Raw genomic sequence first — 67,795 nt, 5'->3', positions numbered from 1 at the left:
AGTTCCAAAAGCATCCGTTTATTGGGTCCCTCCTCGTTTTTCTTTTGTCTTCCAAGGCTGGACTCTAGAGTGATGGATTCAGGATTTGCTTACAGGTATTTTAATAGCTGTTGGAGTAGTTAGAATCAGTGTTAGTTCCCTCTCAAAGGCTTCTAGATAGAAGAAGACAAATTTAGCCATCATTTATTTGGGCTCTTTCTAATTTTTTTTTGTCTTTTTTTTTTTGAGACAGGGTCCCCTTGTAGCCCCAGCTGTCCTGGAACTCACTATGTAGACCAGGCTGGCCTTGAACTCACAGAGATCCACCTGCCTCTGCCTCCCAAGTGCTGGGATTAAAGGCGTGCACCACCACACCCAGCCGTAATTTTTTAATGCAGGCACTTAGAGCTATAAACTTCCCTCTTAGGACTACTTTTAAAGTGTTCCAGACGTTGTGTTGCATTGTATTGTGCTTTTTGTTGAATTCCAGGAATTCTTTTATTTCTTTCTTAATTTCTCCTTTGACCCACTCATTGTTTAGGAGTGTGTTTTTCAATCACCACAAGTTCATATAGTGACTAGGGCTTTGTCCAGTGTTGATTTTGAGCTTTATTGCATTGTAGTCCAATAGACTGTATGGAATTATTTCAATGTTTTTGTGTTTGTTGAGGTTTCTTTTGTGGCCCAGTATGTGGTCAATTTTTGAAAAAGTTCCATGAAGTGCTGCGTAGAAAGTGTACTGCCTCACTCAGCTAGTTAGAGCCCATCCACTTGGCCCCTAGTCCTGCTTTGGGACTAGGCCCCTTCTTGCTGCTGGAGAGCTCTCAACTAGCCTGCTAGGAAATGGAAACAAGCTAAATTTCCCTCAACTGATAAATGAACAATGAAAACATAGTACATCTACACAATGGATTTCTACTCAGCAGTAAAGAAAAACAAAATCATGAAATTTGCAGGTAAATGGATGGAGCTAGAGACTGTTATACTAAGTGAAGTAACAGCAGACTCAGAAAAACAAGAAACATATCAGAAGATACTCTGCAAACTGCCAAGGGAGAAAACTAATCAATGATCCCATCCAGCTGTAAAGTCTATGAACCACAACAATGACCAGCCCAGCAAATAATCTCTATTGGTGCAATAGTGGCACTTTTATCTTGGGGTTAACCAACAGTGGTCTAATTGGATTTAAGGCCTGTTCAGTTGGAGGGAACTCATGTGTGGTACTGTAACATAACCAAATACATTGTCTGGAGTGGTCATCGATCTTAGAGAAAAACTTACTTTTGTCATACTCATAGACCAATGTAATTTCTTACTGTGTTCTGAATACATAGCCTTATGTTTACACACAAGTGTATCTCTCACCACTCATCAAAGAAGCTTCTTTTTGCAACAGATAAGAGACTATTACAAAGTTCCACAATTGTTCAAACACAGGGGAGTGTCTGTGAGGTACTAGCCCTAAGTGACACATTTACAATGTAACCTCTACATCTAAGGCTAACAACTGTCCATATGTAACTCCAGTTCCAGGGAATCCAACAGCCTCTTCTGTCCTCTGTGGGCATTGCATGACACAGGTGCACTTACTTACATGTAGGCAATACACACATACACATATAATAAAAACAATAATTTTTTTTAAAGTTAAATTGGAAAGGCAGGGCAGGCAGAGTAAGTAACTTTGGATTGGCCAGATTGAATAATTTCAGTGGGCTGTTCCTAGTTGTCTGGATTGATATAGGATACAGTATAGTGAGCTATATAAAGAGATCAGGGGGAAATCCAGGTATGGTGTTGTAGGCCTGTAATCCCAATGTTCAGGAGGCAGAAAAAGAGACAGAGAATATGGATTTAAGATTGGTGGCTCAGGCCTACAGTCCCAACACTCAGGAGACAGAGGCAGGAGGATTACCATGAATTCAAAGACTGAGCTACAGATTGAGACCTTGTATCAAGAAGGAAGAGGAGGAAGAGGATGGGGGGGAGGGGAGGAGGAAGAGGAGGAGAATGGGTCAGCAGTTAAGAGCACTGGTTGTTCTTGCAGAGGACCCAAATTGGGTTCCTAACACCCACATGGCGGCTAACAACTAGTTCCAGGGGACCTGATACCCTCTTCTGGTCTCCACAGGCATTGCACAATAGGGGTGCACTTACATACATACAGGCAAAATACTCAAAATTTTTTAAAAAATCTCAAACTAAGAGGTTAATTATAGGAAAAAAGAAAACAACAAAACACAATAAAATTGTCAATAAGTGAAACAGCTATGTAGACACTCTTTCAAAGTAATTTGCTGAAGTAGACAATTATTGATTGAATTCTTGGTTAAAATTGTATTTAGAAATAATGTCTTCAAATGACCAGCCAGTGCATGTTGAAATTTGTTTCCCATTTTGTCCCCTGTAAAGTGGAGGTAATAACCAAGCCTCCCTCCGCACTGTGTGACCAAACTAGGCACAAAGTACTTATTGCCTGCCAGACAAAATCAGTGCTAGTTGGGACTTGACACCCCCGCCCCAGCTAAGGTCATTGGCCTCTTTCATGAGTAACATTCTACACTTTTTTGTAACTAAGTCTAACTGCTACCCACTAAAGCACTCTGAACTACTTCTAATGATACTAACTTGCAAACTAGATAAATCCTACCCTACTTACATCATTATCACCTAACATTAAAAATGCAACATGAAGGGGCTGGGGAGATGGTTCAGCAGTTAAGAACATTGGTTGTTCTTGAAGAAGACTCAGGTTCAAATCCCAGCACCCACATGGCAGCTAACAACTACCCATAACTCCACTTCCAAGGGATCCGACCACCTCTTCTGTTCTCCATGGGCATTGCATGACATGGGTGCACTCATATGCATGCAGGCAATGCACTCATACACATAAAATTAAAATAATAAATAAAATACTTTAAAAAATACAACATGGAAACACTTAAATATACTTTTATTCTCTTTCGGTTAATCACTTACCAACTGAAGAACACATCAGCCGTTTATGTCTACTTAAAATTTGAGATTACACTGCACTTGAAGTGAACACCTCATTAAAGTAGGCCATTCTTTTATCCTTCCTTCCCCCAAATAAATTTGTATATAATAAAATGCACATTTAAGCATGGAAAAAAAATTTTAACAAAAAAAATTTTTAATAAAAAAAGAAGAAGGAAGGAAGGAAGGAAGGAAGGAAGGAAGGAAGGAAGGAAGGAAGGAAGGAAGGAAGGACTCACTGACAAGTTGTTTACTATCTCCAGGAATTAGCTAGTTCTAAAGAGGCAATGTCAAATGTCTGAAAAATCTCACAAAATATAGAAAATTTAGAAAAGTGAGAACTGGGGATGTGGCTCAGTGCTAGAGGATTACCTATCATTCATGTTTCCATTCCCACCACTAGAGAGAGAGAGAGAGAGAGAGAGAGAGATGTTTATACCATCGGTACAGTGATATACAGGTACACATCTGAAGCCCCAGCTATTCAGAAGGCTGAGTCAGTATCATTTGAGCACACAAGTTGAAGACCAGCCTGGGCAACACAACACAACAACACTTTGTGTAAAAAAAAAAAAGTGCTGGGCGTGGTGGCGCATGCCTTTAAACCCAGCACTCAGAGGCAGAGGCAGGCGGATCTCTGTGAGTTCAAGGCCAGCCTGGTCTACATAGTGAGTTCCAGGACAGCTGGGGCTACAGGGAGGCCCTGTCTCAAAAAGACCAAAAAAATAAAAATAAATTATATATACATATGAATATACCCAAGTCCACATGGCTATGGCCATGATCCCAGTATTTAGGAAACAGAAGTGGACAATCATAAATTCAAAATTAGTCTGAGCAATACAGCAAGCTTGGGTTATAAAGAAAAAGGAAGAGGAAGAAGAGGAGGAGAAACATGAAGAGGAGGAGGGAAGGAAGGAAGAGGAGGAGGAGAGGCTGAAGAAGCATACAGCATATCTGCAGCTCATGACAAGCCACAATATTGGCCCATGGTGCCATCCAAAAGCCACTTCTACAGTGGTTCATTCATATGCCTGGCAAGTCAGGACTCGTTGTTGCTAGGCAGACTTGGTTCCTCCCCATGTGGGCCTCTCCACAGGGCTGCTACGTGTCCTTACAACATGGCAGCTGGCAACTGGCCTCCATGCTTCCCATAGAGTGAGCAAGAGAGCAAGGCAGAAGCAACAACATTGTTTATGAACTATACTCAGACATCCCTCTGAAATGACTTACTGAGTCTAGCCTATATCCAAGGGGAAAGGATGAGTTTCCACCTTCTGAAAGGAGGGATGTCAAAGAACTTGCAGGGACGTATCTTAAAACCACTAGATCCTCCCTGATGACAGGGAGTCTGGGAAGGCCAAGGAGACAGGATTAGCATGGGTAGCTTAAACCTATCATGATTTACCACCTGGAACACAAACAGTAAGCCAGAGAGGAGAGAGAAGACTGACAGGGAGGTGGGTGGGAATGTTCCACACTGAGGATGATAAACAGGAAAGAGGGTAGGGTTGCCAGATAAAAATGCACCCCAATGTTCCATGGGACATACATGATTACTTGAGCATCTGAAGTCACAATTCAATTAAAAAAAAATTTAATGTTTTATGTATGTGTATGTGCTTGTGTTTATGTGTGCTACATGTGTGCAGTGCCTGCAGAGGCCAGAAGAGGACCTCTGGAACTGGAGTTACAAGCAGTTGTTACCCCTATTTGGATCCTGGGACCCAAACCTGGGCCTTCTGCAAGAGTAGCAAGTGCTATTACTCACTGAGCCATCTCTCCAGCCCCTAATTCAGTATTTTAAAAACAGATTTATGGGCCGGATAGATGGCTTAGTGGTTAAGAGCACTGACTGCTCTTGCAGAGGACCCAGGTTCAATTCCCAGCACCCACATGGTGGCTAACAACCATCTGTAACTCTAGTTCCAGGAAATTTCTTCTGACCTCTGTGGGCATTGCAGGACACTGGTGCGCTTACATGCAGACAATACACTCATACACATAAAATAAAAATAAATAAATAAATAAAAATAAAAAGATTTATTCTTTTTACATTATGTGTATTTGTGTGTGTGTGTGTGTGTGTGTCTGTGTGTGTGTATGATTTGCATATGTATTCAGGTGCTCATGGTGTAATTCCCCTGGAGCTGGAATTACATGTGGATTCTGGGAACCTAACTCGGGTCCTTTGTAAAAACAGTATGTGCTCTTAACCACCGAACCTTCTCTCCAGCCCCTTAATTCTGTGTTTTGTTTTTTTTAAGACTTTTAAAAATATTTTATTTATATATTTTTTTATTTTATGTGTGTTGCCCGCATGTATGTGAGTGCACCCATATCGTGCAATGCTGTGGAGATGAGAAGAAGGCTTCGGAGACCCCTGGAACTGGAGTTAAGGACAGTTTGGAGCCGCCATGTGGGTGCTGGGAATCGAACCCAGGTCCTCTGCAAGAGCAGTCAGTGCTCTTAACCGCTGAGCTATCTCTCCAGCCCCAACTCTGTGTTTATAGTCACTAAATCCAGCACCTGAATTCCTCTTAGGTGGTCATTGTAAGAAACCATAAGGGGATGTGACTTCTTGGTCCCATTCACTCTGCTTTGCTGCCACCCTCAACTTGATACCTACTACCACCAGCATTGCTTCCACCACCATCTGGTCTACCTCATTGTAGTTCAGTGGTAGCATGCCTTGTATGCACTAGGTCCCGGGTTCCATTCCCAGCACTGCAGAAAATATAAAATTAAAAATAAATGTTTGCTCTGCTTAAAAAAAAAAATTAACTGCACAGTCAAGAAGCTGTAACCAGAAGCAACTCTCTTTGCAATACCTTGAAAAATAACTCCCAAAGCTGAAGTGGGGTCCATGCCTTCGAGGGCTGTGAGAACATGAGTCTTGCTGTGTGACCTCAGTCAGGGCCCTCCCCTCTCTGGGCCTTACTGCCTAAGCAAGGGTTAGTTTAAGTTGTCTCCAAGGGTCCTTTTACTTGAACTGTGTGGTTTCTTCCCCAAAGGGAAAACCAGAGGGAACACACACGGGTGATTTCTCTTGTCCAGTCTCCATGCCAAATTCAGACGAAATGTCCATAGTGTGACATAGATGTAATATAAACAGTGGTGCATTAATACTTACAAATACCCCAAAAGGAGTCCCAGATGGGCTATTTTTAGCCCTTAAAACACACACGCACGCTCACAGACTCCAATCCCCATCACCCCCACCGGCTAGGTTTCTCCAGTTGGTTTTTATAAGAAGACAGAGTTCCAGTTACAGGCGCTAATTAAACAACTTCGACCTGAGGCAGGAGAGAAGCTGGTGAGAGTCTCCTGGCTGGGCATGATGTCACCACAATTGTGCGTTTCTCATGACCCAAGAATGTGAGTGTTTGCATTGCACGCTGGAGCTGGTGATGCAAGAACAGCTGGTAAACAGGCCCCAGACAGGCAGGCCCTGTGTGAGCTGCGGTGCAGAGGCCTGGCCAGGGCCCAGCTCCGGCTTAACTCCTTCCCGGCAGTACTGGCTGGTGAGCCACTGAGGTCTGGCAAGGAATCTCCTCTCCCCAGTCGCTGCCTCTCTCCCAGGCCCAGGCCATTCTGATGACAAGCCCTAAGGACTCACCCAGCCCTGCTTTCCCACCCACCCATACCTTCCACTTACTCTGAAGGCTTTAAGTATGTGACTCCCCAGCACTGAGCCTCAGCTTCCCATGCACCAAGGAGAAAGGAACCAAGTCTTTAGACTTTCATCTACAGTGCTGAAAACCCAGGTTTTCTTACACATTCAAAGAACACTCGTCTGAAGCAAAGCCTGTCCTGAATAAGCTGAGGTGAGGCTGGGAATCTTGAAGTGTCTCAGAGTCAACACTCTCACTAAGCAAGGCATGGTGGTGCACAGGTGTAGCCCCAGCCACTCAGGAGGCTGAGGCAGGAGGAACCCAGGAGTTTAAAATTAGCATGGGCAACACAGGGAGATCCAGTTTCACAAATGAACCTAAAAACTTACTTCCAGGTACAGAACTATTCTTAGACTGGGGATGGGTAGGCTCAGACTGCACCAGACCACTTTTTAAAATTACACACATACATTTATTTATTTAGTGAGTGTGTATATGTGGGGTGGGGGGGGGAAGCATGCATTTGCCAGACAACTGTGGGGAATCAGTTCTCCCTTTCCAAGATGTGGGTCCTAGGAATTGGAACTCAGATCATCCTGCTTGGTGACAATCACCTTTATCCACTGAACCATCTCATCAGCCCCATTTTGTTTTGTGAGACAGGGTCTTGCTATGTATTCCAGGCTGGCTGGGATTACAGGCCTGGCCCCACCAGATCCCTTTTTAAAATTCAAAAGAATTTTCTGAATTTTGAAATCCTTCCATCCTTAAGAATGTTGATCAGGGCTGGTGAGCCTCAGGCTCCTGAGTTAGGAATACGATGAGGCTTTACAAGCCACTGCCTCTCACCAGTGCGTCAGCCCCCAAGGATGGAGGGCTCTCTTCCTCTGTCTCCACTAGTCAACTCAATGCCAGTCACACTGCAGATACACAACCAATAGTAATCAATGCCCCACTGAAGATCTTCATACCCCATAGAGGCTGTGGTGGTAGAGATGGTGAGAAACTGAGGCCTGAGCCTCTAGACTAGCCTGCCCTGGATCTTTTCCCACACATGGAGCTCTGACTTCCCCAAAAAAGGTAGCTGTTCACATTTCTCTGTACAATTCTCTGCTGGCCACTCACGAACAGCTTCATGACCCACCCCCCTCCAACATTCCAGGGCAGCCTCCTCCCTGGCTGGCTGGTCTGCGGGCACTGATGAGTTTTCTTTGGCAGAGAAGACTCAGCTGATATGAAAAAGGGGGCCCTGTGTATCAAAGCTGGGGGTAGGGAAGGGATGGACCCAGGGAAGAATGGGAATGGAGGGTTTCAGATGAATCTGATGACCTGCCTGGGACATCCAGACCCATTTTATCTGTCTGTTTATCTGTCTATCTGTTTGTTGGAGGGTTATTGTTTGGGTTTAGAGGATTATGTTTTGTTTTGGGGTTCTTGAGGCAGTGTCTCATATACTTCAGGCTGGCCTCCAACTTGTAGATAGCTGAGGATGACCTTGAACTCCTGTTCCTCTGTCTCTCTATCTTCCAAGTACTGGGATGACCAACATGTGCCACTATACCCAACACGTTTTGATTTCAGTGCTAGAGATCAAACCCAGGATCTTGCTTGCAGTAGATAAGCTCTCTACCACTAACTTATATCTCCAGCACTTTCTAGACCATTCTAAAGACTGTAAATATAGCCATCAGGCCCTGTCTTAATCTTAACACTAGAGAATTAACAACTCCATGTGGAGTTGTCAGGAGGGAGAAGGCCTCTCCGGTGTGTCTTATCTACCCCCAGAGGTTGTGGAACACCAAGTGACTATTTTACCCTCTCTGAGCCATAGGATGATGGAGTTAAAATACCAACAAGCTCACCAAAGCTGAGATCATGGACACAGACTGAGGTACAATCCCTGACTCTTCTCTTGATGAACTAGAACTGGCCAACTTCCCTTTTGGGATAGTAACTGTTCAGTGGCACCAAGCTACGGAACATTGTCCAGATGAATGTGCCTGGTACATAGGAATGATAAAGAAATGTTGCAAAACATTATGCTTGGCATGGGACAACCCCCAGCTCTGGTGTTCGAATTTAGGCTCTTGGCATAATAGTTACCTCACTGTCGGGCCACCCACTGTGTTTTGGGCAGGGTGCAAACCATTTCACAAGCACACTGCTTCATGGCATCCTCCTGTTACTTCTCAAAGAGGTACTAACGTTATCCCCATTTTTCACAGGAGACTAAGTCCAGCAGGTGAAGAAACTCCCACAAGGTTGAGCATCCAGTTAGTGGAACCAGTTTGTGTCAGAATTTAGGCACTTCTTACCACACCTTCAGGAAAGATCTAGCATCCAGTCCATGCTTAGTTCCTTGAAGCAAGAGATGCCATGCCCAGGTGGGCTGCCCCCCGCTATGGCATATGACTTTAGGCAGTATTGAGGCCTAGACTCACCCATATGAACCACAGGGAGGCTTCTCCACCCCGACAAGGACACTGGGAACCTTAAAAAGGACTTTCTGGGCTCTGAGTTAGGACATGCATCCTCAAAGGCTGGGTCTGGGGCAGGCAGGGAAAGGATATGACCAGATCCCAGAGTGGCTAAAGAAGGGAAGGTGAGTGAAGGGCTGGAAAGACTCTTCATTAAGAAGCATGGGTCCCCGCTACCACCTGGGGCCTGACCCTCAGTATGGTGCCTGCCTCCACCAGGCCCTAGGAAGCTCTGCCTAAGGATTATGATCTTGACTTAAGGACTCCGCTCTACTCTCTGCTGTATGTTCTTTTGACTTTGCCTCCCTGAAAGAGACACTTCATAGCTGTGAAATGGGGCAATAATGACACCAGCCCCTTTAGTACTATAGTAAGGACAAGCTTTGACCCACTGACTTAGTCTGTTCTTGCTACTATAACAGAATGCCTTATACAAGGCAAATTATAACGAACTAAAAACTGTATTGCTCACAGTTGTGGAGGGTGAGAAGTTCAAGGTCAAGGTGTTGGCAGATTTGGTATGTAGTATAGGCCCAGTCCTTATAGACAGTGATTTCTATGTGTCCTCACATGGTAGAAAGGGCAAGAAAACTTCCTTGGGTCTCTTTCTAAAAAAAATGTTTTTTTTTTAATTTCAGGGAATGAAGGGTTTGACGGGGTCTTGCTTGAACTCCCCATCCTCCTAGCTCAGAGTGCTGGAATTACAGCCATGTGTCACACACACCGCATCTTTTATAAGAGCTCTAATCCCATTCAAGAAGGTAGACCCTCATGATCCTGTCATCTCCCCAAAGCCCAACCTCCTACTATCACCACACTATAGATTTTATTTCAACATATAAATTTGTGAGTATGGAGGGTCATGCCTATATTCCCAGCACTCAGGAAATGAAGGAAGAAGGATCAGGAGTTCCAAAGTCTTTTCAGCTACATAGCAAGTCCAAGACCAGCCTGTGAGCTACATGAAACTCTGCCTTAAAAACTAAAGACAGATGGGGTCTGGAGAGATGGCTCAGCAGTTAAGAGCATTGGCTTTCTCTTCCAGAGGATCTGGGTTCCATCCCCAGCACCCATGTCAGGCAGCTCACAACCACCTATAACTCCAGCTTGTGGCTGGGGGTTGGTATCTGACAACTCTGACCTCCACAAGCAACTGCACTCATGTGCACAGATACACACACACATATACATTATTAAAAATTAAAACTATCAGGGCTGGAGAGATGGCTCAGTGGTTAAGAACACTGGGTGTTCTTGCAGAAGAACCGGGTTTGAATACCAGCACCCACATGGCAGCTAACAACTGTCTGCGGCATTGCATGACAGGGGTGCACTCACATACACAATACACACATACACATAAAATAAAAATAATAAAATATTTTTAAAAAAATTAAAACTAAAACGGGGTGACAAGATAGTTCATCAGGTAAAGGTGCTTGCTACCAAACTTGGCAACTTGAATTCAGTCCTCAAGACCCACATAATAGAAATGATTCCCAAAATTTGTCCTCTGACCTCTACATGCATGTCATAGTACATGTGCGCACACACACACACACACACACACGCACACGTAATAAATATAATATATAGCCAGATGTGGGGTGCACACCTTTAATGCCAGCACCTGGGAGGCAGAGGCAGGTAGATCTCTGTGAGACTGAGGCCAGCCTGGTCTACACAGTGAGTTTGGCCACCTGGGGCTACAGGGAGACCCTGTCTCAAAAAAAAAAAAAAAACTGTTGCTGAATGAATATTGGTTGAAAAAATTTCCTTTGGCATCTGGTCTTCAATCCTCAGGAATTTCTAGTCTATAAGAAGAGTACAGAAAGCACACCTGGCATACATTAGTGTTCACTGGATGGATAGAGGGATGGATGGATGGATGGATGGATGGATGGATGGATGGATGGATGGATGGCAAATGAGTGATGGATGGATGAATGGGTATACATATGGGTGGGTGGGTAAATAGATGGATGTAAGGAAAGTGGGATGGAAGGAAAAAAGGAAGAGAGAGCGGGAATGACTTATTCCTGTCACATGGCCATGAAGTAACCCCACCTGCTGCCTCAAGCAGGACACTGGCGGATGCATAGGGAGTGATTAGAAAGAGGCTGTCCAGGCAAATGGTACACATAAGAAAGTTGAGAGTTGAGAATTATCTCAGCATGAATAAGAGACCCTGGTCTTGTGTTCATTTTCAGCAACTTGTCCAACAAGATCCTGAGGAGGGGCGATCTAAATGGAGCCTCTCCAGGAGTCTCCTGGAACCCAGCCAAGAGACTTAGAAGAGATTAGGGCCCCATGGCCCAGTGAGCAGGCAGGAGCAGGCCCAGCCTGGGGGTCTGGCCTTGAAGAGCCAGGTCTGGCCATATTTGGTTTCCAAGGAACTGGGAGACTTTTCACATGCTCTGCTACCCACACACAGGAACAAGGCCACCCACAGTCGCTGAGTCAGGGAGGCAGCAAGGGTCAGAAAGAGAGGCCCACAATGTGGTGACTACAGCACAGTGCCTCAGAGCCTGGCCAGTAGTGCCGAGATGAGGGTTTAGGGCCAGGGGTGTAGCTCAGTGGTAGTCTACCTGTCCAGCATTGCAGGCCCTGAGTTCAGTAACCACACTGTCAAAAGATGATGTTGGTCAAATCCTAACCAACTGCTGATAACTATGTGACTCTAGACTGGAGCATCACTTCTTAGATGCTCCACTTTCTCTACAAAATAAGATGACATAGAAAGAACTTCTAGTAGCTTTATTGTGGACCAGTCTATGTTAAATCACCCTACCTGCATGGTCTTGGGTAATTCTCCCTACAATAAGAACATGTTACTGTTTATTTATCCACTTCTTTTTGTTGTTGTTTTTTTTTTTTTTTTTTTTGGTTTTTGTTTTTTGAGACAGGGTCTTACTATGTAGACCTGGCTATCCTAGAACTTTCAAGGGTCAATTAGCCCAGGCTGGCCTCTATCTCACAGAGATCTGTCTGCCTTTGCCTCTTGAATGCTGGGATCAAAGGCATGTGCCACCATGACTGACCTATTTATTCATTTTTCTTTATCCTTCCTTCCTTTCTTCTTTCCTTCCTCCTTCCCTCCCTCCTTTCCTTTCTTCCTTTCTTCCTTCCTTCCTTTCTTTTTAAACTAAGACAGGGTCTCAGCTGTGCATGGTGGTGCATGCCTCACCAAGCAGAGGCAAACAGATCTCTGAGAGTTTAAAGCCAACCTGGTCTACATAGCAAGTTCTAGGACATCCAGGGCTACATAGTAAGAACCTATCTCAAAAAAACAAACAACAACAACAAAAAAACAAAACAGGGCTGGAGAGATGGCTCAGTGGTTGGGAGTACTGATTGCTCTTTCAGAGGACCCAGGCTCAATTCCCAGCACCCACTTGGATGCTAACAACTATCCATAACTCTAGTTCCAGGGGAGCCGACGCCATCTTCTGACCTCCAAGGGCATTACATGACATGGGTGCATTTACACACATGCAGGCAATACACTTATATACATAAAATAAAAATAATAAAAATATTTTTAAAAAAAACAGGGTCTTATATATTACAGATGGGGTCTCAAACTCCTTTTGTAGGTAAGGAAGACCTTGAACTTCTGTTCCTCCTGCTTCCGCCTCCCAAGTGCTAGGATTACAGTCCTGGGCCATTATGCCTGGAGTTGTGGTGCTAGAGATCAAAACCAGGGCCTTAGGCATGCTAGGCAAACACTCTATGAGTACTGAGCCACATCCCCAGAACCCTCCCTTTTTTGCTGTTAGTTTGTTTGTAGCTTAGGCTAGCCTTGCACTCACTATGTAGCCAGAGACAACCTTAAACTTAAGATCCTCCTGCCTCTACCACCCAAATGCTGGGGTTACAGGTATGTATCACAATACCCAGCAAGAAATATCAGTATTGTTTCCATGAAACAAAACACAAGACCCATGCCTCTCACCTATGTCACAGTCAATTGAACTCCAAGCCCTTGTTCATGGAGTGCTTCTATCTGTAGGGCCTCTCTTGATAAACAACTTCTATGCATCCTTCAATGACCAGTGTGAGATGACCACAGAGATATTTCCTGGATTTCCAAATGAGGAAATTAAGAAACAGAAAGGTGAGCTCACAGGTGAGTCAAAGAAAAAACTAGGAAAAGCCCAGAAGTGCTCACAGCTCCCACATCCCCCCATTCTCATTCCTGATGCTCCCTTACTTCCCTTCAAACATCCCTAACAGTTTCTGTGAGTAATACCTGGCACCTGTTCTCCCTACTTCCGGTTTCCTTTTTCAGCCTTTGGAACAACCTTGAGCCAAATTTAGGGAAGTAGGATGTGCCCTCTGGAGACTGAGGCAGGAGGATGGGGGTTCCATGTCAGCTTCGGCTATATATTGACAGCCCACCTTAAAAGCACATAGCAGTGTGGCATGGTGGAAAGTGCTTTAATCCCAGCACTTGGAAGATGGAGGCAGGAGGATCAAGTGGTCAAGACCAGTCTTAGCTTCATGAAACCTTGTCTCTCTCTCTCTTTTTTTTTTTTTGGTCTTTTTGAGACAGGAATTCCTTATAGCCCCAGCTGGCCTGGAACTGGAACTTACTACGTAGACCAGGCTGGCCTCAAACTCACAGAGATCTGCCTGCCTCTGCCTCCCAATGCTGGGATTAAAGATATGTGCCATGATGCCTGGCTGAAACCTTGTCTTAAAAAACAAAAGGAGGGGCTGGAGAGATGGTTCAAGGGTTAAGAGCACTAACTGCTCTTGCAGAGGACCTGGGTTCGATTCCCAGCACCCACATGGCAGCTACGAACTGTCCTTAACTCCAGTTCCAAGGGAATCCGAAGCTCTCTTCTGACCTCTGAGGCATTGTACGACACAGGTGCACTCACATACATGCAGGGAATACACTCATACACAAAAAATAAAAATAACTAAAATATTAAAAACAAACAAACAAACAAAAGGATCAGGGAAAGTGGCTCAATGTGTAAAGTGCTTGGTGTGCAAGCAATGAGGAGCTGAATTCAAATCCCCAGGATCCATGTTAAAGCTCAGCGCAACAGCACATGTCTGTAAACTCGGGGGGGGGGGGGGTGGCGGTAATTGTTGGCCAGCAGTCTAGCCCAAAGGGTAAACTCTAGGTTCAGTAAGAGACCCTGTCTCAAAAAAAATAAGATAGAGAACAGGGTGTGTGGGGCACACCATTAATCCCAGCACTTGGGAGGCAGAAGCAGGCAGATCTCTGTGAGTTCAAGGCCATTGAGGCCTACAGGCCAAATTAGGGTTACAAGGAAAAAAAGGTGGAGAACGATTGAAGAAGACATCTGACCTCTGGCTTACATCCACATAGAAACACAAAGTAGGCGGGATAATCACCTTCATTTCACAGCTAGATAAATTGAGGCTCAGAGAAATCAATCAAGTTGCTTGAGACCTTAGCCAGAGGAGAAACCAGAGGTGAACCACATCACTGTCTGACTCATATCCCATTGCTCTTTCCCCTCTGCAGGAACTGATCTCTGACACTCCTGAGAGGAGGCTTCACCTCTCCTCTTACCCCTACACAGATAACAAAGATAAAAGTGAAATCCACTTGAAAGGCCAGACAGAGCTCTGGAGTGTGTAGCTCAGCGGTAGAACATTTGCCTAGCCTGCATAAGCTCCAAGCTTCTATCTCCAAGAATGAAAAAAAAAAAAAAAAAAGGAAGTGGAAGCCAGACAGGACTAGTAGTAAGTAGGGCACTTTTCTTTTGGACATGTATCAAGTAAGTAAATTAGGCCTGCTTTGAAAAATCATAAGAGAATCAGGTGAACGAACAAGCTACAGCTCTAAATCAGATCATCTCTGCATGACAGTCAGGAGACCAGAACTACCCTAAACCCATTAGCTCATGTCCTGGCCACACATGCCCTACCAGGCACTATGCCCTAAAGAGCCTTTACCTGGCAGTGCCTCCCAACTCTGGGATGTCACATCCCTAGAAAGCTTCCTTCTCAAATGGGACAGACTGTTAGCATTTTGTTATGTGTCTAAGAACACTAAAGAAAAGGAAATCCAAAATCACTACTTTTTACTGTTATTGCTATCTCATAAAATTTAATAAGAAACTAACTTCAGATTTTAACTAGAAAAACTGCCTGCCGCCTGGAGAAATGACTCAGCAGTTAAGAGCACTGACTGCTCTTACAGAAGACCCGGGTTCAAATCCCAGCACCCATGTGGCAGCTAACAACCATCTGTAACTGCAGTTCCAGGTGATCTGATGCCCTCTTCTGGTCCCTGTGAACACTGTACAATACAGGTGTACTTACATACATGCAGGCAATATACTCGTACACATAAAAATAAATAAATAAAAATTAAAAATAAAGAAAAACTACCTGTGTAAGTAGCTCACCACATTGTCTTAGCTTTCCCAGTAGCTACAGCCAGGGAGAACGACACCCAAGATGGACATTTGGCAGTCCTCAAATGAAGGAGAGGAACAAAACTTAAAGAAGAAAATTTAACTCAAAGTAGCTATATTTGTTGAGTGAGTTAAGAGCCACAGAAAACTCTTCTGACTCCCTTAACTTTAAACGAGAAAGATTTATTTCGAGGAAGTTTTATTGAAATATTTTTTGACTCCAGTGGCTATGCAGAGGACATAGGGATCACTCACCTACTTCTGACAAGAACAGAAACCTTCAAGAATAAATGGAAAGAGCTGGTCATGGTAGACCACACCTGTAATCCCAGTACTTGGGAAGTCTCTTCAAGAGACCCTGTTTCAAAAATAATAATAACTAGGGGCTGGAAAGATGGCTCAGCAGTTACTAGCACTGGCTGCTCTTGCAAAGGACCCAGGTTGAGTTCCCAGCACCCACATGGTGGTTAGTTAACAACTGTCCATAACTCCAGTTCTAGGGCATCTGACACCCTCTTCTATCCTCTGTGGGCATCACATACATGCAGTACACTTCTATACATGCAGGCAAAACACATCACATAAAATAAAATTTAATTAATAGAAAATAGTTAATAAATCAGGATATTTGGCTTTTAAAAATGAATAAATAGAAGATGTAGCTCAATGTGCAGTTTGTCTCACCATGAGTGAGATCCTGAGTTCAATCCTTAGCACCAAGAGAAAAATAGAATCAAGTCTCTCTCTCTCTCTCTCTCTCTCTCTCTCTCTCTCTCTCTCTCCACAATTCTCTGTTTCTCTTGTGTTAGCTGTCTATCACTCTACCTACAGTTTCTTTCTCCTTTGGCAGGGAATATGGTGGCCAACATCTTCTATATTTCATGTCTCATGGCTTCAGCAACTAGAGACCCACCAACCAAGATTTTCAGTTCCTGTTTGAAAGCAAACATGGAAGGTGTCTGATAGGTCCAACTGAGTCATATGTTGACCTTTGAACTAATCAACTCTGGGGCCTATAACAACATGGCAGTTGGGCCTGTGAGATGGCTCATCAAATATAGGCACCTGCTGCGAAGCCTGACCACCTACCTGAGTTCAGTTCTCCAGACTCACATGGTAGAGAGAGAAAACCAACGCCTTCAAGTAGTCCTCTGACCTCCACACACACACACTGTGGTATGTGTGCACCCACCTCCCCTAACCCATGTAAAGAAAGAAATATAATCTTAAAATTTTCTTTGACAAAAGAACCTTGTGGTTAGGGTCAGGAAGGTAAGAGGCAGAGCTAAGTAAGAAAGCCAAGTAGACATTACTGCAGATGACCACTATGAGAATAATAAATGCTCTAATAGGCATGCAGAAAAAGAGTCATGGACATTTATCAGGGAGGACATCAAGTGTGTTGAAATCAAGGACAGCTTTTGGAAGCTATGGCATTTGAACTGGGTCTTGAAGCTGAGACTAACTTGGAATATCCAGAGGTTCTAAATGTCGTCTTACAGACAAGCACTGGTAAGGGAGAATATAGTGTCCAAGGGATCTATATATTAATGCCTTACTTTGTCAAGATCTTTAGTATTTTTGTTTTTCTTTACCAAGATAGATTCATTTATAAAAAAGCTGGGCATAGCCGGGTGTGGTGGTGCACGCCTTTAATCCCAGCACTCAGGAGGCAGAGGCAGGCAGATCTTTGTGGGTTCAAGGCCAGCCTGGTCTACGTAGGGAGTTCCAGGTCAGCTGGGGCTACAAGGAGACCCTGTCTCAAAAAAGACCAAAAAAAAAAAAAAAACCTGGGCACACCGTCTCACATCTGTAATTGCAGAACTTGGGAGGCTGAGGCAAGAGGATTGCTATGAGTTTGAGTCAGCCAGGACTAAAGAATCAGCCCCAGGCCAGCCTGAGTTACACAGTAAGACTCTCTCTCAACAGCAGCAACAACAACAATAATAAAAACCCACAACAGGGACTGGAGAGACAGCTCAGCTGTTAAAGGCACTGGCTGCTCTTGCAGAGGACTGGGTTTGATTCCCAGCACTCACACGGCAGCTAACAACCTCTGTAACTCCAGTTCCAGGGGATCCAACCCCCTCTTCTGGCTTTCATGAGCATTGTGTGACACAGGTGCACTAACATACACTCAGGCATAACACTCATACACATAAAATAAAAATAAATATTGTTAAACCTACCACAACAACCAAAAACTTATTTTAGTTGGGCATTGTGGGGCACACCTGAAATTGCCATCTCAGGAGGAGAAAGAGATAAGAAGACTCTGAGTTCCATGCCAACTTAAGGTACATAAAAACCTGGTCCATCGGGCTGGAGAGATGGCTCAGCAGCTAAGAGTATTTGATGCTCTTTCAGAGGACCAGAGTTCAGTTCCCAGTACCCATGTTAGGCAGCTGGCAACCACCTACAGGTCCAGCACCAGGGGATCTGACACTTTCTTCTGGCCTCTGTAGCCACCCCGGTACATGTGTACTTATACACATGGAGACAAATAAATAAAATAAATCTTTTTCTAAAAGCCTATGAAAATATCAAAAGTTAGGGATGTAACTCAGAGGTATAGAGTACTTGCCTAGCATGTTTAAGAACCTGGGTTTCAGCCTACCTTCCTTTTTATCACATTTTTATTAATTTATTTTGTGTGCGAGTGCATGTGTGTGTGCACCCCACAGTACATTTGTGAGATCAGAGGACAACTTTCAAGAGTTGATTCTCTCCTACTTTGTGGTTCCAGGATTCAAACTCGGTTCATCAGGTTTGGCAAGACTTTTACCTCCTAAGCCACCTCTTCTCCGCCCTTTGCTTATTTTTGAGACAAGGTCTCATGCTATAACCCAGACTGGCCTCAAACTCAAGGTGATCCTCCTGCCTCCACCTCCCAACATCATAGGCATGAACCACTATGCTGGGCCACAACCTAATTTTTGAGTTCTGTCAGTTTTCTTTCGATTTCATCCAGAACCCCACATTGCATTTATTTACGTCTTCTTAGTCTCCTCCAATATGTGGTGGCTCTTCAGTCTTTTTTCTCTAATGACCTTGCCTCTGAAGAGTACAGGTCAGTCATTTTTCTCTCCATTCCTGACTGATGCTTTTCTTGTGATTAGACTGAGGTGATCCATTTCTGGGAAGACAGTCACAGAAACGATATGTGCCCTTCTTAGTATATCAGATCAAAGCTACGGTCTGTCCACAAGATTTAATACTATTCATGTTAACACTGATCACATGACTTAAAGACGCGTCAGCTGGGTATCTCTTTTGTAATGTACCTCTTTATAAAAGTATCTCCTAGGGAGATACTGAAGACCAATACACGAATGTAAATCTCTCATCCTTCACAGTTTTAAAAATGTGCTACCACCGGGAGTGGTGGTGCACACCTTTAATCCCAGCACTCGGGAGGCAGAGGCAGGAGGATCTCTGTGAGTTCAAGGCCGGCCTGGTCTACATAATGAGTTCCAGGACAGCTGGGTCTACAGGGAGACCCTGTCTCAAAAAAGACAAAAAAAAAAGTGCTACCAAGGGGCTAGAAAGATGGCTCAAGAACTGACTGTTCTTGCAGAAGACCCAGGTTCGAATCCCAGCACCCACATGGCAGCTAACTGTAACTCCAGTTCCAGGGGATCTGACAGTCTCTTCTGTCCTCCGAGGGCATTGCACAACATGGGTGCACTTACCTACATGTAGGCAATACACACATAAACATAAAATAAAAATAATAAAAATTTTTTTAAACGTGCTTCCAAACAGCATACCTTCCACTTTTATTCTACAAATGTCACCTGCTCAGACACCAAAGGGCAGGCCCTGTGGAATGAGCACTGACCTAAGATGCAAGGCTCCATGGCCTTGGTGGGCCTTAGACTCCTAATCTATGTGATGGGTATGATTATTTATACCCTACTACACAGAGCTGCTCAGGCTGAAGGGGAACTGTGCTCACAAAACTGACCAGAGTTGCTATGAATAGTTCTGTGGCCCCAGCCCCTGCCCTGCCCAGCTCTGGCCTGCACCTATCTGTGGTCTGTTTGCATCCTGTTTCTGCTCATGTCCTCAAGCTTCTATCTATCCTCTCACTGCATGATCCCCTCCTCCTACTGGCCAAGCCTTACTTATGAAGTCATTTCATAAGTTTGGGAAGACACAAGGAGAGCCCTGTAGAGATTAATTCCTTCTTGGAGCCTCCGTCTGCAATTACTCAGGCTGCCTTGAGGTGCTAAGTGACACCTGGAACCTGTGGGTGGTGGACAAGAGATCTTTCCTCCTCTGGAGGCAATAAGAGAGAAGTAGGAATTGCCTTTCTCCAAGGACGTTTTGGCCCTTAAAAAGGAAACCGTTAAACCCAGTCATGTATTCAAGAACCTTGAATAGGTATTTGTTTTTTACTGAGAAAGCTGACTTGGCAGTCACTGAGGGTGGTACAGGTTTATAATCCCAGCACTCAGGATTCTGAGGGCAGGAAGACCAAGAGTTCCAGGTCAACCTTGGCAATATGGAGACCCTATCTCAGAAACTAAGAGAGAAACAGAGGACAGAGACATCTGATATGAATGCATATGAAATTAACTTTGAGCACAAAAGGCTGAACTCCCCCTGACCTCCTAAACTGACTTCACTTTTAATTTTTCAAATTTGATTTGTTTTGGTTTGCTTATTTGTTTGTTTGTTTGTTTTGAGTCAGGGTCTCACTGTGCAGTCCTGGCTGATCTGGAACACAATATGTGAACCCCAAGCTGGCCTCAAACAGAAGTCTGTCTGCCTCTGCCTCCTGAATGCTGGGATTAAAGGCATGTACTACTATACTGCTAATTTTTTAAAATTTGAAACATGTCTTTTATTTTTTTGAAACAGGGTCTCAAGTAATCCAAGCAGCTGAGGATGACCTTGAACTCCTCATCCTCCTTCCTCTACCTCCTAAGTGCTGGGATCATAGGTGTGTGCCACCATACTCAGAAGATTTTTAAAAGCCAGGAGAGGGCCAATAAGATGGCTCAAGAGGTAAAAGCACTTGCCAAACAAGCCTGATGACTTGGGTTTGATCCCTGGAACTCCTGTGTGCAAGGAGAGAACTGACTCCTGAAAAGTATGTAAGTATATCCGTGTTGTCTTTTTGACCCGAGGAGGTCAGAAGAGGGTTTTGGATACCCTAGAACTGGAGTTACAGATGGTTGTCAGACACCATGTGGGTGCTGGAAATCGAACCCAGGTCCTCTGCAAGAGCAGCCAGTGCTCTTAAACACTAACCCAACTCTCCAGCCCCAATATTTAAAACAATAAAAAAAAATTTTTTTAAAGCTGAGAGATGTACGCATTAAGGAGTGACTCACTATACTCAGCTGTTAAAGTCACTCTGGGTTGAGAATTCAGCCCTTTTTAGAGTCCGTGCTTTCTATATTTGCTGCTGCTTTTTGGTTCTTTATCCAAGATGATCAAATATGATAAAGGTTGAAGGTACTTTGGAATTCCTACCAGGCCAAGAAATGTCAACTATTCCCACCCCTTGGCCAAAGAGCAGTATTTTAGAACCTGTTTACTTACAGAGCAGGAGGCTTATTGTATGGTCTAGTCTCTGACATAAACCCATCTAGGCCACTCTGTCTTCCTTCAGCTAATCCCCTTAAAGCAGTCCCCCAAGTAGACACCCAGCAACACACAGGAAGTTCTCCCTCAGGACCCTGTTCAGTTTTGATCTTGGTCACCCAGAGGACTGGGTTTCTCAGGCCCATCTAGGGAAGGAGCAGACAGCCTTGGGCTGGGCTCCTACTTGGCTAGCACCTGAGCAATAATTGGTAACAATGTAGCCCAAAGCTATTTGCTGATTTTATTGCCTTTCCCAGGTGGGCCCTAAAGAACATGCAACCGCTGGAATCCAAAAGAACTTTGGCCTCAAAATCCCTAGGTTCCCAAGACTGGCCTTGAACTCATAAGCCCAGCTCTGGGGAGGTAGAAACAGGGGGATCTCTGACTTAAGGCCAGCCTGGGCTACATAGGAAACAGGAAAACTTGGGCTACGTAGAAAGGAGAGAGACAGAGACAGAGACAAAGAGACAGAGAGAAAACAGAGCATACTATCACCCACTGTTTCTTTTAAAAACATTTTTATTTTATTTATTATTTATTTGTGTAGAGTGTACATATGGAGGTCAGAGGACAACTTGTAGAGGTCAGCTCTCTCCCTCTACCCTGCAGGTCTTGCAGCTCAAATTCAGGTGGTATGCCTTGGCATCAGGTATCCTTACATGCTGAACAGTCTTACAGGCACGTCTCCACTGTTTCTCCCCCACTCCAAACCAGGGTCTTACTATATAGTCCTAGCTGGCCTGGAACTCACTATGTAAACCAGGCTGGCCTCGATTTCACATAGATCCACCTGCTTCTGCCTCCTGAGTGCTGGGATTAAAGGAGTGTGCCACCACACCAGGCCCCACTATTTCTTAAACGCAAACTAAGTCCCCTAAGAATCTTGTTAATATACAGGTATCCCTCCTTATCTGTGGTGAATACTTTGCACAATCACCATAAACACACATCTAACTGCATTTTCTATGATTTTTTTTCTGGTACATTACAGTATGTAATACGCAATAAAAGAGTAATAACAATAAAATATGGTCATTATGGCAATAGACTGCAATAAAATTGCCAGCCCCACTATTCTTGCATTTGGGGGCCATTATCAAGAAAAATAAGAGTTACTTGAACAGAAGAACTGAGACAGGACTAGGGAGATGACTCAGTCGGTAAAGTGACTGCCACAGAAGCATGAGGACCTGATTTGATTCCCAGCACCCCCACAAAAAGCTGGGTTTGATGGCTTGAGTTTGTAATCTCAGCACTGGGGAAGAAGAGACAGGAGGATCCCTGGGGCTCACTAGCCAGCCTAGCCTAAGAGGCAAAGCCCAGATTCCAGTGAGAGACCATGTGTCAGAAAATAAGGTGAATGGCTCCTGAGGAACTACACCTGAGATTGACCCTGGCCTCCACACATGTGTACCTGCATACACATGTATGTGCAATCTCATACGCACACATATACAATTTTTAAAAATTATTTTAAAACTGTGAGAGTATGACAGGTGATCTGATAACCAAGGCTACTGGTGACTAACAGAAAAGTATTCCATACAGCATGAACATGCTGAGCAAAGAGATAACTTACACTCAGGGCAGGATGGCCAGAGAACCCATGGACTGCTGAGAATGATGCACAAACACTTATGAAGTGTTTATTCCTGGTAATTTCCATTTAATATTGTTGTATAGTTGCTAATCAATGTTAACAAACCACAAAGAAAGGTGACCTACTATATGGATCCTGACTCAGTAGGTCTAGGGATGGAGAGGTTTGCAATGCTGGGAATTAAAACCCAGGGTTTCAAGAAAACTCCATAGCACTGTACCACTGAGCTATACCCCGGCTCTAAATTTTTCCTTTTTCTTGGTCACAGGTGTGTGTGTGTGTGTGTGTGTGTGTGAGAGAGAGAGAGAGAGAGAGAGAGAGAGAGAGAGAGAGTGCATGTGTGCTGAGGATCAAACCCAGAACTTCACACATCTGTTCCACTGAGTTCCACACCCACCTCGGTCCCCAGAAAACAATTTTGGGGAAATGCAACAATGAGCTTAAGAGACTTTTTTCTTTTTTTAATCTTGAAATTACTACCTTTTTTGTTTGTTTGTTTATCTGGTTGGTTTTGGTTTTTTTGAGACAGAGTCTCCTGTAGTGCAGGAACTCTCAAACTCCCTGTGTAGCCAGGGCTGGCTTTGAACTCATGATCTTATTTCACCTCCCAAGTGCTGGGATTACAGGCATGTGCCAACATGTTTAGTTTGTACAACTTTGATAACACTTCTGATGTTGGCCTTCTATGAAAGACCCCTCCCCCCTTTGCACAGGGTAATACAGGGAAGTTTCTAGTATTTATAAACCCTAATCTTGTGGGGGGGGTTGGGGGGGTGGCACTGGAATAGAACCTAGGGCATAGCACATGTTAGGCACACACTCTGCCCCAGAGCTATATCTCCAGCCCAAAACTTTCCTAAATACCAAAAAGTGCCCTCCAGAGTAGGACAGAATGACCCTATCACTTCAGCCCAGTTCCTTCCATCCCACCTTCCACAGCCTGATTAGATCCATTTCTTCTTAAATAAACCAAGTCCCTTTTAGGGGACTACTGGTCATTTAAAAAATGTTCTTTCAGAAGATCCGGGTTCGAATCCCAGCACCCATATGGCAGCTAACAACTGTCCGTAACTCCAGTCCCAGGGCATCCAACAGCCTCTTCTGACCTCCACGGGCATTGCACAACATGAGTGTACTTACCTACATGCAGGCAATACATGCATACACATAAAAATAATTTTTTAAAAATTCATTAACACATTAAGAGATTTTCAAAAGTTATCCTGCAGATTCCTCAAGGCCCTCTCAATATTTACCCAGAAAGAGACCCAAGGGCCCCTTCTGAGGCTCCCTGGTCCTTTGCCAACCCTTTTTATCAATCAACTAGTGACTAATTGCTATCTAATTGCAAATGAGTTGACCCATTAGCAGCTCCCACCCATCCTCCAGGGAAAGGACTTTGGGGATCCAAGTGGTTCAATGTTCCACAAATAGGTGCTGATTCCTTTCTGGATGCCAAATTCTGTTCTAGGCCCCAGGGGCTGTCTTGAGCAAGACCATTCCACCGCTGGTTTCAGGGAGCCCACAGCCTAGCAGGAAACAAAGGGCAACAATTAAGATGGTTCTGATAATAGCTGCTATTAATGGGCTCAGGCTCAGGAGGCATATAGTACAGCACAGAGTTAATGGTCAGGAGCTTCAAACAGATGCTCTTGAAAGGCTTTTCTAAGGTGACATCGAAGTTGAGACTGCAGTGGTATATCATGGGCCAAATAGCGAGACTGAGGAGTGGTCAGGTAAAGAAACCCGCAAAGGCCAGGGGAGATAAAGCATCATGGCCATTACATCTGTGATGCCCTAGGGATGCACAGGTACACAAACTGCCCGCAAGGGCTAGGGGCGGGGCTTGCTCCACCTGGTCACGCCCCTACGAGGAGGCGTGGCTTGTCAGCTTCCGGAATCCTGATTGGTCTTTGGCAGTGACTAGAGCTCTTTGAGGGTTCCAAATTCAAGTGCTCTATGGGATTAGAGCAGAAAGCTCTGGGGAGCAGATGTTGGAGGGAACATCCAACATCAACTCGGGTTGTCATTGCTCCCTGTGGCAATCTACACTCAGGCTCCAGACTACAGAGTTACAAAATGAGGATTGTTACATGAAATATCCTGATTTGATTTGATTTTTTAAAAATTTATTGGGGATGGAGAGATGGCTCAACAGTTAAGAGCACTAGCTGCTCTTGCAGAGAACCCAGGTTCGATTCCCAGTACCCACATGGCGGCTAACCACCGTCTATAACTCCAGTTCCAGAGGAATCTGAAGCCCTCACGACATTGCACGACACAGGTACACTAGTATGCACGTAAAATAATTTTTTTTTTTAATTATCAAACTGGGCTTGGTGGCGTACATTTTAATCCCAGCACTTGGGAGGCAGAGGAAGACTGATCTCTGTAAGATCAAGGCCAGCCTGGTCTACATAGTGAGTCTACAGCCTGGTCTACATAGCCTGATTGGGGGACTACAGAGAGACCCTGTCTCAAAAATACAAAAGAAAAAAATGATCATTGGTGAGGGGAATAAGATGTGGGGGCAGGTGTGCTCATGTAAAGGTCAGAGGACAATTTGCAGGAGTCAGTTCTCTCCTTTCACTGCCACGTGGGTCTTGAAGTTCCATGGAACTCAGGATTGGTGGCAAGCGCCTTTACCTGCTGAGCCATCTCGCTGGCCTGTATCCTGATTTTTAAATGCTAACAACAGATTTAAAAAGCTTTAACAACAGCACAGGCCAAACCCAATAGATTTATGGACCTGGCCAGCAGCTCACGATGCATGTATTGAGCACCTACTGTGTGTATGGCTCAATGCTAGGTTGGGAGACATCCAGTGCACTGTAAACACACACCCTCCTCCAGGGCTGGGTGGGCCAACCTGAGGAGACACGGATTCCAGTGCCAACTTGCCTTTCTGTAATTGTGTGCCATAGGCTTCTTCCATCATCTCTCTGGGATTCAGTACACAGCTTGTGTTGACATCAGTTTAAATCCGATGAAAAGTCTTGAGTGTCTGTCTGGGTAGGGTTTTTGGGCTAAGTCTAATAGGGAGCAGAAGCCACTGGAGGCTCTTGAGAGTAAGTAAAACAAAAAGGAGGATGAAGCAGGCCACCTATGCAGAGAGGTACACACACCATCAGGTGTGGTTTAGTGACAACAATGAATGCTTATGCAAATCAGAGCTAATCAGCCTTAGTTCAAAATTTTTCCTTGGCTCCTGGCAACCTTTACAGCAAACCCATCCTTCTTACTGTGGTTCATAGGCAGGGCCCGCTTCAAGGGTCACCACAGGGCCCCACACATAGGTTGGCACTCTGCTCCACCATCCTGAAATTCTTAATAACTTTTAAAAAATAATTGTATTACATTTGTTCATCTATTTTGTGTGTGTGTGTTTATATGTATGGAGGTGGGGGTTTGATCAGAAGACAACCCCTTAAGAGTCTGTTCTCTCCTTCCACCATGGGAATCAAAATCAGGTTGTCAGGTTTGGAGGCAAGCACCTTTACCTGCTGAGCCATCTTGCCGGGCCCAAATTCTTAATAACTTTGAGCAAAGATCCCTATTTTTTGTTTTTTGTAGCTGGCCTTACAAGTTATGTAGGCAGTCCTACCTTCAGAGGACTCTTCTGTCTGGCCCTGCTCTCACCCAAACCCTGCTTCTCCCTCTCCCTTTGAGACCATAGAGGTAGGATCCTGCCTAGAGGGTGCCAGGCAGGAAGAAAGGGCCCTCTACAGTCATCTACTTCTCTGGCATTGTTTGAGAGATGTGAATCTAAGTATGTCAGCTTCCTTTGAGACAGCATGGCTGATGGTCAGCAGCCCCCTTTACAAATGGCTTGGTTGATAATATCTTTTGAGGTAGACAGCAGGTGCTTCCTTTGTCCTGACATGGCTGGGAACCTCCGGGAAAGGAGAAAATCCTGTTTTACAACCTAAGAAAGACAAGCCTGCTGCCATAAACATGATACACCTGAAGACAGGGTAAGACAAGAGAGGAAGAGCAGGGAGTAACTAGTCCCCTTGATGAGATGTGTACTTAAGCGCTACAAAGGCCTCTCCTCCGCACTGTTGCTAGCAGACTCTGACTGTGAAACCTGCTCTCTCCCCTTCCCATCTTTTCTAGGCACCTGACTGAGCCTCCTCACTCTCTCTGAAGATGCCCTCACACCTTCACTCTTGCAGCTGCTCACATCCTTTGGTTGCTGAGTGTGATGGATAGCTTTAGTGTCAACTTGACACACCTGGGTTGAGGGAGCCTGGATTGGGGAATCGCCTCTATTGGACTGGCCTGTGGCCATGTCTGAGGGGCATCTTCTTGATGAGTGATGTGGGACGGCCCAGCCCACTGTGGGTGGTGCCACCCCTGGGCAGGTGGGCCTGTGTTGTATAAAAAAGCAGGCTGAGCAGGGGCCAGGGGAGTAAGCTTTAGTAAGCAGCGTTCCTCCATGGTCTGTGCTCCAGCTCCTGCCACCAGGTTCCTGCCCTGAGTTCCTACCTTGGGTTCCCTGATGAACTGTGACCCAGGAGATGTAAGACAAATAAACCCTTTCTTCCCCAAGTTGGTATTGGTCAGAGTGTTTTGTCACAGCAACGGAGAAACAAACTAAGACACTGAGCTTGCAGACTTTCTCGACCTGTAATTCATTGCTCACACTTTCTTTCTCCTCTTCTAGCTCTCTCCTCCCAGCAGCCCCTGAGAACTCCAGCTAGTCTGCCCTGTTGTTTTTGCTCTCAAACTCCAATAAAAATGTTTCCTTCTGAGTCCATTTTTTAAATTATGTTATTTATGAGACTAAGGTTCTGCAAAAGGGATCCTGTGTCCCCTGGTTACATCAAGATATTTACACAGTCTGTTCCTGGCCTGGAATGCTCTCACTCCACGTTTTTTGGTTTTGGTTTTGTTCATTTTTTTTAAAAAACATGGTCTCACAGTATTGCTCTGTAGACTTGGCTGGCCAATCCTCCTGCCTCGGCCTCTGAAGTGCTGAGATTAGAGGTATAAGTCACCACACCTGACTTCAATTTATGTTCCTTTAACCTCCAAACCTGAACGTAATTATTTGAGCCTCACAGTTCCCTTCTATAACACTGGCAGGAAATGTGGCTGTTGTCACTGCTACCATCTCTTACAGCTGTGTGTCCCAACACCTGGACCTTGGTCCGGAGACAAGCATCCATTTGTTGCAGAACTTGCTAACTGGCTTGGTGTGGCAAGGCATCATGGACATGTGGATAAGATGAGGGGCTACACAGAGAAGCTGGTGACTGTGGAAACCTGGGAGAAACCAACAGATGAACCACATGTGTAACTGACTGGTAGCTCACAGAGGATTTGATCCCAAAGCTCTTTAAAGTGCCAGCCTGGCTGGTCCAGGGTCAGGATGGGGGTTACACAAGAATGTTGCAAGATCCCAAATCTCAGTGAGCAAGACAAAATATAAAGGGAACTGCCTCTCGCCTCAGCCTCTGCCTCACAGAGGTAGCATTTAACCCCTAAACCAGCTGCTACAGGGGTTACAGCCATGTGGTTCATATACCCAAGACTTATCTGGCTCTGATCAGTGCCCACCATACCCACTTTTATCACTGTTTCAATGCATGAGATGGACTAGGACTAGAACTGTAAAGTGGACAGTCTTAGTGGGGCCCAGACCTTTCTTCAAGTGATCCTCTCTTTGTACAACAGATAAAATTCTTTATGTAAATATTAAAAAAAGAAGTAGTTGGGCATAGTGGCACACACCTTTAATCCCTGCACCCAGGAGGCAGAGACAGGTCTGTGAGTTCAAGGCCAGCCACATAGGAAGTTTCAGATCAGCCAGTGCTTTGTAGTGAGACTCTGTCTCAAACTAAAACTAACTAAATTGTCACCACTATGGGGCTGAAGAGATGACTAGCTTCTCTAGCGTCTTAGGTTTGAGCCCCAACTCTCTCCAACATAACTATGTAACCTTGGGCAAATGACTTTTCTCTCTGAGTTTTATTTTTTATTCATCTTAATAAGTTAGGGTCTGTGTCTAATGCTGTAGGGGATCAATGGGAAAACGCTTGGTATGGCTGTGGGCAATATCCTTGGTACTGCTTAGTCCTCTGCCCTGGACAGTGTACTCAATAAACCTATTTTCTTTAAAAAAAAAAAAAAAAAAAAAAAAGTTGTGGGGGTTGGCTGGAGAGATGGCTCAGAGGCTAAGAGTCCGGCATTGGCTGCTCTTGCAGGGCTCAGTTCCCAGCACCCACATGGCAGCTAACAACTGCCCATAGCTCCAGTTACAGGGTATCTGATCCCTGTGCACCTACACATGTGCAGGCAAAACGCTCATGTACATAAAATAAAAATAAATAAATCAGGACTGGAGAGATGGCTCAGCAGTTAATAGCACCAGCTGCTCTTGCAGAGGACCCAGGTTCAATTCCCAGCACTCACATGGCAGTTGACAACTGTCCATCCTCCTAACTCCAGTTCCAGGGGAATCCAATGCTCTCTTCTGACTCCAATGGCATTGCACAACCTGAGTGCACTTACACACATGCAAACAATACACTCATAAACATAAAATAAAAATAAATAAAATTTAAAAATAAAGAATTAAAGATAAGAAAATTAACTGACTGGGTGTGGTGGTACACTCCTTTAATTCCAGTTCTTAGGAGTCAGGGGCAGGAGGATCTCTCTCTGTGAGATTGAGGCCAGCCTGATCTACATGCCAGCTCGTGCTAAAGGGAGACCCTGTCTCAAAAACAATGGGCTGGAGAGATGGGTCAGCAGTTAAGAACATCGGCTGTTCTTGCAGAATACCCAGGTTCGAATCCCAGCACCCACATGGCAACTAACAACTGTCTGTAACTCCAGTTCCAGGGGATCTGATACCCTCTTCTGTCCTCTGAGGGCATTGCATGACACGTGTGCCCTTACATACATGCAGGCAATACACACATACACATAAAAAATAAAAATAAAAAATTTAATAAAAAATAATAATAAAAAACCTTAGCACAGTGCCCAGAGGGGACATAGTATACATATACTATGAACATAGTATGCATAGTATCCTCTGTGGGCCCCTGCATGCACATAGTACACACATGCACATATAAATAAATACATTTTTTTTTATTTATGTGTATGAGTGTATTACCTTCACGTGTGTAAGTGCACCTGTGTCATCCAATGTCCAGGGAGGTCAGAAGAAGGCATCAGATCTTCTGGAACTGGAGTTACAGACGATTGTTAGCTGCCATGTGGGTGATGGGAATTGAACCTGGGTCCTCTGTAATAGCAGTCAGTGTTCTTAAACCACCGAGCCACCTCTCCAGCCCCCATAAATAAATAAACATTTTTAAATGCCAAATTCAGATTGTCATTAGGGGCAAGTTGCTTAACGCTGTGGGTCTCAGTTGTTCATGCATCAAAAGGGCTCATAATAGCTTTAGCCCATTGGAGTGGTCACGAGGAATCAGCAAGCTACTGTATGTTAAGTTTTTTTCTTTTTTTTTCATAAGCACGTCCTATTATTTTTAAAGTTCTGAAGGCTGTTCAAGGCCAGCTTGAGATGATGGGGTCCCCAGCCCCCCACTGGCTATAGCTCCAGGCACTGCCTCAGCTGCCATTTGGCTATTATTAGGCCCAGAGTCCTCATCTCAAATCCAGATGGGAAGAAGGGCGGGTAAGGCCTGGCCTGGCAGGCGGATGGCTGGGAACACAGCTGGGAGGCTGGATTTGGGTTTGGGCCCCACCCTGCCTACAGCTGGTCCAGCAGCCACGTCTACACTTGGCTCTGAGGTTGGTACTGAGCAGTCCCTCCCACTGTGGCCGCCTCCTCTGGGAAGGTTCAGAGCCTTTCTGCAGCCTCAGCACTTTTCTACCAGCCCCAGAAAGGCCAGGCCTGAACGGAGGCTCTGAGTCGCATACTGCATCTGGAGCCTGCAAAGGGGCCATCGACCTTGCCAAAGAGTAGATGCTCTTTGTGCATCTACTGTCCTGGATCTGCTGAGGAACAAGGGTTCACACATCTGGGTTCAAAGGCCACCCCTTCTATCAACATGCTGTCAGTTTGGACAAGGATCTTTCATGGAACTTCAGTTGTCATATATCTGTAAAATGAACATATCTCAGCACTACTTGACAGGACTGTGTCTGGACTTAACCAAGTGAAAGATATATAGTGGGTGCTCAATATGTGTCAGTTATTAAGGTTATTTCATGTTTGGGTGTGTCAGATCCTGAGAAAGAAGGGATTTGGAAGACTGGGAGTCTGGGGTGCACAGGAGACTATGTAGAATCCGAAGCCTGTCCCTTGCCCTCTCTGTAACTCAAGTTCCTGTCTGGACCAAGAAGTGAGCATCTAGGACTTTGTAATGGCAAGATCCAACTCCTGTATTCCTAAGTAGTGAGAGAATTAGTTTAAAAATCTAACACAGTACCATATGGACTGAGCTCCCAAATGGTGACTGATAGGGTACAGTGATTATGAACAAGCGTCTGAATTCCAGTTGTATATGAGATGCTGGATGGCTTAACCTCACCAGGTCTGTCTCATAACTATAATGGTGACACTTCACAGGACTCAAGCTTTGAAGATACTTATGATAAAACTGCCACATGTATATTGGGAACCAGAGTCCAAACCACCAGGGACACCACCATGAAGCAGACCCTCCTTCTCCCAGCACCAAACAACCCTCAGAATTCACAAGGGGTCCAGGCTGGCCCTCTCTTGTCTATGAAGCTGTTCTCTTGAGGTTCACAGCTGCTCAGTGGGCATTTCATGGTCCCTTCTCTCCTCCAAGGTTGGAAGTTTGTCAGGCACAGTTGCCCAGAGACATGGCAACTAGATGATGTCATGGACATGATGGTCTTGCCAAACTGGTTTGAGAAACAGGTCCTCAATGTTGCTCTTCAGATTGCTGGCTGTGACCTTGGGGGCCTCTATCTCTGCCATGAAGAGGAAGGTGGTAGATGACCCCAGCAAGGACCAGCTCTTCTCTCAGACCCTTGTTCCAGCCTCATTTGCCTGACTGTCCCCTCCTGGCTCTCTGTTCCCTGCTGCAGCTGCTTTTCCTCCAGCTTCAAGGTATACCAATCCAAGCTTTGCTCCCTGAGGCTTTTAGAATCCAGATACCTTCTCTCCTGCCTCCACTGTGTGGAGAGACACCCACCCACCTCTCACTCCTCCATTCTTCCTGTTGTTCCGTAGCTTCCTTATTCACTGCACACACCAAGAGCCAGGCATCAGCTGGCCTTAGAGCCACTTGTGGGCACACTGCAAGGTGATAGTCTTCCTGAAAGTGTTGGAATTTTATGTTGTCCAGGCTGAGCAAGGGGAACTTAAGGAACTCACAGAGCAATATGTCCAATGTGTATATGAGGAAACTGAGGTTTTGAGGAGATCAAGGACTTGCATAGGGCAGAGCCAGAGCTAAGAAACATCACTTTTCTTGTCACTTGACCCAGGTGTGATTCTCTGAGGACTCTCACTGAGGAGGGGAAGCCAGGGTTACAGGCTGCCAGCTTGGTAAAATAATCATTTTTGGACTTGGGCTCTAGATCAAAATATTACTCTTGGCCCTTGAGTTGTTCCAGCATCTCCCTGCACTGTCAGCCCAGGACTGGATGTGAAAGAATCCAGACCCTTCCTGTTTTAGCCCTTAGCCTATAGCTAGTCAGTCCTGCCCTTTCGTTTCACAACTGGAAGCCTAGACTTCATAAGTGCCTTCAAAATTCATTCGCCTTCCACACTCGGCAATCAAGGCTCTTCACAGATAATACCACCCCCATTTTTTATTCTACCCATTGCCCCTTCCTCCTTTTCCCATTCATAAGCTTCCCAGCTTTTGCTCCATACAGTTTGTCTACCAAAAAACATTCTTCCATGCCTGCCCCTCTGTCCTCTACGGGATGAATTTCTCCATATTCATGTTCAATGACCATTTTAACACATCACTGCCTCTGAAAAGTCCTCCAAGATTTCTCCTATCTTAGAAGCAACAAGGTGAGGGGAAAATGCTTTGGCATTGGGCAAAATGTCACTGTGTTTGGCCATTACCTGCCCAGGTTGTCTGCATCTCCCTGAATTTCAACTTTCTCTTCTGTAAAATCAGGCTATCTTGCACAGTGGTCAGATGACAGGCAAATTACTGGGGCCATACTTACAGGATGTTTACTCTCTCTTGGCCTGTGGCTATAAAGTTCCCCAGAACCTCCAGAGGGTTGCCCTTTGATCTCCACCAGCCCCAGACCACCCCCATCCCCTCACCTACCCTCCATCCCTCCCCTGGCATCTTGTCAAATAGGCCATTCATTGACTCCAGCACTATCAGACCAAGCTAGCACTGGAGTAAACAGCTGCCAGTCAACCAGACCCTGAGACTCGCTAGGGGGTGTGGGTGTGTTCTGCGGCAATGGGACAGTCCCAAGGCATGCACAAGGTTTTCAGTACTACAGACTTAGCTTTGGGGCCCGTCTCCTACTGGAAAATAAGGCGGTATCTAGGCCAGGTAGAGAGGACTTTGAACTATATCCTCTAAACTGGGCTTTGTTTGCCTCTCCTTGTGTGGTCACTTGTGTGACCAGTAGTGGCTTCTTTCTCTAGGTCTTGTAGGGGGAGGGCACGACACGAGGACACACGGGACACGACCACCTCTTAGGGGAGGAAGCAAAGTGACACTTAGAAAGGAGTCTCAGCATGGATACACAGCCTTTCTTTAGATGTGCATTGGGAGGTCACAGAGAATCTGAACTGGAGCTCTTCTGAGACAACCCCACATTACAGTGTTTTAGATGCACAGATTTGAAGCGAGACTAGAAGGTGGTATGAATCGCAGTTCCACTACCTACTGCCTTTTGTCATCTGTACAATGGGACAATAACTCAGGTCTCCCTAAGCCCTCACAGGGATTATAGTCTGGCACATGGGCACATACAAAATATGTAAATTGATACTTTCGTAATTTTTTATTTGACAGGCAGGACCCCAGACCTCATCCTCCCAGGTTCCACGCCACTTTTGCCTCTATGGAGACCGGGAGGGCGGCTCCACAGCCTCCAGCACCAGACATGAAGTGGCTTTCCCCGCTGGGTCTAAACTCTTGGGTCTCCTGATTGCCTTCTAGTTTGATCTTGGAAAAGTTGGCTCTTTGGAGACCCTCACTTTTTCCCATTTGTTGAGAGTTGTGGAGTCCATGTTCCGTGTTCAGAACTTCGGCAATCCCGGAGACAGACCTTGAAGGGTTTGGGAGAGAGTATGCTGTGTGGGCTAGGGAAGATGTGCTGCGTGTGTGACAGATGGTCCTAGACGACTCGACACAGAGTCAGGGGGCTACTGGTTATGCAGTCCTTGGCCCGAGGTGCACAGACCAGCTGTCCCGAAAGAGATCTGCGGGCGTTGGCGGAGTAAGCCAGCAGTACTGACGCCAGGAGTGGGTGGAGTCTGCGGAAAGGATGTCGTCTGTGAACAAAGAGGAGGGCGGGGAGGGGCTGTCCTGAAGGACCTAGGCTATATGTCCTGGCTCGAGGCGCCTTTCTCAACTTTGGCACTGAGCCTGCACCCAACCTGCTGACGCCCATCCGAGGATACCAAGGACACCGCGGCAGCAGCTCCGGAGACTACAATACCCAACATCCCTGGACACTGGGGGCGGGGCTTTCTCGAGGGCGTAGCCTCCAAATTGAATTTCCCCAATAGAACCTGAACGGGGGCGGGACCCAGCCGAGAATTGGCTAGGACGGCGGGGGGGGCGGGGCCAGCCGGGGTGCTGGCGCGGCTGGACAGGCTTCTGTAGCAGAGTCCTGGGAACGGTTGTTGAGCCGGCCTGGGATTCCAGGTCGCGCGCCTTCCCGCCCCACCATCTCCACGGAGTCTGCTGGGTCCCAAGCGAGCTAACCCGAACCCGCACCGGACAGGCGAGCTGGACTGAGAGGTGGGTGCGTGGATCTCGGGGTGACGCTAGGAGCCCGAACGAGTCCCGGGGGTGGAACCTGGATATCTGGACAGGGTTCTGTAACTCCCAGACCTGGGGAGCCCCAACCAGACTGCCGAAACTCTAAGCCAGAAGAATAAGGTTCTGAGATTATGGGACACTGCACTTACCGGCCTCGAAGAGGCTCCACCATCCCCAGAGGCACTAGTCTGTGGGGAGCTGATTCCTTGAGGGCACTCACAGATTCTGTCTCCCTGCCCCAAGGACTTTCACAATGTCCAGAGACCCCCAAGTTCTGTGGTATGAAGCCATGAGAATGGTGGCAAGCAGTGGTGGGGATCTCTGGATACTATCCCTGTACTAGATTAGGTACTAGGGACATCCTTGACCAACATGAGGAAACACAGAATATCCCAAGAATCTAAGAGCAGTGACCACTGACATTGGTGGGAGGGGGAGGAGACAGGGGTTATCCTAGACAGAGTAGGTAGATGAGAGGCAAGGACTGTAGCAGAATGCTTGGGAAATGGACACCCATCTGAATCTATCAGGATGGGAGGGAAGTAAACAGTGACTCAAACAGGCAGGGTACCTCAAACTCCAACAAGTGCATTAGGACACCCCCAGACCCATTCACCGGATGGGGTGACTCACACAAAGTGACTGTTCTGGAAAAGGGATGATTGAGGGATGAATCAATGGAGGCCATTTCAGTCACCATATTAATGAAGCACCTAGGTATGTTTGGCCATGGGCTCTCAAATTCCGGAGACACTAGGACTCCAGGAAGGAGAAAGTTGGGCTAGGAGACTGGAACCAGATTTAAGAATCCATTTTGTTCGACAGTGATTAGGCAAGAAGCAAGCATCCTGGGCTCTTGGGGGCATTTTGGAAGGGGGCTTCAGAAGACAGAAGTGATGGAGATTTTTATTAGATCCTTCCTGCACTTTTGAGTCTTTCCTCCCCCCTTTGATAAATCTTTGATGGCTGTCTCCCATTCTCTCAGTTTGCCTGAAGTCCAGAGGTGGGGTAGGTCAGCTTCTGAAGGCCCTTCCAGTTAGGAAGTTTGTGAACCAGCAGCAGGAGCTGGACACCTGGCTTCAAAGGTCAGGACAGTTGGCATCAGGAAGAGAGGAGTAGAAAAGGATGTGCACAGGAGGCTGGCTACAAGAATTGACAGGCAACCATTTAGCTCCCGTACCTGGGAGGATGAGAGTGACAGCAGCTCCAAGGACTTGGATGTGGGCTGAGCCCACAGCCAGAGGCACAGATTATGGAGGGGTGTGTGTGGAGGAATTAGGTTTCCTAAGGCCCTAGATGAGTGGGTGTGGCAGGAAACTCTGGAGAATGGTCTGCACCCCCTGGTGGTGAGCACAGCTTGGGCGGATTTTGTGGAACCCCTTTTCTCAGTACAGGTCAATGCCCTCCATATTTGAGGCTTAGTCAGGATGCCAGCTTAGACCACATAGCAGACTGGCAGCCGAGCTGGCAAGGCTGGAACAAGGACACCTATTCTTGGTTTGGTGAGTTTTCCAGCAAACTAGCCAGGATAGGGTAGCAAGGATAGAGGCAGAAACAGATGCTCATGGGCTAGGGAGGGAAACAGAAACAAAGGGCCTGAGGCATCCACAAGCTCCAGCAGCCTCTCGTATCTGCCTCCTGCAGAATTCCCTGAGCGCAAAAGTCCTAAGGATCTCACCAGGAACTGACAGACCCAAGAAACTAGGGGGCAGCAAGATGGCAGATGAGGCCTTAGCTGGACTGGATGAAGGAGCTCTCAGGAAACTGGTAAGTAGCCCCATTGCTACACAACAGGGTGGGCAGCCAAGCCAGGGAGGTAGGGCCCATATAGTACTTCTCAGAGGACAAGAGGAGATAGGGAGGGGTTTGGAGGAGGGGCTATGGGAACAGGGCTTAGTTGGATCCATTTGGCTGATCCAGAGGCCCTTCTGGCATGTGCCTGTTCCATGTCTGGTTCTGAGACCTGGTCCTTCCCTGCCCCCAACTGCCGCCACCTGTTTAAACTGTAACTGCTGGGGACTCACCCATGGGTAGCTACAGGTGTGGGAAGGCTGGATCTGCCTCTCCCCAGCAGCAGCCTAGGCACTGCCCACTCCTGGAAGCCAGCCCAGTGATAATGGTAGCAGCAATGATTAATAATGTCAGGGCACAGCAGGGGGTAGGCTGTGTGCTGAGTACACCATCTCACAGATTGTTCACAGAAGTTCCAAGGGCTAGAATACTGCTGCTGGTTGTGGTGAAATTACCCACCCAAAGGCTCTGAGTTGGAAGCTGTGCCTGGGCCCAAACTCCAGAGGCGGGCCTTGGGGCACCAAGAGTCCTGGGGAAGTCAAGACTTGGAAGAATCCATGAGAGAAACATTGTGTGGGCTCTTATGGCTTCTGTGACTCCAAGTGTGCCATTGTCTCCTCTGAGTCCGTTTCCTTACCTGTAAAGCAAGGAGGGGGGTACATAAATACACAATATAGGTTGTTAGGGTTGGCATAGGGGTGAAACCCAAACTTTGGGATGGAGGTAGTACTGGTCCATCCACTCCATCCATTTCACCAGCTTCTTCCTACTCCCACATACAACCAGGCTGTGGGGCAACAGTCAGGGCAGCCATACAACAGTTGATGCAGGGAGGGGGGCAGAGCCCCACTGTTCAGCCCCTGACCCCTATCCAGGGCAGAAAATTAAAGATTTACTTTCACTAGAAGACAACCATACCATTCTCATTCCACTCCCCTAGAGGCAGAGACTGGGGCCACTTGGCCTAACTGCTGTAATCGTCCCTAGGTACTTGGCCTGTGTTTCCAGAGACCAGCACCTTAAACTGTCTGCTACCGCCACCTGTCACTTTTGGCTGTGTGCAGCTGGGAGGGAATGGGGTTCAAAGATGCCCACCAGTCAATTCCACCTCCCCTCCTCAAGAAGTCAGAGTCCTCATGAGGGTCGCAAAGTTGGAGAGCCAGCCAGATTAAGTGCCAGTGCATCCCCATCTCGGGAATATTCCATCCACTCACGCAAGGTTTGGGAGCTAGGGGATGGTTATAGAGAAGCAGCAAGGGGGGCGGTTGAAGCACTCCTGCCCCGGGGAAGGACAAACCAAACCCCGACCCCTCTGGCCACCGCGGTCTCAAGCCCACCTGGGCCCGCTCGTCCACCGCCCAGCGCCCGACATAGCTGCTCCCAGGAGCAACAGAGGGTCCCACCCTGCACCGCGCACTCCCGCCCGGCCCCCGCCAGCCTCGTGGCGGGAACGGGGGGCGCCCGGGGCCGGGCTCCACCCCGCGGGGCCGGGCCTTATATGGGAAAACTGGGCCGGCTCCGCCCGCCCTGCGCCCCTCCTGACTCCGGAGCCGGCAGCCGCTTCCGGCCTGGGCTCCGGCACATTCCTGAGGACGGGGCAGGGGGCTGCGCGGGGTGGAAGGGGCACTGGGGACAAGCACGCCGCGTGTCCCTGTGCCGTGGGTCTGGACGCCCTCCACCCCGGTGCTGGGTTCGAGTTCGGATTCCAGCATTCCACCCCAGACCTGGGGAAGCAGCTTGGGCTCTATGAACCTCCGCTTCCTCTCTGGATCGGGACATTAAAGCAGGGGTGGCGGGGGGCTTCCTGTCTGGCTCCCCACGCGGCGCCGGGCTGGAGGCTGGAGACTGGTGGCCGGGGCGTGGGCGGGTCCCACGAGCATCCGCGGTGGAGCCGGCGGGCCTTCGGCGCCCCCTGGCGAGGCCTTCCTCCTTTGCTCCGGTCCCAGAGCGCTGCTTGGATCCTGGGGCTGAGCAAAGCCTTGGAGGAGACTAGCTTCTTGGGCAGGTGGGGATGCTGGGTTTACCAGATGCCCCCAGCCGCGAGCGTAGAAAGTACCTCCTTCCTCTTCTCCAGCCCCTGGGAGAAGGAAGCACCCTCTTTCCTCCCAGGAGAATTTCACTAGGCTGTTTCGGAAACCGCCCTATCCCCTTCCCCTTCCCCCTGGTGGACAATAGCCCTTTGTACTTCCTTCCCTCCCTCCCACAGCCCCCTCCACACACGGTGGGGATGACTAGAGGGTGGAGAACGCTGGATACAGCAGGGATACTGTGGTCTGACCTTTGGTGTTAGAGAGTGGGGAACACATGACACATAGGACACTGTGGTCTGAACTTTACTGGCAGGCCCAAAGGGAAGAGTAATGCCAGAGAGTGACCAGTGGAATGAGGTCCATCTCTTAGCCACCCTCATCCAGTTAGGGAGGATTCCAATTTCCACATGGAGACAGAGGTTCCCAGGGGTTGTAGAAATGGCCAAGTTCCTATATCAAACTTTTTTCAGGGGAATTGAAAATGGAGGCTGGAGATACAAGGATTAGTCATTTTACCTCTGGGCCACTTAACCTCTGCACCAGAGTGGACCAACTCTCCCCTAAGGCCACAATCTCCAAATGTCCTAGGGCAGTGAACCTTATGCTCTCCCCCCTCTGAGGTAATAAGGTCTCCTAAGGCATTTCTAGACCAAGTTGGAGGGATCTCTAGCATAGTTCCAGGGGCCTCAAGGATCCCTACCATGACACAGAGACCCCAGTATCATGGCTGTCTTTAGTCTTAGCAGGCCCTGCTAAACTTAGATCGAAACCCTCATCCAAGTCATTGGACCATAAACTTGAGCCACAGTTTCCTATCCTTGTCAGATAGGCATTAATGTATCAAGAGTTGGTAAGGGGGCTGGAGAGATGGTTTAGCAGTTAAAGAGAGCTTGCTGCTCTTTTAGAAGACCAGACTCTTAACAGAGGACCCCAGTTTGCCTCCCAGCACCCATGTCAGGCAAGTTCACAACTGCCTGTAAGTCCAGCTCTAGGCTGCCCTCTTCTGGCCTCTACAGTCACCTCCACACACATGGCATACACTCAAAAGACATATATAGTCTTTTTTAAAAGAAGTAGATAAGAACAAGTCGGGGTTTAGCACAGGTCTGACACAGGGTCTCAGTAAATATGCCAGTGTCTTTCCTTGCCTTCTACTCTGGACTGGCTAGAACCAGGTGGAAGGAATTGATGCTTTTTGCATATGCATATGCAGGGGAAGCCCCTGAGTCACTGCTCCCTTTCCATCTTCTGCTTTGTCCTAAGGGTCACTGCCCCATCTGGTAAATAAGGAAGGTGATAGAGAGGCTAAGGAAAATGGTCTTGACCACCCAGCCAGGCCTGAACTGGGGCTGGGACCTGCTGGAGGTTCTGGCCTGAGCTTCAGGGGACTGATGCTCTCTAGCTCCTAAGGAATGTGGATCCTGGGGGGCTGGTCCCCAAGGACCTCCCCAATCTCTTCAGATTAGGACAAACTGGCTAGTGGCTACATGGGGCCAGCCTATGTTCCCTGCTGAAGCTTATCTATCTCCACCCCCACTCCCGCCTCCCAGCTCCCCTACTGAGCAGGAAGGACCCATGAAGGGGACCCTGCCTTGACTTGTTTCCACTTGGCTATCCATATTGGAGGCTTAGCTCTGCCACTGTCTTCTGGGCAGGTACTGGACTCTGGCCTCCTCCTTAAGCTACATAAGATTTCTTTGGGGTTGGGGTTGGAAAGCACCAGCATTGCTTGTTTCAGTACCAAGAACGTGTCCTTTTCTGGACCTGCTATCAGGTCCCCAATTTCCCAGGAACTTCAGGGCTTAGAAGCTGATGGGAATTCATGTCCTCTGTGGACACCTCTCTAGGGCTATAGGTAGTCCCTATAGGTAGCTACCTACCAGAGCACCTGCCTCTACCTCAGATTCCCCATCTGTCATCTTCCCCGGCAGGGCCATGCTACTCTGTGACTAGCTCACAGGGACTTCAGCTCTCTGAATCACCCTTCCCTTTTCAAGGACATAGGGGTGACCTCCTTCCTCCTGCTGTGGCTCCCTAGCCTTAAGGGTTAAAAAGGACTCTGAGGGCAGGCGTTAAGTTACAAGGACTGCCTGACTACTTGGCACCTGGCATGGGTGGGTGGTTGGCTATGCAGTCACAGAAGGTGGCCCTGTGAACTACAATGTACAGTGGGCTCTGCAGGATCCCTGCCTGGCACTGTGAGCTGGGTCTCCCCCTCAGTGGGTGGGCAGGCATGTGACAGGCTTAGGGCACAGGGACTGGAGACAGTCCACTCATTGTGCCCCAAGCAGAACTGTGGGCAGCTGGTGCCAGACCTCTGCCCCTGACAACCAAAATGTCCTGCCCCTCGCCCCCACTGGCATTGCAGCTGGAGGTCACAGCAGATCTGGCAGAGCGTCGCCGGATCCGCTCTGCCATCCGGGAGTTGCAGCGGCAGGAGCTGGAGCGAGAGGAGGAGGCTCTGGCATCCAAACGCTTCCGTGCTGAGCGGCAGGACAACAAAGAAAATTGGCTACAGTGAGTGGCAGAGGGGGTTGAATGTGTGAGTGGGAGAGTGTGCCAGGCATCAGTTCATATAGGCAGGTGTAGGGACAGGTGTGTCTGCCACCTGTGTGCATTAGCAGTATGTGCACACTTCTGGATTACGCAGGGGTACTTGTGGACATGGGTCAAGTATTGACTGTGGCCATGAAATGTAGATAACTTGTCTGAGCATGTGGTATTGGTATCTGTGTTCAGGGGTGTACATATAGTGATGTATAGTCAGAGGGTCTGCACAGAGAGCTCCAGATCCTTCTGCCAAGTTTTGGCCCTCTGTCCTGGCCCCTACCTTGAGCCTCCGTCCCCATCATGCAATGATGGTTACAGTCATGATGTCTCTGCAGCTCACAACAGCGGGAAGCTGAGCAGCAGGCTGCCCTGGCACAGTTGGCAGGGCGGCTGGAGTCCATGAATGATGTGGAAGAGTTGACCACACTGGTGAGACCCAGGCCAGGCAGGGGAGAGGGGCAGGGCAAATGAAGATCTGGACTCCACTGCCCATCACTGTGGCCTGCCTGTCATCCACAGCTTCGGAGTGCCGGTGAGTACGAGGAACGCAAGCTGATCCGAGCTGCTATCCGTCGTGTCCGGGCTCAGGAGATTGAGGGTAGGTGCCCTTCCCACACTTCACCCCTGCCTACAGCACCTCTCCATCATTTGCCTGACATGTGCCCCCTGCCCTTCCAGCTGCCACCGTGGCTGGAAGGCTCTGCAGTGGGCGTCCCAACAGTGGCTCCAGAGAAGACAGCGGGGGGCAGGCAGCACACAGATTGGACCCATGTGAGGTAAGGAGTGTGTGTGGTGGGAGGGTGACCCAGTGTCTTGTGCCTGTTGATGCCAGTAGTATAGGGCTCCTTACTGGGAGCTGGCCTCCTGCCTGTGTTTGGGGAGCCCTGGAGTTTACTTTTAGATAACTCCAATTTACTCTCAGATAACTCCAGCTCCATACCTTCCACTTTAGACTTTGAACTCAGGCTTTTGTCTCAAAGCAACCTGTCTACACTGCTCCAACTTCCTGCCCCTTCCCTTTCATGGACACATTGACACCTCTTCTGTCTCCACTTCTACTTCCCACCCTCACCCCTCTGTTCAGCCTTTGCTCAGGATCTCCTAGAAATTCAAATCTAGTCCTGGTGCCTCTCCTGGCTTAAACACATCACCGTGCTGCCTATCACCCTCCAGATACCCAGCATCCTTACCTTGGCTCATCGGCCCCAGCTGGATGGTAGATCACTGTTCACTGTCTTCTCTGTTCTTCAGGAAGTGTGGGAGAGCAGTTTCCCCTAGTGGCCAGCAGAGGATGCTAGCTGCCTGGCCCTGAATGACTCCATGTCTCTATAATTAACTAGACTGAGACCAGAGCCAGGACCCCCTGCTCTAGGGATCTTTTAGAGTTAGGAGTCGCCAGAAAGTTTCCTGCTGTCCCCAACCACTGACATTAGGACCTGATGCTTGCTGAACTGCCTTTGGCATTGACTGACCTTCCTTATGCAGGTGTGCCCATAGGAAGCCATGCCCAGCCCCTCTGCTTTGCATGCCCTTCCCTGGGTATCTGTCAGCCTGGCCCTCCAGGGGTGATGGTAGCACTCAAAGTCAGGGAAACCTTAGTTACATCCTATGGGTCCCTCACAGGTGCCAGAACGGGAGGAACAGGAACAACAAACTGAGGTCCCAGACAGAGCACCAACCCCAACCCCTGAGGACACCAGCCAGGATATGACCACAGTGACACTCCTACTGAGGGCCCCACCTGGGGGCACACCCAGCTCACCTGCCTCACCCGATAGTTCACCCACCACTGCTTCTCCTGAGCCTCCACTAGAACCTTCTGGAGACCAGTGTCCTGCTACAGAGACTCCAGGCAGCCCCGAACCACCTCCTAGCCCCTCAGAAGCTCCCAGCCCTGAGCCCCCCATGTCATCAGCACCTCCCAGCTCTGAGGAACAGGTGGTCAACAAGGTGAGTCTGGATAAGAAGTAGAGATGTCAGACAGATGAGTTCCTTGGTCTGGGAATCAGCCCTTCCTATGTGGTATCTCTCTTGCAGCTCCTGCCTGCCCCCACAGAGTGCCCTGCTGCCCTGGACCTCACCAGAGGCCCCTCCAACACAAAGAGGACAGGTGAGGATCCCTGTAGATTGCTATAGGCTTCTGCTTTACCCTGTCTCTGCTTCCCTTTACCTACCTGTAAAATACCTCAGCAGCTCCAGGCTCCTCAGGTTCAGGCAGTCCCTGGCACTCCCCTGCCCCTGAGGTGTTCCCACCCCTGGCCAAGCCCACCCCTGCCACCCATGGCCAGAGGCCTCCCTGCAGCCTTGAAAGGCAAGGAGCCTTAGGCACATTCTTCTCCCCAATAAGGGAGTGCACCCATCTCCCAGCTAGATCTGTAGCAGTACTGGCCAAGGGGGGGCTGTCCCCTACCCCCCATCTTCAGGGAGGATCTAGATACCTTCCTCGGGCCCAAACCTGCCCCTGGTCCCTAGGAGTGCCCACGTCACCCTGTGGTCAGTTTGGGAGAAAAAGGAGGTGCCTATAGGAGGGTTGCAGCTGAGTGGACAGGCCTGAGCAGTGGGCAATGCTGAATGGGGTAGAAAGGCTATGGAGGAGAGAAATATGACATGTGGACACACCCCTGCGTCTACTTTCTTTTCTCCCCCACCCCCACCTCATGGCTGCCATCCACATCCCAACCTACCAGACCTGGCTGGATCCCAACCCTGCCAACACTCCCTGTCTGTGCTCAGCCCCCTACGGCCAGTCCAGAATCGAGGTACTGCTTATTTTTACCAGTCCCAGTCTCTACTAGAGCCCCTGTCCCATCCAGCCATTGACAGCTCTCCTGTTCCTTCTAGAATCCATCCCCCTTGCCAGTGGACCTTCCCCGATCCATCGGGCTGGCTCTGTGCGAGATCGAGTCCGCAAGTTCGTGTCTGATTCTCCTGTGGCTGTCAGGCTCCAGGATGGTCCACCCAGGACAGCCCTTGCTTCCCTGACCCCCACAAGGCTCCTGGGCCCCTCCCTCATCAGCACCACGCCTGCCTCCTCCAACAGCTCCTCCTCTCGAAAGCCCAATGACACTTCTTCCCAGTTCAGCAAGGAGCAAAGAGGAAGAGCTCAGCCCCTGGCCCAGCTTCAGAGCTGCCCACAGCCCCCGCCTGCGGGGCGGGGCTTGGCTCCCAGATCCCTTGAAAACCAAGCAGGGGGGCCCAGAGCCTGCTCAGAGGATCCCAGTGTTCCACTGCCTGTGGCCATCGGCACTGGGGAGCCAGGGGGCAGTATGAAGACCACGTTTACCATCGAGATCAAGGAAGGTCGTGGCCAAGCCTCCACAGGCCGAGTACTGCTGCCCGCAAGCAACCAGAGGGCAGGTAGGCTTCCCACTGCTGGATTGGAGTGCCTACAGCCCCCACTCCCCATGTCTGCATGTGGGACATGTGCAGTACCCAGTGTTCAGGGTGCCTCCATGGGTGCCCTGCAGACCAAGGTGCCATCCACCTTGGTTGGCACGACCCTTACCCTGACTGGCCCTGACAGCAGCCCGTTTCTCCAAGCAGAACTGACACTAGGACTGCGGGCACCCCCTAGCCTTCTCAGCAGCAGCAGTGGGGGCAAGAGCACCATCAGCCATGTCAGCACCCCTGGGACTATGACCCGGCTGGGCAGTGTCACTCATGTCACTACCTTCAGCCATGCCTCCCCTGGTAACCGAGGAAGCTGCAACATTAAGGTGAGCCCCTCCTCACTTTACTAGCCTCACTATCCATCACTGTCTATAGAATCCTTAAAGGCGTAGTGTTGGCAGGGTTCCTTTCCTCTCCTCCTCCGCCACTGTGCACACAGAGAAACTGAGGCCCAGAGAAGGAACGTGGCATAGCTAAGGCAGTTGGTGGCATAGCTGAGACTAAATGATACTATATCATCCAAAGGCATATCTCACTTCTACCCTTTATTGTTGTTTTGTTTTATTTTATACAGAGTCTCTTGTAGCCCAGGTTGGCATTGAATGTACTATGTAGCCAAGGCTATCCTTGAACTCATGATCTTCCTGCTTCCACCTCCCAAATGCAGGAATTACAGGTGTGAACCACCATGTCTGACTCCACTTGATCTTTGATCCTTGCACCAAAATTGATTGGTTCATTCCTAATGAACAGATGGGAAAACTGAGTCTCAGAGAGAGTGGTAGGGGCTTTCCTCTCTTCCTTTGGCAACCCCTGTGTGCCACCCTGGACATCAGCCCCAAGGCATAGAGCAGCTCATAGGCTCATCCAAGATCAGCCTAGTCCATTAGGAGATTAGTGATTAGCATCTTTGACAGCCTCCCTGTGGGGACAGGGCAGAACTATTGATGAGGACAGGCAGGCAGGAGGGCTCCAGGCAGGTGAGGCATCAGCCTAGCAGGTGCCACGGGAACTGAATACCCTGTATCCTTCCATTATTCATTCCCAAGCCTGGGATCAACTGGCTGGGAGCTCAGCAAGGGAAGAGATTCCCAGCAGGCTGCCTGACTGCCCACCCAGGTAATACCCTCTATGCTGTATGAGAAACTGAATGGGACTTTGGCTAAGGTGAGGTGGTTAGAGCCATCTTTGAGCCTTCTGAGGGTTGACAGGGGAAGAATAGAGGCAAGAGCACCCTTCTTGCTACAAAAGAGGATCCAGTTGATTGGGGTAGGCTGTCATGAGGGATGGTTGCAATTGAGGCCCTTGGGGTGAATATAAGTGTCAGAGCAAGACTTGGCTCTGGCAGTAGCCACTCACCTGTTTACCCACTTAGGGTGAGCAGGTGATGTGTCTATTAGGCACTTTCTCAGAGTCTGGGCTTGGAGCTGAACATCATGACTGGACCAGAGGACATTCACCTCAGGACCAAGACACCCATTCCAACAGATTACTTAAAGTCCCTCCTCTCTGTGCCTCCATTTCCCCCACCTGTTCAAGTCTTTATAAGGTAATGTGGCATGAAAGCAGAAGCATACAGGACCTGGAGCCTAACAAACTGGATTCTCACAGCTAGTGTAGTAGTGGCTCAGGACCATGTCTTGTTCCCTGCCTCTGTTTCCCCACCTGTGAGGCATGGGGTTGTGGTTTCAGTAATCCTTGAGAACCCGTGCAGCCTTGCTGTGCTTCAGTTCTGTGATCTCTGCAGGGCCAGGCCTGGCGGTTGGCCTGCTTGGGCAGGCTACCCATCCCCCTCTAACCCCTCCATAAAGGAGCCCAGAATAGGTTTCTATTTGGGCAGCAGCTCCAGCTGGCTGGTGGCAGGCTGAGAGGCCGGCAGGGGCGGGGCAGGCTCACTGCCCTTGCCTTCACCCTCAAACCAGCTGCAAAGACTCTGACACTACCAGATAGGTAGCAGCCCCTGCTAGTGTCCCACCATTACGCCCCATAAAGTCCCTACTAGCACTATGCCAGGAGTACCAGGGCCTGGGCCTGAGATGGCTGTAGCCCTTGAGGAACGCTTGGGCCAGGCGTTGCAGGAGCTGCAGGCAGTGGCTGAGGCAGGCAGGTCAGCAGTGACCCAGGCAGCCGATGCAGCCCTAGCCACCATGGAGCCAGTGGCTCAGGCAGCCGAAGAACTTCGAGCAGAGACAGCAGCTCTGAGCCGGCGGTTAGATGCGCTGAGCAGGCAGGTAGAGGTGCTGAGCCTACGGCTGGGGGTCCCACTTGTACCGGACCTGGAGTCTGAGCTGGAGCCTAGTGAGCTGTTCCTGGCTGCTGCCAACCCTGAGGCCCTCTTCCAGGCGGCTGAGGATGCTGGGACCCCTGTGGCCCACCCACCTGCCTTTAGCACCCGCCGGCAGTCCTCTGCAGGCCCCTCTTGCAGCATCGGCTTCGTAAGTCAGCTTGTGGGAGGGAGTGGATTTGAGCCAAACCCTGCTGAGTGACTATAGGTGTACCAACACCTCAGCCTCAGTTTACCTCTCTGTACAAAGGACTAGGGCACTAGTACTCCGAGATTGGGACAAGACAGTGCCAGGCTTTTGTTCTGGCAGAGCTGTCCTGGCAGCTTTGGGCATGGCCCAGCCTCCAACCCCACCCCCACACTCCCACCTAAGTCAGGCCGAGCCTCCCCAGAACAGCTGCCACCCCAGCTTTCCTTACCCTCCTGGCAGACAGAGGCCCTGCTGGGAGGGGAGGGCTGTAGTAGTTGGGCTAGAGCTTTGGCTTCAAGGGGTGAGGCGGGTGGGGAGTGATCCCCTGAGGGAGATAGGGCAGAACTGGATGCTTCTTACAGAATGGTTCTCAGCAAGATGGGGAAAGAGGGAAAATGGAATAGTGAGCTTCAGAGAGGTCTTGGCCTGGGTCAGCCCCAGCTAGACACCTGGTTAGGATCCCTTAACACCTGGACCAGCCCTTGGCAATGTAGGGTGAGGTATGTGCTACATGGGAGGAAGCTAAAAATGAAGCATTAGAAAGACCTCAATCAACTTCAGGAGCTAGACTACCTCAGCTTAGCCCCCAGGCTACATTACACTTATAGAAGGTCTGTGGGCAAGTCATTCCATTAATTTGTATTATTATACAAATACTTTTCGACTGAATGGAAACCATTATAATGCCACTACCAACTGTATTAATATGATTCTGGATATGTGGGCAACCCCACATAAAGTTGCCAGTTTCTCTACAATGGGCCTAAAACCGACATGACCACCCTGGGCCTGCCAGGCAGGCAGGCTGCTGGTTATTTCCAAGACGATGCCAGCTATATCCAGGATTTGGTCCTATGTCCACTGAGGTTTTATCCATATCCTTGCTTAAAACCTATGCTTTCTCCACACTCCATAGATGGAGCCAGAGCCAGCAGAGCCCCCTTCTGTGGCAGTGGAAGCAGCTAATGGTGCAGAGCAGACTTGGGTAGACAAAGCACCAGAGGGGCGGAGCCCACTGAGAGCTGAGGAGCTGATGGCCATTGAGGATGAAGGTGTCCTGGACAAGATGGTATGGTGAATCTGGTGGACTGGGGCTGGCAGAGGATGGGGATGGGCAAGCCCTAGGTATGCAATGTCTACTTTATCTACAGCTGGATCAGACCACAAGCTTTGAGGAACGGAAACTCATCCGGGCTGCTCTCCGTGAGCTCCGACAAAGAAAGAGAGGTAGAGAGCCAGTTACCCACCCTAGATAGAGCTGCTCCGTTGTTCCTCCGCTGCTCCCTTTGCACTGGGGTTCTTTGATAGACATTCCACCTCAGTAGCTGCCCTCCCTCATTGCCTTCCCTAGAGCCATCTGTTCCCTGGCTTCCTTGCCCTGCATCCAGCTGTTCATTCCCTCGATGTTGCTCTCCTTCCTAAACCCAGTTACTGTTCCCCAGACATTTCACCTTGTATCTAATTTCTGTCAACTGTCAAGAACGCCATGCTTGCGTCCAGATGACCCTTTTCCCACTTGCTCCTGTCTCTCATCCACCTTAGCCTCTGCTCCTACCCAGATTCCTGCTTCCTGGACACAGCTACTTCCTTCTGACAGGTTCTTCCCTGGATTCAGCTATTCTTTCCCTCATCTTCTAGATACACTCACTTCTCTGAGATAACAGTTATTCTCTGAGAAAAAGTACTCTTTTTTTGTTTGTTTGTTTTTTGCTAGGAATCAAACCCAGAGCCTCATGCATTCTAGGCAAGCACTCTACCACCAAGTTACACCCCCAGTACTCAGTTATTCCTTTTTTAGAATCTAACTTCTTCCTCCGAGGCCTTCTGATCCTCCCTCTCCTTCAGCCTCTATGCCCATCTACTTACTTTTTCTTTAGGCCCAGCTAACTTCCTTCACAAGTTTCTTGCTCAACTGTTCTTTGCCTAGATCTGATTGCTTCTCCAATACCGGGACTCTCTCCCTTTCTGGGTCTAGATACCTAGACTCCCTCCCTCCCTGGGTCTAGACAGCCCTTCCTCCAGCTGCTTTTCACCTTCCTGAGACCAGTTTGAAGGCCCAGTACTCAACTACTGTGTTCACCCAGCTCTCCTTGTATGTCAGCTACTCCCTTCTAACTGACCTACTTATTCTCACAGAAATGTCTATCTTAGATCAAAATACCCCTGTGAGATCAGCTATTCTATGTTTCCTACTCCATCTGCTAGTGTCCGCTGCCCTCAATACACACTCCACTCTGCCAAGTTATGGTAGTCCCCTCACCCTCAGCCATCCCTAGACAGGCCCTTGTTTAGTGTGTCATTGGTGTTTCTAACAAACTGCCTCCACCCCACCCTGTGTGCCCCCCTGTGCCTGTGCACATGTGCTGTGTGGTGTTGGGTGACCCTTCTGGGCGTGCATGGGGCATCCCCTGCCCAGACCAGCGGGACAAGGAGCGAGAACGGAGGCTGCAGGAGGCACGGGCCCGGCCAGGGGAGAGCCGAAGCAGTACGGCCACAGAGACTACCACAAGGCACACTCAGCGGGCAGCTGATGGCTCAGCTGTCAGCACTGTTACCAAGACTGAGCGGCTCGTCCACTCCAGTAAGAGGCCAAATGGGGCTTAGGGTAAGAGTGGACTCAGAGTATCCCCCTGTGCCTTTCACACCCTTCTTCATCTCTTCTCATCTCCTGCCCCACCAGATGAAGGCACACGAACGGCCCGCACCACCACGGTGGAGTCAAGTTTTGTGAGGCGCTCGGAGAGTAAGGCCACCAGCCCCCTGTGCCTGTCTGCCTGCTGCCTCCTTGGGCTCTTCCTTAAGCACTCTTTGTGTCTTCAAGTATTGTGCCCATACTTTCTCTTGTCTACTGTGGCTATCGCCATCTCTCCATATGACCTCCGCTCCCATTTCCTTGTGTCCAGCCCAGGCCCTCACTTCTTTCTGCTTTTATGCAGATGGCAGTGGCAGCACCACAGTACAAACCAAGACCTTCTCCTCTTCTTCTTCCTCATCCAAAAAAATGGGCAGGTGAGCATGGGTGCCCACTCCCAGATCCCAGAGGAGGCTATGCTTATGGGGAACCTCACTATGTACCCATTCTGCAGAGGGGCAGGCTGACATGCTGGGAGGTGATAGGCATAGAGTCAAGGAAGAACCAAGCATGTCCTGACCACTTTGTGACCTCACTTAATCCTCAGCTGCACCATAGGGTGGGGCTGGGGGATGCTTACAGAGGCCAGGCACCTGCTTTAGGGCCTCATCACTCTGACTGGCAGCAGCAACATTGAGGCCATGGAGCAACACACCTACCCCTGGCGCCTGCTGGCACTGCCACTTTTCAACAACCACTTCTAGGTCGCAGAGCACATTGGCCCCTGCAGGTGAACTGGTGGCTCCAGGAACTCTGAATCAGTGGCCTGCATTCAATTCCAGTCCTGTAACCATGTCCTCTGAAATCTTAGGAAGGGGCCTTGATTGCCTTCTCTTTAGTGGAAATAGCATGAATTCCTCTTACCCCTTGTGAAGTTTACTATTTTTTTTCTCTTTTTATTAAAATGTTGTTTTGTTGTTGTAGAGATTAGAACCTGGGGCCTCAGGCATGCTAGGTGAGTACTGGACCACTGAGCCAAATCCCCAGACCTCTTTTTACTTTTTTTTTCGTTGAGACAGGGTCTCCCTGTAGCCCCAGCTGCCCTAGAACTCACTATGTAGACCAGGCTGGCCTCAAACTCACAGACATCTGCCTCCCAAGTGCTCTTTTTAGTTTTTTATTTTGAGACAGGGTCTTCCTAAATTGCTTATGTTGGCCTACTCCCTCTGTGGTCCAGGCTTTGAATTTTCAGTCCTTCTGCCTCACCTACCTAAGTAACTAGGATTACAGGCCTGCATTTATTTGGTTGAGGTTTTTTTGGGGGGGGGGCGGTCAGAGTGAGGGTCAGGGTCTCACTGTGTTTCTCAGGCTGGTTTTGAACTCATGGTCCTTCTCCCTCAGCCTCCAGAGTGCTGGGATTACAGGAGCACACCACATGTAGTTCAGTTCCATTGTAAAGTTTAAATGGTGCAATAGAGGACCTAGGTTGTAGCTCAGGTGTAGAGCATTTGCTTAGCATACAGAGACCCTTCCCCAGCACTAGAAAAAAATGGCACACAGAAAAGGTTCAAGGGCATAAGCTTCTACTAATACTATTATTGTGCTAGTTATTGTTGTTTTGGCACTAGAGATTGAATGTAGGGGCCTTGTGCTTGCTAGGCAAGTACTTTACTAGTGAGCTGCATTCCAGCCCTTTTTTTCGGGCTTTTTTTTTTTTTTTGGTTTTTTTTTTTGAGACAGTGTTTCGCTAAGTTACCCAAGCTGGCCTTGAACTTACTCTATAGCTCAGGTGGGTCTTGAATTTGCAATCCTCCTGCTCAGCTTCCCAAGTAGCTGGGATTACCAGCTCATTCTAAAAGGGCTGGCTCCTTTTTATTACTCAATAATGCCTAGATTGTGAACTTGCTTGGAAGTCAACAGTAAAAATAAAAAAAACCCATTAGAAAATTTCTGGGGGCTAAGCCTGATCAAATGAGCTTGGCTGCCAACCTCCTATGCTTGAGCCTCTGAGTACGCCTCCTTTGTAAAATGGGTGTGACAAAGACACACATTTCCTGTTGCCATCGCCACTCCCCAACTCCCTTTATTCCCTCCTTCTTCATTTATTAGTGGAAGTTGCTATTGGCATTTGATGCACTATAGGATCCTTCCCAAACACTGCCACCACAGCAGCCCAGGTGGGTCCATACAGCTCCATCAGCTTCAGTATTCAAACAGCCAAAGCATCAAGCTTATGTTTCTGGTCTGGTGCCAAGCTAAGACCAGTGGCTAGGAGACTAGGCCCCACTCTTCCTCTGGCCTAACAGTCGTCTTCTCACCCTCCAGCATCTTTGATCGAGAGGACCAGACCAGCCCACGGCCTGGCAGCCTGGCAGCCCTGGAGAAACGCCAGGCAGAGAAGAAGAAAGAGTTGATGAAGGCACAGAGTCTGCCCAAGACTTCAGCATCCCAAGCTCGCAAGGCCATGATTGAGAAGCTGGAGAAAGAAGGCTCTGCAGGGTGAGTGGCAGAGGGTATGGGCTGGGCAGTGGAGATGGAGCTTGATGGCCACAGGGGGAGGAGTTAGAGACCAGAGCAGCAAGACTCCAACTGTGGTAGAAAGGGTGAAGGTCATGGAAAACTGGACCCTATGACCAAAGGGTGGGCCCACTGGTCAAGTCATGTGATCCAAACACTACCCCTACAGCAGCCCTAGTGCACCCCGTACAGCTGTACAGCGCTCCACCAGCTTCGGAGTCCCCAATGCCAACAGCATCAAACAGATGTTGCTGGACTGGTGCCGAGCCAAGACTCGTGGCTATGAGGTGAGTCCATCAGCCTCCACAGCTTGGTACCACCCTCTTTGAAGAGCTCACATTCCCCTGTAGCTCCAAAGCCACCATGTGCTCTGGCAGGAAACATGAACAACATTCTCAGATGGAAAAACTGAGGCTCAAGGAGGCAGTATGTCCTGCTTTGGATCCCAGAATAAGTGACAGAGCCTAGTGAAGGCCCCTTGGGTGGTAGACATGGTTCAAGGACAGATCCCACTATGGAATCCATTCCATGTTGCACTGAATAAATTTCTGTGAGGGAAGGAGCGATGGGAACATGCCCATAGCTTTAGCTGAGTGACACTGGGCCTCTCTGTAGTCATCTCCCTTCCCCCCTAGTCACAGACATGGAGAGTTAATAAACCAAATTGGAAGAGGCTCTTGTTTTGACTACTCACCTACTGTGTAGTCCTGAGCAAGCTGTAGCCCAATTGCCCTTGGTCTGAGATGCCAAAACACAGGGGGATAACAGACATAAGAAAGTTACCCCCACAGTCCTGACTAGTTCTCTACCACCCATAGCATGTAGACATCCAGAACTTCTCCTCCAGCTGGAGTGATGGGATGGCCTTCTGTGCCTTGGTGCACAATTTCTTCCCTGAGGCCTTTGACTATGGGCAGCTTAGCCCGCAGAACCGGCGTCAGAACTTTGAAGTGGCCTTCTCGTCTGCTGAGTAAGTATGAGCCCCAGCCCTGCTGGTGTCAGCTGGGCTCAGCTGCCCTTGAGACCCTATGGAAGTGGCCAGCAGCACTGTGGGTCTGCAGCTAAGACCCCCTTCCCCAGAGAGTTCCCGTCCTCCTCTGCCCCTGCCCACCTGCTGCTGAGAGTACCAGGTGCCCGCCAGAAGGAAGGAGCAGCAGGCCTGCCCAGCAGCCCAGGCTAAAGCCCACAGGTGGCCCTGTCCATATCCCCTCCCTCCTCCCCTGTCCCTCCTCTCTCAGTTTCTCTGTCCTGCTCTCCCACTATCACCAGAGCTTCCTGCTCCCACGGGATCCCGGCTGGAGATTCCAAAAGGAGGCTCCTGGCCCGGGCACCGTGCCCGAGCAGCCTATATAGGCTTGTTATATAGGACCTCAGCAAGCCCTCCACTTTGGAATCATTGCCCCTTCCGCTCACCTCACCCAAGCACCCTCCTCCATCTCTTTCCTTTTTTCCCCTTCTCTTTCTAGTTCCTTCCAGAACTTTTCCTCCTCCTCCCCACCTCCTCTCACGCCTCCCTCACCCCCCATCCCCGGGGCACAGCCCTCCTCTCCAACCTAGGCACCGATGCCATTGCCCCCCCGACCCCGTGTTCCCGCTTGCCCCAAGAGTTCTCTGCACCTGTGACTGGTTTGGCCCCCACCCTTGTCTGCACCGCGCACCATTAGTGATGGGTAGTGAGCGGCACGTCCACCATGGGGAGGGGGCATGCGGGGGGGGGCTGGCAGACTGCGGCACTGAGAACATAACTGAACTCATGTCTCTGTGTGTGTGTATGTGTATGTCTCTCTCTGTTCTCCCTTTTCTCTTCTTGGCCTTTCTTTCTTCTTCCCCTACTGGGTCCTGCCCCCTGCCCCTTCCCGGCCCCCTACCCTCCCCAGGACCCATGCGGACTGCCCGCAGCTCCTGGATACAGAGGACATGGTGCGGCTTCGAGAGCCTGACTGGAAGTGCGTGTACACGTACATCCAGGAATTCTACCGCTGTCTGGTCCAGAAGGGGCTGGTAAAAACCAAAAAGTCCTAACCCCTGCTTGGGGCCCCACGGTGAGAAATGCCGCCTCTCCCACCTGTCCCATTTCACCGGAATCTGCTCATCAGTGCACAAAGAGGCTGGGGTGGGGGGCATTATAAAAGCTAGAGGAGGCAGACAGGACCCGGTCTTCTGATAGTTCAGAGCCTAGATGACACCATTTCAGGTGGGCAATGATTACCCAAGTGAGGAAAACAGGAATGCTAGGTGGTCATGGGAGCCCCAGAGTGGGGGGGGGGCTCAGACCCAGACTTTAGGCCCAGGATGGCAGTCTGAAAAAGTGAAAACTAACTGGGATCTGAACAAATTCAGACGAAAGGCAAGAGAAAGAGCTGTAGGCAGAGGATCAACAAATCCACAGAGAGACAGAGAATATGGCATACCCTGAAAAGAAAGGGACTTGCATCTGGGTGTGAGGTTGAAAGACGGGACCGCAGACTGAGTTTGAACGTCCTCCTAAAGACACAGGAGTCACAAGGTATCCAAACAGGAGAGATGCATATGCCCAAGTTAGCATTCTAGAATAATCCTTGGATGAGATCTGAGATGTTCAAGGTGGAACTGCAGCAGCAGCAGAAGTCAAGGGGACAGAGTCAGATGTGCTGGTGCATGCTTGTAATCCCAGCATGCAGGAGTCTGTAGCAAGATCACAGTTCAAGGACAGCCTGGGAACATAGAAAGACCCTGTCTTTAAAAAACCAAGTAGAGGAGACAGGCTTTCTAGGAGATCTAGTTTGGAGAAAGGGGGGGGGTCAAGACACCACCCAAGTTTGCAGTGTGCCATGTGGTGAGTTGAGTTGGTGGTATCCTCCAAGGTAGGGAGCTTGGGAATAGGAACAGTTCGACAGAAAGGTGTTTCTGGCTGAGAGGTCCTTGGTCCCCCAAGCCATATGGCTTTCCTCTCTGGTCACTTCACCTCAGGGTCACAGTAAAGAATTCTGACCTGAACAAACTGTCCTGTTGCAGATAAGGCGCTCAGAGAGCAAGAGAGGTGAGCTTGGAGTGTCCCCAGGAGAGGAGAATTAAGTTAGAACAAGGGGCCACAAACTGACTCCAGACTTTCCATGTAGTGGTTCTTTTTCTTGCCCTGCCACTGTTTTTCTACCGGTTTTGTAGAGAGAAGTAAAAGTAGAGGTCCAAAAGGAATTTCTGAAAGCAATGTGACTTAGAGATAGAGCCAGGGGGGTGAACTGGGATGTTCGTCTGGGCCACATATGCACACATACACTCAGAAGTGCAGGTGTGGAAAATGGGCATGGTGCTGTCTCCAGGTCATATATGGACTTAGGAGCTGCTGCCCAGCAGGCCAGCTTGGAGAGAAAGGGGCCTAGTGTAGCTCTGATTCAGTTGGAAAGAGTGACTCAGCCATGCTGTTACTTTAGTTGCCTGATGTTTGGCTTGTCACTGGGGTAGCCTGAGCCCTGAGCCATGTACCCCAGTATAAACAATGGCTTTATAAGGTCTCCAGGGAAGGCACTGGGGACACAAGAGAGCTCCAGACTGGGGGAGGGAGGCAGGGATCCCTGGAAAGATAACAGTTGGAAGACACTTCAGAGAGAGACTGCCTCAGCACCATGGTACAACTGGGTAAACAAGCCGAGTGGAATATAGCTGACCCCAAGGGCTCATAGCCCATCATCAGTAGAGCCAGGTACCTGTCACTCATCCTACGTGTTTCCAAGGTCTCAAATGAGTTCAGGAATGACTATACTGTTATAAAGAGAGGGAAATGGAGTCCCAGAGCAGGGAAGCACCTTATCCGGCATCCAAAGATTAGAGGTAGGACTAAGATTTTTTTTTCTGCCTCCCAGACTTCTTTATAAAAGACCAGGTGAGGAACTGGACTGTAATCCCAACTACTCAGGAGGCTGAAACAGGAGGATCACAAGTTCAAGGCCTGCCTGGGATATAGATTGACTTCAAGGCCATCCAGGGCAACTTATTGAGACCCTAATTCAGAAAGTAAAGAGCTGGAGATGCAGTTCAGTGCTAGAGTTTGTCTCACATGCTCAAAGATTTGATCCCCTGTATCAAAGAATGTATCACAAAAAGATAAATTAGCCCAGGTGAACTGGGAGTAGACCACAGTCCTACCACAGCCCTGGGTTTGACTATAAAAGTACAAGCTGGGAGGTGGTCTTGGGTTCTTCATGTCTGGAGAACAGGAGCAATTACTGCTTATCTTCCCTGCCAAAGTGAGCTCACTGAGCAGACTGAAGGTCAGTGCAGGTGGAGCAAGGCAAGAGATCTTGGTCTGGGACAGAAGTCAAAATGAACATATACTCCAGCTTAAAGCTGCAGGGCTCTGCCAGATGCATAATAGCCATAGCATACTTACCCCAGAGTGGGTAAAGGGTTCCTATAGTAGGAAAAAGGTGGCTCCCGGTAGTTGCCAACACCCAGGGTTGAGGGCCTTTATCCCACATAATCCAGCCTGGCACTTGAGCTTTGAGACTTAAACAGCTCCTCTGCCCAGTGACTTGGTTTCCTTGACTATAAAGTGCAGCTTGCACTCAGAAGGAGAGTCAGAAGGGTGGTTGTACCACCAAGAACAGTGTAGATACAGCTGGTATGACTGGGGTCCTCATCTGCCTCTCTTGCTCCACCCAATGCAGATGATACAGGCTAAAGAAACACAGACACACACCCACTCATCACTTCCCTGGCCTCCATTTCCAGTATTGGGGGTTGTCCCCTGGGGGAAGAAAGGGTCACTGGGGAATCCTGGCCATGGAGAGAGACAAGCCAACAAGGAAAGCCCTCCTGGTGTAATAGCCAGGCTGAGGGCCCTCTACCGGCTGTAGTGTGTCAGTAAGTGAGCACGAGGTGGGCCCTCCAGAACAAAAGGTGGTGGGGTCAGGAGCCTAAACCTGTTTGACTGGAATGGGACCCGGCTCTTCACCCGTACCCCATGTTATCCTCCACTTGCTTAGGTTTTTTTTTTGTTTTTTTTTTGTTTGTTTTTTTTTTTTTGGTTTTTTGTTTGTTTTTTTTTTGTTTGTTTTTTTTTTTTTTGTTTGTGTGTGTGTGTGTGTGCACGCCCCTGGGCTTGAGCTGGTGGGGCTAGTGCAAAAAAGCCTTCAGGAAAGCATTTTCAAGCGAACAGTCTGGAGTTTATGAAAGACCAGCAGGCTGCGACAATGAAAAGACCCCAGGGTAGAGGGACACCAGCAAGAGGTGGACTGGCACTGACGACCACTCCCGTGCCCCTCCTCCTGCAGGATGCTGGTGGACTGTGTACCCCTGGTGGAGGTGGAGGACATGATGATCATGGGCAAGAAGCCCGACCCCAAGTGTGTCTTCACTTACGTGCAGTCGCTCTACAACCACCTGCGGCGCCACGAGCTGCGCCTACGCGGCAAGAATGTCTAGCCACCCTGCTCCTCAAGGCCCACGCTGCAGACCGCGGTCCCCACCCTCCCAGCACGGTCTCCTTCCAGTGCGCCTGCCCACTGCTGCCTGGTCTGTCGCAGCACCCTCCCCCTTGTACACGCTCAGCGTTTTTGATAAATTATTGGTTTTCAACGATCCTGACTCCGCTGTCTTCGGGAGGTCATCCGGTTATGAATTAACCCCCAAACGTCCTGCAGCCGGGCAGTAGGGTTGAGAGGTGTCCCAAGGGTGGTCAGGAACGCCCAATCCCACACCGCCTACGCGCAGCAAGTAAGGAGAAGAGCCTCAGTTGGGGCAGAAGGGGATTTAGTGGAGCTGGGGAGGGGAAGAAGGGGTGAGAGAAATCTCCCCAACCCCATTCCTGCTGGCTCGGGGACCGGGCGTCAGCCCTCAGCAAGGGAGGTACTCCCGGGATGTTGAGCGCTTCATTCTGTCCCCAGGGACCAGGCAGGACAGTCCCAGCTCTGCCTACAGGTCGGCGCGGTCCGGGGCCTCCCCGGGGGGCTTAGCGGGGGCCCACAGGTGCTCCTGGGGCACCTGTGCCTCGGGCGCGGTCTTGCGGTAGAAGCCGAGCTCCTGTAGCAGCGCGTTGATCTCCTCGCGGGTCATTTCGCTGAGTGGGATGCGCTAAGGCGAGGAAAAAGAGGTCAGCACAGCGGGCCCCACCCCCGGCTTCTCCGGTCCCTCCAGTGCCTTACCTCCAGTTCCTGGTAATTACGGCCCAGTAGCACGAGCTCGGGGTCTGCCCCAGGGAGGTGTTTCATCACCAGGTTGTGGCTGGAGAGAATGTTAAGGGGAAGGGGACACGCAGGGAGTGGTGGTGACTGCTGGGGCCCTCTAGCTGAGGGCTTATTTTAAGCCTAGGTGGGGACAGGATCCTCCTTTACAAGTGAGATTAGGGCTTGTCAAAGAAGGGCCCTTCTCTCCACTAGTAGCCTTTCATTGAAAATTTGTGCCTCCCTCAGACTTCTCTGAACAGTCAATAGCAATCGATTTGGTAGACGGGAAACCATTTGCTATCTCTGTCTGGGGAAAGTGGAAGATTCTCTAGGTGCCCTCCCCACTTCCCCTTCCCCAGAACAGGACAAGGATACTAGAGCGGAATGTCCTGGGTGACGAAAGCTTTCACCTGGGGAGGAACCACAGCATCAGAGAATGAGACCTCAGACCCTCTATAGTTGGGAAACTGAAGCCCAGTGAGGTTGAAGAGAAAGGGGATGAGGGGGCTGGAGAGACAGCTCAGTGGTTAAGAGCACTAACTGTTCTTACAGAGGACCCAGGTTCAATTTCCAACACCCACATGGCAGCTAGCAACTGTCTAAACTCCAGTTCCAGGGCATCTGATGCCATCTTCTGGCCTCCACAGGCATTTGCACGACACAGGTGCACTTAAATACATTCAGGCAAAACACTCATACATAAAAAAAATTTTTTTGGTCTTTTTGAGACAGGGTCTCCCTGTAGCCCTAGCTGTCCTGGAACTCACTATGTAGACCAGGCTGGCCTTGAACTCACAGAGCTGTGCCTGCCTCTGCCTCCCGAGTGCTGGGATTAAAGGCATGTGCCACCATGCCCAGCCATAATAAAATTTTTTAAAAGAGCAAGTTGGACCCAGGCTCCTGACCCCACCACACCCCACCCCCACCAGAGCCCCCAGTGCAGGGATTCTTCCCCTGCCCCCAGTCAGTGAAACCATGTTGCTTACTCCCTATGGAGGAGAGGGGGACAGAATCCACGAGCCTTTTGTTCAAACTCACCTCCTTTAGGCGATTCAACTGTCATCCTCCACAGGTCTAGAGGGAGATAAAAGGGATAAATCAAGGGTCCCACACATCTTAACCCAACATTACCACCAAGACCCTTCCATCCTTAACCCTGAGTTGGGTCAAACTGTAGTTATCCCTGTAAGAGCAGCTTTTAAGTTATGAAGGAGGTAGAGGTTCCTAGGGGTAATGGGAGCTCTGTACAGGTGAGGGAACTCAGGCCTAGACACCCCAGGAAAAAGGGGAGCAAGGCCAGACTCTCACCAGGATATTACAGCCCTGGGGCCCTTGCTTGCACACTACTGATAGTTGACAACCAATGCCCAGGAGACACATGAGTTAGTCTTGCTCCTTTCAGTCAGTAGAGACCTAGGCCTGGCCTTTGGCCCTTGAAACCTCATGAGGGAGGCAGACCAGAAGGAAACAACTCAGAACTGCCTTCAGGGTCCTATTAGAGGCACTTGCCATCTGGTCCCTACCACACCCCATGCAGGGCTGGCCCTGCCAGCCACCTATGGTTTAGCCCCACAAACCATCTGTTTGCTTCCCTGACTTGGGAGGATGGGAAGAGCCTTCCCTACACTCCCTGAAGGGAGGCCATCTCCCCACAGGAGTCCAGACCTCAGGACTACCTATTCCAGGCCTCCTTCATACTCCCCTCTGTCCATAAACTAAATCTCATAAAGAGATGGTAAGGGGCCAAGTCACTTGGAAGACCCGAGGGGAATTTCTTCAGGGGAAGAGTCCAGGGCTGTGGAGTATTGGGATCTCAGTTTCCAGCCCCCTTTTCTGTCTCCTGCATAGTGAGAGGAAGAGAAAGTCTTTTTCTCCCCCAGAAGAAGGAAGAGAGGCTTTAGAATCCCAGACATTAGGGTCCAGACGTGGAAGAAAATTCCAGGAAAAAATGGAGTTATAATGGGGAGGGGTTGGGTTCTGAGGAACCTCTTCAGGAAAATCATAGAAGTTAGAGGACTCTGTCACTGTCCAGAGATCCCACTGGACGACCAAATAGTGAGCAGAGCAAGGGTTCATTCAGTGTGCCACGCAGCAAGGTTGGGTGTCTCTGGCTCACACAGTGCATACTGAGCATCCTGCGGCTAGGGAGTGAAAGAGATGATCCCAGTACCATGGGAGGGAAGGAAAGAGGGGCTCGGGAGTTAAGGTGTTCCTAAGGCCGAAGTGGAGTGTATCCCAGGGATATGGGCGGCAGGGTTGTGGAACTGTGATGCTGGGACTGGGAACCGGCGCACTAACCTCCACCCGGCCGCGGGCCAGGCCTCGAAGACGGTTCCAGTCCGGCCGGTAGGTGGTGGCGGCCGCGGCTGGAGCCACAAGCGCCGCGAGAAGCAGTAGCAACGGCGGCGGCCACAGCAGGATGCTCATCTGTACCTGGCAGAAGACAATCCGCAGGCTGCACCCAAAACCACCGGGCCGCTGCGCCACGTCTGGCAAGGACAGGCTGGCCCCACCTCCGCCAGGCTCCGCCCATCTGCAAACCACGCCCACACCCTTCCCGGCTCGGGGTGTGAGCCTCCCACTGCCTCTCAGCTCTGGGACGGCTCCTCTGACGTTCTGAAGACCACGTCCCCAGTCTCGGTCATTTCCGTGCTGTATTTGCAGGATACCACCACACAGCGCCACTTACGCCACCAGAGGGTGCAGGCGGGACGCAGATGGATTTCTGGGTCAGAGCCTTGAATTTAAGATAGGAAAATAGAAGCCTGGGGAGACTCTATGCTTTTGATGTGATGTCTTTGAAGGAAATTCCGATCAAGGTTTCAGTTCCCCAAATCACATATTGTAGAGATAGGACTGTAACCTATCGCGGCTGGAGAGATGGCTCAGCGGGTAAAAGAGCTTGCTGTGCAACCTAAGACCTGATTTTGATCCGTGAAACCCACGTAAAAGTGAAAGGAAAGAACCAGCTCTCTAAAGTTGTCCTCTAACTTCTACTCCAACTATGGCATGCATGTGCTACAGTGGCACATACACATAATAATAATAATAATTGCTGGGCGTGGTGGTGCATGCCTTTAGTCCCAGCACTAGCACTAGGGAGGCAGAGGCAGTGAGTTCGAGGCTAGCCTGGTCTCCGCAGCGAGTTCCAGGCCCGCAGGGGAGACCCTGTCTCAAAAAGACTAATAATAATAATAATAATAATAATAATAATAATAAACATCCATCATTAAAAAGGAATGTTACCAGCTGGGCATGGAGGCACACACTTTTAATACCAGCACTCAGGAGGCAGGAGTAGGTGATCTCTGTGAGATGGAGGTCAGCCTGGTCTACATTGTGAGCTCTAAGCCAGCTGGGGCTACAGGGAGAGCCTGACTCAATAAACAAACAAACAAAAGATAAATACATGCATAAAATACATAAATGGAATATTACCTCTCCCACGGGGGTAGTAGAAAGGATAAAAGGGTTAACACATATAGAGCTCATTAAACAGTATCTTATTAATGAGAGAGAGAGAGAGAGAGAGAGAGAGAGAGAGACTCTCACCTGTATCCCACACTGACCTTGAACTGGAAGCAACCCTCCTGTGTCAATCTCTGAAATGCTGGGTTTACAGGCCTAAGACCCCCCCGACTCCGGCTCCAGCTGAATTGGCCTTCATTATCAGTTCTTTTATTACCTCAAGGCCCCTGTTCTGTGAACCCCTGTTCTGCAGATAAGGGAAGAGTTTCAGAAAGGTGAAAGAGATGAAGTTGTAGATCCGGAGTTGAGCCCCAAGCATCTCTGTGGCTCATCCATCAAACCAAAGACGTCTACATGAAGATACCACTTCAACTCCTCCTGCCTTTGGCAGATACAGCAAGTATAATCAGCTCTCTGTCACCCTGGATTCAACCAGCCTCAGGATGAAAATATCTAGAAGTGAAAACTGCATCTGTACTGAACACGTGCAGACTTTCTTCTTGTCATCTTCCAATCCCAAGTGACAACTATTTATAGTATTTTACATTGTCTTAGGTATTATAAATTACCTAGAGATGATGTAAAGTACATGGGAGGGTCGCACAGCTTTCATGGAAATATTAAGCCATTTTATATATGGGTTTGAGCATCCTCATATTTTGAGTTTGGGTATGGGGGGGTGGTATCCTGGAAACAATTTCCAGCAGGTACCAAGAGCTCACAGTATCCTTCCCCACTGAATCTAGAGAACCCCGTCCACACTCAGCCAAGGATGCCTTGTGACTTTCTGGATCCTAGGTATTTTTACCTTCCCGGTCTTATTTCTCCATTAAAATTTTTTTAATTTATTATTTTTTGTTTTATGTGTATAAGTGTTAGGCCTGCATGTAAGTAAGTGCACCCGTGTCGTGCAATGCCCATGGAGGGCAGAAGAGGCTGTTGGATCCCCTGGAATTGGAGTTATGGACAGTTGTTAGCTGCCATGTGGGTGCTGGGATTCGAACCTGGGTCTTCTGCAAAAACAGTCAGTGCTCTTAACCGCTGAGCTATCTCTCCAGCCCCTTATTTCTCCATTTTAAAAATGCATATTAAAAATAAGAGTTTGGCCAGGCATGGTGGTACATGCCTTTAATCCTAGCACTCAGGAGGGAGAGACAGGCAGATCTCTGTGAGATCAAGGCCAGCCTGGTCTACATAGCAAGTTTCAGGCCAGCTGGGGCTACAGGGAGACCCTGCCTCAAAAAAATAAACAAAAGAAAATATAAGAAAGATTCGATGGGGGAGGGAGAGACTAGAGAGATGACTCAGTGGTTAAGAGTACTGCCTGCTTTTCCAGAGGACCTGGGTTCAATTCCCAGCACCCAGATGGCAGCTAAACCTGTCCATAACTCCAGTTCCAGGGAATCTGATGTTTTCATCTGGCTTCCATGGGCACTGCATGCACATGGTGCACATATATACATACAGGCAAAACACTCATACAGATAAAAAATAAAATAAAATCTGTTTTAAAAAAAATAAGATTTGAGGGGCCAGCAAGACAGCTCAGTGGATATAGGCACTTGCTGCCAAGCCTGATGACTTCAGTTCAATTCCCAGAACCCACATGGTAGAAGGAGAGAACAGATTTCCACAAACTATCCTCTGACCCTCACACATGCCATGCACGTGTGTATGTATACACACAAAGACACACAACACACAAAAATAAGTGTTTAAAAAATTAGTAGGATTAGCCAGGTGTTGGTGGCACACACCTTTAATCCCAGCATTTAGGAGGCAGAGGCAGGCAGATCTCTGAGAGTTGGAGGCCAGCCTGGTCTCCATAACAAATTCAGGCCAGCTATGGCTACAGGGAGACCCTGTCTCAAAAAGACCAAAAACAACAACAACAACAAAAACAAAAACAAATTAGTAGAATTTTAGGGATGGGAGATAGGTCAGTATGTAAGAACACTTGCTGCATTACCATGGAGACCTGAGTTTGAGTTTCCACACCAACATTAAAAAAGTCGGGCATGCAACCCTATCCCTGAACGGGGAGAGAGGGACAACTCTCCAGAACACACTGGCCAGCCAGCCTAGCCCAAAAGCATTGCACCCCAGGTTCGGTGACAGAACTTGCCTCAAGGCAGTAAGGTGGAAAGGAGGAGAGCCGGGCATTTGGCATCCTTCTCTTGCCTCTGCATTCATGCATGCATGTTTACATACATGCATGTACACACACCCCATAGACACACAAAAGGATTTTAAAGTCAGGCGTGGTAATGCAAGCCTGGAATACTAGCACTTAAAAGACAGGGTAGAGGATCAGGAGTTCAGTTATCCTCAGTCTCATAGTGAGTTCAAGGCCAGCCTGAGCTACGTGAGACCCTGTCTCAAAAATATCACAGAGGGAGAAGAGAGAGAGAGAGAGAGAGAGAGGGAGAGAGAGAGAGAGAGAGAGAGAGAGACAGAGACAGAGACAGAGACAGAGAGACAGAGAGACAGAGATAAAGGATTTTAGCCAGGCGTAGTGTTGCACACCTGTAATCCCACCGCTCAGGAGGCAGAAGCAAGATAATTGCCTCAAGCTCAAGCATTGACTTCTGAGGAAGACCCTGTCTTTAAAAGAGCATCATCTGGGAGAACTGAGCTTCATCTAGGATGGGAGAACCTCTGAATTCCCAGGACCCCTGTGCCCTGGGTCTCCATGACCAACAGCACTGGGAGCAGGAGTGGCAGCTGGAGGAATATTTCAAGATGGAACCCTACCCTGACCATGAGAGGCTTGCAAGGCCCTGGCAGCCAGGTTGAACTTGAAGGAGGAGCAAGTTGAGATGTGGTTCTTCCAGTGCATGTGCCAGCAGGAGCAGAGGTCACCCCACCTGCACCACTCTGCGAGGCTCAACATGATACCATGTGGTTCCCAGGGGTGGCCCTACTGCTGCTATAGGCAAAGTTGGTATTCCAGGCTCATTCCCATCAACCCAGCCAAGAGCACAGCTGATAATTCTACCCAGAGAGCTGGGCCCAGTGGGGCCAGAGCCCCTGCCCACCCCAAGATGCACTGGGCTCCCAGAAACACTGGCTGCCTTCCACAGATTGTGTCTCTGCTTGCACATCCAGGTTCCCAGAACTCCCAATCAGCTAGAGGTGATTGCAATTTTTTTTTCTCCCAGAAGCCCAGGTTAGCCATCAATTCAATATGTAATAGAGAGTGACTTTGAACTCCTGATTCTCCTGCTTCTAACCTTCAAAGGGCTGTTTTCTGGTTTTGTTGTTGTTGTTTGATAATAAAATGAAATTATTGATAGACACCAAAAACAATTTTTAAAAAACGGATTTTACAATTGTTTTGGTTAAAAAAAAATGAATTGACTCCACGCCGGACTCATTATATTCTTATTATGTTTTTTTTTTTTTTTTGAGACAGAGTCTCCCTATAGCCCCAGCTGTCCTGAGACTTGCTACGCAGACCAGGCTGGCCTCAGTCTCATAGAGATCCACCTGCCTCTGTTTCCCAAGTGCTAGGATTAAAAGCATGCACCAATACTTATTTTGAGTTAGGCCCAACTTCTTTTGAGATAGGGTTTCATGTAACCCAGGATGGCCTGGAACCTGCTATGTAGCCAAGGATAACCTTGAGCTTCTTGTGCTTTTACTTCCACCTCCAGAGTGCTGGAATTGCAGGCGTATACAACCACACCCAGCTTTTTCAAAGCTGGGGAATGGATGAATTCTTGGTATGCTCTCTACCAACTGAGCTATATATCCCCAAGCCCCTCCTTCCAATTTTAATTTTTAAAAAATATTTTATTTGTTATTTTTATTTTATGTGTATGCATGTATTGCCTTCATGTAGGTAAGTGCACCCATGTCGTGCAATGCCCGAGGAGGACAGAAGAGGCCATTGGATCCCCTGGAAATGGAGTTACGGACAGTTGTTAGCTGCCAAATGGGTGCTGGGATTTGAACCCGGGTCTTCTGCAAAAACAGTGTTTTTAACTGCTGAGCCATCTCTCCAGCCCCCCCCCCAATTTTAATTTTCAAAAAATATTTTATATAGGGTTTGGAGAGATGGTTCAGCAGTTAAGAGCACTGGCTGCTCTTGCAGAAGACCCAAGTGCGGGTCCCAGCCCTCACATGATGGCTAACAATCAACTGTGACTACAGTTCCAGGGAATTTGATGCCCTCTTCTGACCTCCATGGGCATTCCACAACATGGGCACACTTACATACATACAAGTCATACACTCATACACATAAAATAAAAATAATAAAAATATTTTTAAATTTTTATTATTTTTATTTTATGCATATGAGTGTTTTAAGTGCATGTATGTAAGTGCACCACATGTATGCAGTGCCCATGAAGGCCAAAAAAGGGTATCAGATCCCCTGGAATTGGAGTTACAGAAAGTTTGTAGGTGCCATGTGGGTTCCTGGGAACTGAACCTGGTCCTCTGTAAGAGCAGCCAATACTCATTGAGCCATCTCTCCAACCCTTCCTTCCAATTTTAAAAGAAATTATGATTAAAATATTTTATAGAATGCTAAAAGAACTGTGGGCCTTAGGCACTGAGGCTACTGTCCTTTGTGGATAGAAACAACAGGCTTCCACTGAGTCCTTTGCTTGTACCCTACTACCTCTCCTTTTCACTGACTTGATTGTTAAGATTTAAAAATAATATACTTAGGACTGCAGAGATGGCTCAGTGGGTAAAGTGTTTCCTGGGCAGCCATGAGGATCTGAGTTTGGATCCTCAGCATCCATATAAGAAGCCAGATGTGTGGGGCCAGCCTATAATCCCTATTCTGGAAAACAGGAGGATACTAAGGAGCTATTTGGCTAGACTGGCTGATTTGGCCAGCCAGTCTAGCCCAATCAGTGAGTTCTTGATTCAGTGAGAAAGCATGTTTCAAAAAATAGAGTGGAGGAGCTGGAGAAATGGCTCAGTGGTTAAGAGAACAGCTGCTCTTGCAGAGGACTCAGGATTGGTTCCCAGCACCCACATGGCAGCTAACAACATCAGTAACCTCAGTTCCAGGGGATTTCACATCTGATCTTGTGGCCTCTGCAGGCATTGCATGCCAAAACATGCCTATACATAAAATAAAAATAAATAAGTCAAAAATTTTTTATTTTTTAATTTTAGGGGCTGGGGAGATGGCTCAGCTGTTAAGAACATATACTGCTCTTGCAGAGGAACTGAGTTCAGTTCCCAGCACCTATATCAGGTGGCTTATAACCTCATGTAATTCCAGCTCCAGGGGGATCAGACACCCTGGAGGGGTGTCCAGGGGGATCTGGACACCTCAGGCATCTGCACTCATGTACATATACTCCACCACAGACACCCATGCATACAACACAATTAAAAATAATAAAAATAAATTTTGAGGGGATGGAGAGATGGCTCAGCAGTTAAGAACACTGTTCTTGCAGAAGACTGGGGTTCAAATCCCAGCACCCACATGGCAGCTAACAACTGTCCATAACTTACCTTGGGTTCCAGGGGATCTGACAGTCTCTTCTGTTCTCCGAGGGCACTGCACGACACGGATGCACTTACCTACATACAGGCAATACACACATACACATAAAATAAAAATAATAAATAAAATATTTTAAAAATTTTTTGAAAAAAATAATTTTAAGCATAGTTTGGGGCTGGTGGTTCGCATCTATCAGCTTGCTCAACTTTAGCATCTGTTTCATTCCATTTTCTATAAATACATAAAAACAATGTAAATATGATTGGATTGGCTACCTCTTATATTTTGTTCATTGCTGTATCACATGAATTCACCCAAGCTTTCTGAAGGGCAAGTTAGCCCAATAATTCAAAACCCTACAAATAGTTGTTCAATCCAGTAGTTTCATTTCTCAGAATTTATCCTAAAGTAATCATCAGAGAGGGGACCAATTCCTAGGACAAGGTTGTTTATCAAAACATTTATCATGGTGAAAAACTGGAGATGCAACCTAAACACATCACAGCAAAGGATGAGTTAAATAAATGATGACAGGTCAGTGGAGGTGAGGTATGAGTGGATAGATAGATGATAGATGATAGATAGATAGATAGATAGATGATTGGATAAGTGGGTAGATACACAGTAGAGTGGACAGGAGGGTAGATGCATGGATGAGTGGACAGGTGGGTAGGTGGATGGACAGGAGGATGGATGAGCGGACAGGTGGATAGGTGGATGGACAGGAGGATGGATGAGTGGACAGGTGGGTATATGGATGGATGAGTGGACATGTGGAGGAC

At 48.5% G+C, this 67,795-nt stretch overlaps 2 protein-coding genes across 6 annotated transcripts; one reads left to right on the top strand and one right to left on the bottom strand.

Moving 5' to 3' along the window:
* The first annotated feature begins 34,423 nt into the window (after nt 1-34,423).
* On the top strand, nt 34,424-57,482 carry LOC103740433 (smoothelin). 5 transcript variants are annotated; one of them, XM_008841030.3, is made up of 21 exons: nt 34,424-34,581; nt 36,247-36,369; nt 40,792-40,940; nt 41,309-41,402; nt 41,493-41,571; nt 41,652-41,749; nt 42,597-42,923; nt 43,011-43,083; nt 43,661-43,732; nt 43,815-44,330; nt 44,517-44,689; nt 47,754-47,906; nt 47,989-48,064; nt 49,254-49,418; nt 49,518-49,580; nt 49,774-49,846; nt 51,735-51,908; nt 52,096-52,213; nt 52,745-52,896; nt 53,804-53,968; nt 57,176-57,482. In XM_008841030.3, the coding sequence occupies exons 2-20, from the start codon at nt 36,319-36,321 to the stop codon at nt 53,946-53,948; spliced, it is 2,751 nt and encodes a 916-aa protein (XP_008839252.1). In that variant the 5' UTR covers nt 34,424-34,581; nt 36,247-36,318; the 3' UTR covers nt 53,949-53,968; nt 57,176-57,482. The 5 variants fall into 5 exon arrangements, with proteins under 5 accessions (XP_008839252.1, XP_017655597.1, XP_017655596.1 ...); XM_017800108.2 differs by lacking the exon at nt 53,804-53,968 and having other exon boundaries at nt 52,099-52,213; XM_017800107.2 differs by lacking the exon at nt 53,804-53,968.
* A 153-nt stretch (nt 57,483-57,635) lies between these two features.
* On the bottom strand, nt 57,636-60,595 carry Selenom (selenoprotein M). The gene is made up of 5 exons (XM_008841029.3): nt 60,365-60,595; nt 59,105-59,140; nt 58,442-58,476; nt 58,046-58,124; nt 57,636-57,974 (listed from the first exon to the last, which is right to left on the bottom strand). The coding sequence occupies exons 1-5, from the start codon at nt 60,491-60,493 to the stop codon at nt 57,816-57,818; spliced, it is 438 nt and encodes a 145-aa protein (XP_008839251.2). The 5' UTR covers nt 60,494-60,595; the 3' UTR covers nt 57,636-57,815.
* Nucleotides 60,596-67,795: the final 7,200 nt, after the last annotated feature.

Source organism: Nannospalax galili, unplaced genomic scaffold (assembly GCF_000622305.1).
Source record: "Nannospalax galili isolate Female #2095 unplaced genomic scaffold, S.galili_v1.0 scaffold259, whole genome shotgun sequence".
NCBI lineage: Eukaryota > Metazoa > Chordata > Mammalia > Rodentia > Spalacidae > Nannospalax > Nannospalax galili.
This window is presented reverse-complemented; position numbering and strand designations above follow the sequence as displayed.

Bases quoted from the DNA above. Each gene is read 5' to 3' on its own strand.
- LOC103740433 (XM_017800107.2), top strand. From the start codon at position 36,319: ATGGCAGATGAGGCCTTAGCTGGACTGGATGAAGGAGCTCTCAGGAAA. The intron at 49,419-49,517 runs GTAAGAGGCCAA...CTGCCCCACCAG, and splicing joins TGAGCGGCTCGTCCACTCCA to ATGAAGGCACACGAACGGCC. The intron at 51,909-52,095 runs GTGAGTGGCAGA...CTACCCCTACAG, and splicing joins GAGAAAGAAGGCTCTGCAGG to CAGCCCTAGTGCACCCCGTA.